The sequence below is a fragment of the Lactuca virosa genome, chromosome 2 (genome assembly GCF_052849685.1).
Source record: "Lactuca virosa cultivar CGN04683 chromosome 2, Lactuca_virosa_CGN04683_v6, whole genome shotgun sequence".
Taxonomy (NCBI): Eukaryota; Viridiplantae; Streptophyta; class Magnoliopsida; order Asterales; family Asteraceae; genus Lactuca; species Lactuca virosa.
The window spans coordinates 235,947,488-236,016,217 of NC_136427.1; the positions used below are offsets into that span (position 1 = coordinate 235,947,488).

General features: G+C 35.5%; 6 non-coding genes and 1 pseudogene across 6 annotated transcripts; all 7 read right to left on the reverse strand.

Annotated features, from left to right (window-relative positions):
* Positions 1–37,941: 37,941 nt before the first annotated feature.
* Positions 37,942–38,059, reverse strand: LOC145161852 (5S ribosomal RNA). Its single transcript, XR_013738721.1, has one exon. It is a non-coding gene; the product is annotated as a 5S ribosomal RNA (ribosomal RNA).
* Positions 38,060–38,280: 221 nt separating this feature from the next.
* LOC145161797 (5S ribosomal RNA) lies at positions 38,281–38,400 on the reverse strand. Its single transcript, XR_013738671.1, has one exon. It is a non-coding gene; the product is annotated as a 5S ribosomal RNA (ribosomal RNA).
* Positions 38,401–38,621: 221 nt separating this feature from the next.
* On the reverse strand, positions 38,622–38,740 carry LOC145161850 (5S ribosomal RNA). The gene has a single exon (XR_013738719.1). It is a non-coding gene; the product is annotated as a 5S ribosomal RNA (ribosomal RNA).
* A 220-nt stretch (positions 38,741–38,960) lies between these two features.
* LOC145161858 (5S ribosomal RNA) lies at positions 38,961–39,079 on the reverse strand. Its single transcript, XR_013738722.1, has one exon. It is a non-coding gene; the product is annotated as a 5S ribosomal RNA (ribosomal RNA).
* A 219-nt stretch (positions 39,080–39,298) lies between these two features.
* LOC145161853 (5S ribosomal RNA) lies at positions 39,299–39,418 on the reverse strand (annotated as a pseudogene).
* A 222-nt stretch (positions 39,419–39,640) lies between these two features.
* LOC145161921 (5S ribosomal RNA) lies at positions 39,641–39,759 on the reverse strand. Its single transcript, XR_013738778.1, has one exon. It is a non-coding gene; the product is annotated as a 5S ribosomal RNA (ribosomal RNA).
* Positions 39,760–39,984: 225 nt separating this feature from the next.
* On the reverse strand, positions 39,985–40,104 carry LOC145161849 (5S ribosomal RNA). The gene has a single exon (XR_013738718.1). It is a non-coding gene; the product is annotated as a 5S ribosomal RNA (ribosomal RNA).
* Between the last annotated feature and the right edge of the window lie 28,626 nt (positions 40,105–68,730).

A 68,730-nucleotide genomic window follows, 5' to 3' on the forward strand; every position in this document is an offset into this window, starting at 1 on the left:
TGGAGTGGACGAAATCTATGGGGAAACCTATTAGAATTCGTCCAAGGCCTCTAAAGGAGGAGTCCATGGGCTGCTTAGGGCCTAAGCAGTCAGATTAGGGTTTCCTAGTTCAAAACCCTAATAGCCTCACATATTTAAGGACCTTTATGGCACAAAAAACATGGCTAACTGATTCCTTAGGGTTTCTAGACGTTTTTGGTGTCCTCTCTCTCCTCCTTCTTCATCCTTATTGCTTATGGTGTTTGTGACTCCATTAGAGGTGTGACACTTGTGACACTAAGCTTTCAGAATCCAATTACAAGAAGGAATTGAGATTGTTATTGCTACATAACAATCAAGGTAAGATCTAAATCCGAATTCATATGTTATTCGATTATTGTATGCTAGATCTAGGGTTTATAGCTTTGGATGATTATTGCATGTTCATTAGAAAAACTAGATCCAAAGCTTTAGGGTTTGCATGTACACCATAGGAATGTTGTAGTGCTCATAACCCATCAGTGGTATCAGAGCCTAGGCTGTTTGTATGATGATTTGATGCTTAATTGTTCATTGCTTGCTTGAAAATCGAATTTTTTGGGTTCTGACTGGCAGACTCGCCGAGTCCATGAATGAACTCGATGAGTAGGTCCTACTCGACGAGTTCCATTGTGGACTCGACGAGTCCAGAGCTCTGGTGCCGGGATTTTCGTTTTTTCTGCCAGATTTTGTTGAGGATAATTGCCAAAACTCGTTTTTCTTGCCAAAATCTGAATTTTTAAGTTTGGAATGATTATTCTCATCAAAATTGATGGATTTGGTTAAATATGGATAATATAGGATTATTATTAGTCAAATATTTGACCTAGTAAGTTTGAAAAGTTTCAATTTACACCCCTTAGGTTTTATAGTTTAAATTTGAACCTTAAAAGTTTTAGTTTTGAAATTTAAATAGTTAAACCCTAACATTTTGAAAGGTTTCAAAATTTGTCCTCAAGTTTTGGAATTAAAATTTTTTGATTAAAAGGTTAATTTGGAAATATTTAAATTCCAAACCCTAATGTTTTTGAAATGTTTCAAAACTTGCCCTCAAGTTTTGGAATTTAAATTTTTGATTAAAAGTTTAATTTTTTGAAATTTTAAATTCTAAAACCCTAGTTTTGAAAAGTTCGAATTATACCCTTATGGTTTTATTAATTTAATTAAAAGTATAATTAAAAGAGAGTTAATATATCCATAATGACATGGTTTATGTTTAATTAAATTAAAATGTATAATTTATTAAATTAACCCACATAGTATTTTAGAAGTATAAAATACACCCTTATACTATATATAACATTAAAAGTCTAATATTATATATATGTATAACTTAAACTGCTAGTCTTACCGTTAGTAGGCCTCATTCACGAAGCTGATCTATAAGGGGGGTATAAGGTTATGGCCTATAAAATGGTCGTTTAGTGGGTGTCCACTCTCACCCACCGCTTCCTTGATTGGTGGAGGGTCGTTAGCCGAACGGGTAGGATAGGGCAAACCCTCTCCTCATTAAAAGTATAATGAATAAAGTAACTAAATGTTTTTACAAAATTCCCAATCTTAGTTACTTTAGGAAAAAGTGAAATCGATGCAATTCCATGGAATTACACTTTGTACCCTTGTCGAGACATTTAGTGGAGCGTGTGTGGTTAACCGGCACACTAAGTTGGGTTTGGCATTGGTAGCGAAGGGTGACTCGATGTTTGTCATAGATCGATGGAGCGTGTGTGGTTAACCGACACATCGATTAGGTGATTGTAACATTGAGGGCACCACGTACATTCGCATGGTTATTCACACCTTATTTGTGATCCTCAGCATCCCAGTCACAAATGAAGAGCATAATCGAGATTAAACATGACATTGAAAGGTTCAATGAATCTCAAAAGATCTAGGAGTTTCAATTCATTTAAAACATAACGATCTTTTCGTTTTTCATGGTGGAAATTGGTAAATCGTCATTTACTTACCTTCAAATGTTCTGCGAGTTGGATTATGACATCCCTCTTCCAATTTGTAGGATATTATGTTGGGTCCTAGCCTTAATATCTCATTTGGGTGTTTTATTAAGGACTCAATCAACTAAACTTGAATTTTCTCCCGTTTCATAGATGTCAAAGTCTGACAACTATGGTCTTCCTAAATCCGTTGGAAAAAGTTTTCCACGTGAAGATGATGTTCCACGATTGTATTGTGGAAATGGAAATCATGCTTCATTTCCTCCACCTCCTCCAATAATTCTCCCTGACCCACGTGTTCGAAGACTTGAAAAGTTCAAGGTTACTCAAGCCCTATTGGCAAAAGACACGAAAATGGAAAGTCTATATGTGCTCAGGTCTTGGATAAAAGGTTACATATTTGATAGATTGGGATTGTTGGGTGTCGATGTTTAAAAGGAAGTTGGATGTTGACTTGGTTCTTCAGTCACTTCCCGAATCATATGGTAAGTTCGTTAGAGAGTACTATATGATGGACCACGACATGACCCTTATTGATTTGACTGATTTGCTTATTGCTTCTGAATCAGAAATGATTTGGCGCACTGGTCAGCAAATTTGTCTGGTAAATCAATATCCCAACCCTCTATGGGAAATGGTAACATTGGAAGTCCAGAAAAGTTTTCTCTACGCAAGAGAAAGGCTGAGTCTGAGATAGTCCTGTGTGCCATTCCAGAGAGTCCATATGTTTCTACTGCCAAAAGAAGGGGAATTGGTTACGAAGCTGCCCTAACTACCTGAGAGATCTAAGAGATGGGAGAGTCAAGATGTATGACTCTGCTTCAGTTAAAATCCATTATCTAACTCCATTAAGTTCCTATTTGGAGATTCTTAATACATGATGTGATAAGATTACATTTCGATGTTTTGAAGGATCGAAGAAAGGAAAGGAAGCTTAGAGGAAGGAGCGAGTTGAGTCTGATCACGAAGAAATGGATTACGATCGCATGGATTCGATGATCGGATTTTTGAGCTGCTACTTAGAGTTATGATAGATTGCTTAGGAATACGTAATAGCATAGTTTTCGTTTGCATTATAAGGATATATTTTTTCCGCATTAAAATAAAATTTGATTTTATCTTATTTATATTTCCTTGCAATGGCAATTGTGAAAATTGATATCTGTGTGTTTCTATTATAAGCAATATTAAGTGGATGTGATTCTTAGTTATGTTATTTATGGTAGTGTCGTAATTTTCTAAGTAAGGAAAGATTCCCATCACCCAAGTTTCAATTGGACAAAAGCTTGGAATCATATGATTTGAATCGTGTGATGTATGGAAGTCTTGGTACTTAGAAATTTTAAAGGCTAATTCCTTGACAAAGAGTCAAGTGAAGGACTAGGAGATTGAGTTCACAATGTTGTGCACTGGTTAAGTCCACCATAAATAACAAATAAGATTATTCCTCATGATTTACTAAAAGTCTAGTAAATATGATTATGCTTACAAGATTAAGTGTAATTCTGAATCATTGAAAAGTTTCAATGAATGGCAGAACGAATAAGAAGAATCAAAGATAAAAGTTTCTCCAATCTAAGAAGAAGGGAGAGTACTTTTGTATCATGTTTTATGATCGTCTTAAGAACCATATTACAATTAATCCTCTAAGGACATCTTAGTGCACTAGTATGGCTAAGAAGAGGATTCGGGAATTGTCAAAATGGGTTAAGTAAATAAGATGAATCGTACTTCGTTCCAAAATCAATTCTTTGAGTCATACTCCAAGATTGTGAATTGAGTGACATAATCTTAAGTAGGAATGTTCTTACACAAGCATATTTTGGTAAGTTGTGATGTCTTGGATAAGACAAAGACCAACTAGTACCAAATTGTGTGTAGGTTTGTCTTGATAAAGACACACACTGATTCTTGAATATTTGTTTTGTCAAGAAATGTTTCTTGATAAGAGAATCTTATATGTCAAGAGGTTAGTGGGAGTCTAAAGATCTTGAAAAAGTCTCAAGAACAAATCAAGAAGTAAACCTATTAAACACTAGCACACGACATGAGGATTGTAACCTATCGTGTTGACAAAATTTTATTTCTGTGCCAATCCAGTTGAGTGATTATGCATATGAGTTCTACGAGTTCTCAATTGAATGCATAAGGGCAAACACCTTGATCAGTGAAAGTACATTGACTGGCATAGGTGAGCTGCTAAATAACTTGGAAGCAATGGTGGGACCCTTGATGGCAAGAAATTAAGAATGAACAAGTTCTGTCCATAAGAGTTTGAATTTGTCACAAACATTATCTTACGATTATGCTTATGAAAAATTTGCATGGATAGGAACACATGCACCATTAAATCTAAGTGTCATAAGGTTTCTCTCCTTCATGAAAATGATTGTGAGGAAACGCTTTCACTAAGAGAGATTTTAAGGAGATAGCGATTATGAAAATTGCATTCTCAAATTCGATTATGATTACGACATCCCTATTCATAGTTCGAATTGTGAGATTTGGCAGTTAGTCTGAACATTTAGGACTTAGTAATATAAGTTATGAATTAGTTTAGACACACATGTGAGCTATCTAAGGAAAGGTGTGTGAATTTGAGAAGCTTAGATCAAGGCTTATCGAAGCACATCGTATTGGAAATATGAACTTTGGAAAGTCAATAAGTATTGTGTTTTAGAAGCCCAACTGTTTTCTGAATATGTGTCAAAGCTAGTGGGAGCATGAATGTTATGCTGGTATGGATATAATCATCATGTTAGTGGGAGCATGATTATTATTGCAAGTTAGCAATATTAATTATAGAAAACAAAAGTTTCACTTTGCAAATTTGCATAGATTGAAAAGTTGTTTTGCTATAATTAAGGGAGAGAATATTATACTTCGTTTCAAATCTAAAGGTTTAGATCGATAAATTTTGATCAAATTTAGTCAAAAAAGATATATGAATGTTATGTTGAAAGGATTCAACGTAAGAGAATTTTATATATGGAAATAATTGTTGCGTTCTCACACTCGATTATGATTATGGCATCCCTCTTCATAGTTCGAATCGTGAGAACATGGCAAATAGAAATAGAAATATTATAGCAAAAGACTGGTAAAGTATCATGTCGTTGTAATATTCGACCGTTCTAAAATTTTCCAAATGCCTAGGGCATTAAGAGGGAAAGAGGACTAGAATCGGATTTGACTGAATTAGTTAAACAACTGTCAAGGATAATCTAAGGTTCGCCAAGGATTAGTCACTTGTGGACAGTTAGAAGTATAGTCATGGATGGACCATATTGACATTATTATGAATAAATAAGATTCTATTTAAAATGAGTTGTCATATGGAAAATATGGAAATGTTTCCATATTGGGAGTTGGACGTTAAGAGTTTATGTCTAGATTAGAAACTTTTATGCAAGAAGGATGTTCAAAGGAATGTACTTTGAATGTGAGACTTCACATCTATGGAATTGTCTTGTAACAATCTCCAATAGAGCATTTTGTAATTTCGTTGGCCGAGTCTTGGTGACTTTGTGCCGTGATATTACAAAAGGACCATTGTATAAAATGTTAGAATCTAACATATTCTATAAGTGGCAAGAATTTGGTATTCTCACACTTGTGGTAAGGATTGGGAATTATGAAATGAGTGTGATTGAAGATGTTATTCAACTATACTATTTCACAAAGTAAGGACCATAAGTAAACATAGTGTGCATGCTAAGAACATGGGACAATTGTCGTTATAATTCAAGTAAGAAGTTGATTACGCGAAACAACAAATAATGAGTAATCAATATGGTGATTAAATAAAAGTGTTTTATTTATACTCAAAAGTTTGGGGCCATATAAGATTAGTATTATTCTTGTGTTTCAATTTTCATGTTTTGACTTCCTGAATAATAAGATTATTCGAACATTCCATAGTCGCTCATACTTTGGGAGTAGGTATGAAAGAAGATTGTCATGAATTGGTTGTAGATTGTCTAAAGTGTATTAGACATAGCAAAGGTTTGCTGCAATGTTCATGAGTGCTTACGAATATGATTTGAGCATTGGATTAAACCCACGCTCACTTGGATCGCTTCATGGATTTTATCACGAGTGATTGGTGAGACGATCATATCTTATATTCTTGAAACCAAGATGTGTGAGTTGTATCTTGCAAGTCGGTTGCACATTGATAATATGTAAACGCACCAGTAACTTGGTGTTATAAAACATATTGTTGTGTGTGATTCGGTGAGTAAGTACAAGCGAGCATTGAGTCGAAGTTTATCCGTTCCTTTTACCCAATGTAGGATAAAAGCGATATATGTGGGCCCCTCGATGATTTAGTGATGACAAACATAAAGTGATCGGCCGGGCCAGGACTGATTTGATTTGTTCAATTAGTCAGTCGTCATAAATCAGAAATCAGGAAACAACACATAGACTGAGAGAATGATTTCAATCCATGTCTCACGTCTATACGATATCGAGAATGGAGGAATATATGATCCCTTATCTAAAGGACGTGTATCTGATAAGATCAAAGTTGACAGCGGCTTTTGAAATCTATGATTGCTGATTAGGATCTGAAGTCATACGCATAATAGTTATTAGACTTATCCGAGTGGGAGACTGTTGGATTAGTGTCTAAGCCCATAACTATTTTGGTATGTACTTGACCCGATTGCGAGCATGGTCCTTTTGGGTTGCCTTCACCAAAGCAACTTGATAGGATGATTTATGGAGAAAGAGACTAATTATGATTTATTAATATATTATGTGAATAATATATTAAGAGAGAAATCATATGATTTAATTAATAATAGTCAAGAATTAATCAGAATTAATTTTGTGGCTAACAGACATTAATTAAATAAAGGGGACTAGAACTGTCAATTGTGTGATAGTTGGATATTGGGCTAATGGACTCCATAGAGGATGGAGTGGACGAAATCTATGGGGAAACCCATAAGAATTCGTCCAAGGCCTCTAAAGGAGGAGTACATGGGCTGCTTAGGGCCTAAGCAGTCAAATTAGGGTTTCCTAGTTCAAAACCCTAATAGCCTTACATATTTAAGGACCCCTAGGGCACCAAAAACGTGGCTAACTGATTCCTTAGGGTTTCTAGATGTTTTTGGTGTCCTCTCTCTCCTCCTTCTTCATCCTTATTGCTTATGGTGTTTGTGACTCCATTAGAGGTGTGACACTTGTGACACTAAGCTTTCAGAATCCAATTACAAGAAGGAATTGAGATTGTTATTGCTACATAACAATCAAGGTAAGATCTAAATCCTAATTCATATGTTATTCGATTATTGTATGCTAGATCTAGGGTTTATAGCTTTGGATGATTATTGCATGTTCATTAGACAAACTAGATCCAAAGCTTTAGGGTTTGCATGTACACCATAGGAATGTTGTAGTGCTCATAACCCATCACAAGTTAGGCGAGGCCTTAGGACAGGAATACAGTAGGGTATGTTTGCTTATGTGTTAACATGTTTATATGATTGTATGTGTATGGCGGGCGAGGCCCAGAGACAGGCGGGGCCTAAGAGAAACAGATTTGTATACCGAGCGGGGCTCGATGCGAGGCTGGGCCTGATGCTGGAGCTAGTCCGATGTCGGGCAACTCCCGATGCAGCGGGAGGGGGCCCAGTATGTAGTTATGTATGTGGTAGGTTGGAGAAACTCATTAAGCTTCGTGCTTACGGTTTTCAGTTTTTGGTTTTAGGTACTTCCGGTAGCGGAGGGAAGAGCTCGGGATGATCACATGGCACACACCAAGAAGTTTTTAGCCTGGGATGTTTACTCTGATAAAATAAATATGTTTAAAATGATACTTGATTTCATATAAGGATTTATATATGACTTGGTTATGGTTGATTAATGATTTTAAAACAAAAATTTTGGTCATGATTTTTGGGATGTTACAAAATTTGTATAAAAAAAGAGAATATATTTCAATAATATTTTCAATTAAACTTGATTTCACTATATGTTCAACTTTCTTACAGTCTTTAGCAGGTGAGCGACTCACTATATCATAGTTTGAATAAATTTGGATATGTAATTTTTCATTCTTGGGCAAACTTGAAATTTTTTAAATTTCCAATAATCCCCTTCATCCGCGTGAATAAACTTTGTTTCCTGTTCTCTTTCTTCTTTCTTCAATTATTTCATCATGAATAGAAGAATGTTATGCAACATTTTCAACACCCCTTTCTATCTCTCTCAATTATATTTTCTATTTTTTGGGTCTCGACCTGTAGGTAATTTTTTTTAATTAAATTATAATCAATGCACTTGAATCTTTGTATATTATGAAAAATTATATACCTTTTGACCATTCGTGGAATTTTAATTGTAGTGACCGTTTATGTAATAAACTTTAATCTTGTAGGGGTGGAATGTTGATTCATGTAATTACATTTATGAAGAGACGATCCCTTGGGGACCATTGCTACAATTTTAATGGTAAGTACCATGATTGATTATTATTTCAAAAGAAGAAAATCCAAGTCTGATTCAAATCTCAAGTTCCAAAACCCAAAGAATCTGTCCATCATGAATCATCTTCGGTTTTACCTTCCAGAGATATTTTCAAAGCTTAGTAAAGTCGTGTTCTTGGATGATGATATTGTGGTCCAAAAGGATTTGAGTGGTCTTTGGAGTTTTGTCTATTGATTTGAAGGGGAAGGTGATTGGTGATGTTGAGACGTGTATATGTGCATGCCAAGTGTTTGAGTAAATGCTTATGTTGTGTATATGTGCATGCCAAGTGTTTGAGTAAATACTTAGGTGAAACTTTTGTATCATATTTTGATTGTACAACACATCAAGTGGGTCTATCATTCTGATTGAATCTTGCTCGTCTCTCAAATCTATCCAAGTTGGGAAGCAAATCCAGTGTGCTGCTCTTAAGGTTGGGTTTTGTTATGAGCTTTTTGTGGGTAGTAATTCGGCAAACATGTACCCAAAATATGGGTCTATCATTGAGGCTTGAATGGTTTTTGAGGATATGCATTCTTTGCCGTACACTTTGTGATTGTGGACCTTTAAAAACATTTAACATTACGGAAACAAAAAGATATATGTTGGCAGTTTACCTTCCACCTGATGGGTTTGAGCCATAAGAACTATCTTATGTGCACATGCAAACCCTAATTCTTGGATCTAGGTTTCTCTAATTGAACATGCAATGTTTCCAAGGCTTATGATGCTAGATCTGGTGAGTGCAATTGAATCATAACATATGAAATCAGATCTAGAAGAATACCTTAAGTTGCTTGCTTGAATCTTCTTGTTCTTGGAGCTTAGAGACACAATTGTCACTCCTCTAATGGCTTACAAACACCAACTAGCAAGAGGTTGATTTTGAGAGAGAGGAGAGGTATAGAAATCGGCTCTAGGGTTCCTAATGCAACAAGGTGGCCGATTTCCCTCACCTATGGGGTCTATTTATACTATGAGCTACTAGGGTTACATCCTTAACCCTAATTGAATAACTTAGGCCCTAAGCAATCCAAGGATCCTTCTAGAGTAAGGCTTGGACGAATTTAAGGAGCCCATACTCCTTAATTTCGGCCACCCAATATACCATAAGGATTCATAGCCCAAAAAGTCAACTATCACATATTTGACAGTTTAAGCCCCTTTATTCAATTAACCTCTCTTAGTCACCAAATTAATTCCTAATTAATTTATGACTAATATTAATCAAATAATATTATTATTCCTTTAATATATTATTCTCCTAATATATTAATATAATAATATCTCTTCTCTCTTCACAAATCACCCTGTCAAGTTGCTATGGTGAAGGCAACTCAAAATGACCATGCACCATCGGGTCAAGTACATACTAAAATAGTTATGGACTTAGACACTAATCCAACAGTCTCCCACTTGGATAAGTCTAATAACTATTCTGCGTATGACTTCAGATCCTGATCTGCAATCGTAGCTTTCAAAAACCGCTGTCAAACTCTGATCTTATCAGTAACGCGTCCTTTAGATAAGGGATCATATATTCCTCCATTCTAGATATCGTATGAACTGAGACTTGGATTTTAATCATACTCTCTGTTCATGTATTGTTTCCCGACTTCCGATTTATGACAGCTGACAATAGACTACAATTGAACACATCAACTTAGTCCTGGCTTGGCCAAGCGCTTAGGGTGTCATCACTAAATCATCGAGGGGCCCACAAATATCACTTTTATCCCACTTTGGGTAAAAGGAACGGATAATCTTTGACTCAATGCTCGCTTGCACTCACTCACCGAATCACACACAACAATACGTTTTATAACACCAAGTTACTGGTGCGTTTACGTATTATCAATGTGCAACCGACTCGCAAGATACAACTTACACATCTCGGTTTCAAGAATACAAGATATTATCGTCTCACCAATCACTCGTGATAAAATCCATGAAGCGATCCAAGTGAGCGTGGGTTTATTCCAATACTCTAATCTTATAGCAGCACTCATGAACCCTGCAGCAAACTTTTGCTTATGTCTAAAACACTTTAGACAATCTACAGTCAGATTCATGACAGTCTTCTTTCATTCCTACTTCCAAAGAATGAGCGACTGTGGAGGGTTTAAATAATCTCATTATTCGGGAAGTCAAAACATGCAAAGTAAAACACAATAATAATACTAATCCTATATGGCCTCAAACCTTTGAATATAAATAAAAAAACATTTTACTTAATCACCATATTGATTACTCATTATTTGTTGTTTCGGGTAATCAACTTCTTACTTGAATTATAACTACAATTGTCCCATGTTCTTAGCATGCACACTATGTTTACCTATGCTCCTTACTTTGTGAAATAGTATAATTAAACAACATTTTCAATCACACTCATTTCACAATTCCTAATCCATTAGTGTAAGAATACAAAATTCTCACCACTACTAGAATATGTTAGATTCTAACATTTTATGCAACAGTCCTTTCGTAATGTCACGACACAAAAGTCACCAAGACTCGGTCAATGAAATTACAAAATCACAAAATAATCTATTGGAGATTGTTACAAGACAATTCCATAGTCATGAAGTCTCATATTCAAAGTACATTCCTTTGAACATCCTTCTTGCATAAAAGCTTCTAATCTAGACATAGATTCTCGATATCCAACTCCCAATATGGAAACATTTCCATATCTTCCATATGAGAACTCATTATAAATAGAATCTTATCTATTCATAATAATGTCAATATAGTCCATCCATGACTATACTTTCAACTATCCACAAGTGACCAATCCTTGGCGAACCTTAGATTGTCCTTGGCAGTTGTTTAATTATTTTAGTCAAATCCGGTTCTATTCCCTTTTTCCCTCTAAATGTCATAGGCATCTTAGGAAATATTTTAGAACGGTCGAATATTACAACATGTGCAATCGATCCTATACCCGAAGCGTATGGGATACAATCTGCAGCGAAAACGTGATACTTTACCAGTTTCTTGCTATAATATTGTCATAATATTTCTATTTGCCGTGTTCTCAAAATTCGAACTATGAAGAGGGATGCCGTAATCATAATCGAACTTTGAGAATGCAAATAATAAATATACCCTTGACTAAATTCAATTAAAATTTCTCGATCTAAGCTTTTAGATTGGAAACAAAGTATAACATTCTCTCCCTTAATTATAGCAAAAACAACTTTTCAACCCCTGCAACTTTGCAAAATGAAACTTTTGTTTTTCTATAATTAATATTTCCAACTTGCAATACTTAAATAATAACCATGCTCCCACTAACATGATGATTATATCCATTCCAACATAACATTTATGCTCCCACTCGCTTTGACACGTATTCAGAAACCAGCTAAACTTCTAGAAGTTCATTGTGTCTAATACGATATGCTTCGATAAGCCTTTATCTAAGCTTCTCAAAATCACACACCTTTCCTAAGACAGCTCACATGTGTGTCTAAACTAATTTAGAACTTATTTTACTAAGTCCCAAATGTTCAGACTAACTACCAAATCTCTCAATTCGAACTATGAAGAGGGATGTCGTAATCATAATCGAATTTGAGAATGCAATTTACATAATCGCTATCTCCTAAAATCTCTCTTAGTGAAAGCGCTTCCTCACAATCATTTTCATGAAGGAGAGAAACCTTATGACACTTAGATTTTATGGTGTATGTGTTCCTATCCATGTGAATTTGCCATAAGCATAATCGAACGATAATGTTTGTGACAAATTCAAACTCTTATGGACAGAACTTGTTCATTCTTAATTTCTTGCCACCAAGGGTCCCACCATTGCTTCCAAGTTGTCTAGCAGCTCACCTATGCCAGTCAATGTACTTTCATCGAACAAGGTGCTTGCTTTATGCGGTCTATTGAGGACTCGTAGAACTCATATGCATAATTACTCAACGGGATCGGCACAGAAAAGAATTTTGTCAACACGATAGGTTACAAACCTCAAGTCGTGTGCTAGTGATCATTGATTAGGTTTATTCTTGATTTATTCTTGAAGCTATTCAAGATCATTTATGCTCCCACTGACCTCTTGACATATATGATTCTCTTGTCAAGAAACATTTCTTGACAAAACAAATATTCAAGAGTTAGTGCGAAATTCTATCAAGACTAACACTTAATTTAATTTGTTCTAGTTGGTCTTTGTCTTTTTCAAGACATCACAACTTACAAATTCCAAATATGTATGAATAAGAAAACTTTCTCTATTCCACAATTGATAAGTGTTACAAACCTACTTAAGATGTGTCACTTAATGTCACAATCTTAATTTTAGTATTCGATATTGGAACGAAGTATGATTTATCTTAACAACTTAACCACTATAGCAATTCCTGATTCCTTTTCTTAGACAAACTAGTGCACTAAGGTATCCTTAGAGGATGGATTGTAATATGGTTCTTTACAATTAAGATGATCATAAAACCTGATACAGAAGTACTCTCCCTTCTTCTTAGATTGGAGAAACTTCTTATCTTTCTGCCTAATTGATTCTTCTCATTCGTTCTGTCATTCATTGAAACTTTTCAATGGTTCAGAATCATGCTTAATCCTATAAGCATAACCACATTCACTAATCCTTTAGTAAATATGACGAATAATCTAATTGTTATTTATGACGAACTTAACTGGTGCACAACATCGTGAACCCGTTCTCCTAATCCTTCACTTGACTCTTTGTCAAGGATTTAGTCTTAAAATTTCTAAGTATCAAGATTTCCATACATCACATGATTCAAATCATATGATTCCAAGATTCTGTCCAATTGAAACTTGGGCGATGAGAATCTTTCCTTACTAAGAAAATTTCCATCAATAATATAACTAAGAATCACATCCATTTATTATAGAAACACGCAAACATCAATTTTCCACAACGATTTCATTGCAAGGATATAAATAAATAAGTCAAACCAAAAATTTATTTTATTCATAAAGCAGCGGAAAAACACGTCCTTACAATGCAAAATCAACTGAAAAACTATGTAATCAAATGTTCCTAACAAATCTATCATAACTTTCTAAGCTCAAAATCTGATCTTCGAATCCATGCGATCGTAATCCATTTCTTCGTGATCAGACTCATCTTGCTCTTCCATCAAGCTTCTTCTCTTTTCTCTGATCCTGCAAAACATTCAAATGTAATCTTATCACATTATGTATTAAGAATCAATGAATAGGAACTTAATGGAGTTAGATAGTGGATATTACCTGAGGTAGAGCCATACTTCTTGACTCTCCCATCTCTTAGATTCTTCAGGTTCTCTGGGCAGCTTCGTATCCAACGCCCCTTTTCTTGGCAGCAGAAACAGGTGGCTTCTCCTCGAGCGACCACGAAAGCATGGTTGGTTGAGTTACCAGACAAATATGCTCCATTACTTTGCCAAATCATTTCTGATTCAGCGGCAATTAGCATGTAAGTTAGGTCATTGAGGGTCGCGTCAATATCCATCATATAATACTCTCTTATGAACTTATCATATGATTTAGGGAGTGACTTAAGGACCCAGTCTACAGCCAACTCCTTTGGGAAAGCCGCACCCAATATTATCAATCTATCGATGTGTGATTTCATCCCTAGGACGTGAGCACACACGGATTTTCCATCTTCATGTTTCATTGCCAACAGGGCTTGAGTGATCATGAACCTTTCAACTCTTCGGTCTTGTGGGTGTGAATAACCATGCAAACTTACATGGTGCCCCCAATGTTACAGTCACCTATTCGATGTGCCGGTTAACCACACACGCTCCACCGAACTATAACAAACATTGAGTCACCCTTTGCCACCTTTGCTTAGAACCAATTTGTATGCCGGTTAACCACACACGCTCCACTAATGTCTTCGCAAGGGTACAAAGTGTAATTTCATGGAATTGCATCAAATTCACTTTTTCCTAAAGTAATTAAGATTGGGAATTTTGTAAAAGCATTTAGTTACTTTATATAGATTCATTATACTTTTAATGAGGAAAGGTTTGCCCTATCCTACCCGTTCGGCTAACGACCCTCCACCAATCAAGGAAGCGGTGAGTGAGAATGGACACCCATTAAACGGCCATTTTATAGGCCATAACCTTATACCCCCTTATAGATCGGCTTCGTGAATGAGGCCTACTAACGGTAAGACTAGCATATAAGTTATACATATATATTTATTAATCTTATAATATTATAAGTATAAGGGTGAATTTTAAAACTTGTAAAATTCTAAGGTTTGAAATTTAAATATATCAAATTAAACTTTTAATCACAAAACTTAAATTTCAAAACTTGAGGACAAGTTTTGAACCTTTTCAAAACATAAATGATCAAATAGCAAATAATATAAATCAACTAATTAATTTAATAATTATCTAAATTTGACCTAGTCAATATTACTTGCAAGACAATTTACCAATTAATTCAAATAATCAATTATTATCAAATAAGGAAATTATTATTTAATCAAATGGTAATTATCTTTTGTTTTGTCAAAGATATACTCAAATATATGATAAAATTCGGATTTTAATGACCCAAAAACAATTAAGGCAAGTATCCTCAAGCAAAACAGAAAGAAATCCCGAAATCAACTCAGACTGATGCTCGGACTCGCCGAGTCCCATTATAGACTCGCCGAGTTCATGCTACTCGCCGAGTCCACAATGGGACTCGCTGAGTCTGTCAGTCAGGGGCACCAAAAAAATGATTTTTCATGTAAAAAGCAATCAATCAAAGCATCAATTCAATAGAAATCAATCTAAGCTCTGATACCACTGATGGGTTTGAGCCATAAGAACTATCCTATGTGCACATGCAAACCCTAATGCTTGGATCTACGTTTCTCTAATTGAACATGCAATGTTTCCAAGGCTTATGATGCTAGATCTGGTGAGTACAAATGAATCATAACATATGAAATCAGATCTAGAAGAATACCTTAAGTTGCTTGCTTGAATCTTCTTGTTCTTTGAGCTTAGAGTCACAATTGTCACTCCTCTAATGGCTTACAAACACCAACTAGCAAGAGGTTGATTTGGAGAGAGAAGAGAGGTATAGAAATCGGCTCTAGGGTTCCTAATGCAACAAGGTGGCCAATTTCCCTCACCTATGGGGTCTATTTATACTATGAGCTACTAGGGTTACATCCTTAACCCTAATTGAATAACTTGGGCCCTAAGCAATCCAAGGATCCTTCTAGAGTAAGGATTGGACGAATTCAAGGAGCCCATACTCCTTAATTTCGGCCACCCTATATCCCATAAGGATTCATAGCCCAAAAAGTCAACTATCACACATTTGACAGTTTAAGCCCCTTTATTCAATTAACCTCTCTTAGTCACCAAATTAATTCCTAATTAATTTATGACTAATATTAATCAAATAATATTATTATTTCTTTAATATATTATTCTCATAATATATTAATATAATAATATCTCTTCTCTCTTCACAAATCACCCTGTCAAGTTGCTATGGTGAAGGCAACCCAAAAGGATCATGCACCATCGGGTCAAGTACATACTAAAATAGTTATGGACTTAGACACTAATCCAACACCACCTTGATCTTTTTTTATAGTTTCATTTGTTTTCATTTCTCAATTGCTTCGATCTTTTGTAAGGCTTAAATACAAGAATTAACAATGTGTTTTTATTAATTTGTTTTTTGTTTAATTTTGATATATGTTTAATTTGAATTTTCTATGGTGTTTATATAATTGTGTGATAATTTTTGTAATTCTTAGGATTAATGTTATATTTATTAACTTATTAATTTGTTTACTTATATTCTTAGGATTAATGTTATATTTATTAATTTTTTCATAATTGTTTTAATAATTAATGGTCCCCGATTAATCCCCCAATTAATCCCCGCCTAGCCGATTAATCCCTTGACCACATCCCACCGTCGAGCTACCGTCGAACGATTTCTACAACCTTGGAAAATACAGATCGATGCATACCTGAACGACAATATTATACATTCATGTCAATTTCATGACTATATGTTCACTTTTAAACACCATCAACGATACCAACAATTGTAGAAGAGTGCTTTTTGTTATCAATATAAGTATATAACAAATAACTACACTGTTATGAAGATGAAGTAATAGAAAGTGTAGACAATAAATATTGATATAAACAATACGATGTTGGTAAATTTTGAGAAGAAAAGACCATTCAGGATAACATATATGCATCTTTTCGTATTGTTCACAATATTTGTGATAAGTACTTGTTGCTTTCACCTTGATTCAAATGAAAATTTTTAAACATCAAGATCAATATTTATCCTGGTAATAATGCCAAAACAGTGAGTCTTATACAATTAAATAAGCATTAGAATACAAATGAACATGGTCAACTGACATGTAACTAAAGTAGGTAAAATGCATATCCAAATAGATAAATATTACCAACATTAGAACCAAGAAACTCCTCATGTGCATTGAGGATGTATAAAGGAAAATGTAACATCTCGATTTCCAGGAATTTTCATTTTCACCATTGGTATGGGAATTATTTGTAAATTGGTCCTAGCAGCATTTTCGTAATTTCAGACCGAAGGCTAGTACGTTGGGCGTACTTTGTGTACGTTGGGCATACATGCGCGGGTCTAGTACGTTGGCATAAATCCTTAAGCGTTTAGGTTGTCAACTATGGCATCTAGGTTCAGGTGTGTGTTGGTCGGACCATAAAAAAAACTTAGTTGCGCACTCTAGGTCTAGTTGTGGTATGACAGCATGAATGTACTAACCCTAGGATTCGTTTTTGACCTAAAATCTTAAGTTGCGATTTGAATGGATGATCTTTATGATAGGTAGGTATATTCATAAGAGTTTTTATAACTCTTTATCTTAGGGGTGAGCAAAACCGAACTCGAAAACCCAAAAATTGACAAAAATCGATGAAACCGAAACCGAAGCATAAACCGACGGGTTGGGTTGAGATTTTTCAAAAACCGAAAATTTCGGTTTGGGTCGGTCTCTTTATATTGTAAAACCGAAACAAACCGAACCCGAACCGATTATATAAAATGCTTATAAAAATATATATTTTATATACATAATATATATGTAATTTGCGAAATCCTAACACAATCAGCGCTTGGTTCATGTGGTTAACACGCTTCTCATTTGATCCTTAGCTCGCGTGTTTGAAACATGGTACATACACAACTGATTTATTTTTCCAAACACTTAATACCATCCCACATCGCTGGAGGATGCAAACACAACGCCTCATCAAGCCTTATAAACACTTTCTCTTTTCTCATAAGCTCAATTCATCCCACATTGCCAATGGCACTGGAAATTAGTACCTCTTGGTGCTTATAAAAACTTGTGTCATGCTTAAGTTGCCTTAAACGCACCCAAAATTCTTTAACCCGGAACCGAACCCGGGAAATCGGAAACCGAACCGGGAACCGAGAAACCGAACCTGTTGGTTTGGGTTCTGGTTTCGGTTTGGATCATTTAAAAACCGATTCCATCGGTTTTGGTTCGGTTATAGGTCAAAACCGACCCATGCTCAGACCCACTTTATCTGTTTAGTGTTTGATTAAGGGTATTTTATTAAGTCTATGTTTTATACTTCAAGACTATCAAGTAAGAATCAACCAGATGAGAAGTTCCGGAGGGCAAGACCATTTTAGCATATAGTCGTTCTGAAATCCAGCAACGCAAGTGATAGTTCAAAATAGTCACCTCTCCCGTAAGTAGTGTATCTGTATGGTAATTAATAATAATACTTTTATTATATTTAACTAATTTAGAGTATACGCCCTAATCTATTATAATGTTTAACTACTCGAAGACGTCCCTCTAGGTAGTTGACCACTTAAGGTTTTTGGTTTGTATTACCATGACTCCATGAGCCCCCATAATCGACGTTGTAGACTAATCATTTCTCCACACGACGGTTCATCGGACGTCGAATAACGCTTGCATATATAAAGAAAGTTATCATGTCGGGATTGTAGCTAGCAATCGTAGGTGGGGGTGTCAGCCCCGTATAGATCTATACATATCTTTTTGGCTCTCGCAAGATTAACGATTATAGGTTCGGGGTAGCCGAATTCAATCAAGTTGGATGAATAATAAAAGCTCACTAACACATTTAACCTTAGGTGTTTTATATTTTCTTTAATTCTTTTTAATAACTCTTATAATTATCATTATATAATTCTTTTACTTTATATATGATAGTTATAATCTATAGATCTCATAATTATCTTTGTGTGTGTGTGTGTGTATATATATATATATATATATATATATATATATATATATATATATATATATATCAATGTTGTAAAAAGACGCTCGACGTTAGCTATTCGGTGGACTGAGATTAAGGGATTAATCGGCTAGGCGGTGATTAATCAATGGACTAATTGGGGACCATTAATTGCTAATTTTTTGAATTTAAAAAAACTAAATATGACTAATATCATAACAAAGTTCATAAATACAACCAATATCATAACAAAATAACTTAATATAATTAATAAAACACTAATCAATCCTCAAATAGTTTCTGTTGAAATATAATTTATTCCAAGTGTTAAAGTTTTATTGTTTTCTACTGCTTCACTCATTGTGTATGCATGGATTAATCTCTAGGAGTCCGCTAGTCGGTCGAGTAGCGCCTAGGTATTATTCAGAGATTAATCGGGATCTAGTCGGGATTTTTACAACATTGATATATATATATATATATATATATATATATATATATATATATATATATATATATATATATATAGATCCGGTAAGAATTTTTTTTTGGTAGAAATGTAAGAAGATTTTTTTCTACATATTTTTTTGACGAACAAAATAAATGAATCACTAGATGATTCATTTGTAAGATGATTCACAAGAAAAAATTCCCAAAAAAACATCTTTATGATTCATTTTTAAGTAAATTAAGAAAAAATTCACTTTTATGACAATTTTAGTGAATAACAACAAAATCATTGTATAAATGAATCATCTAATGATTCATTTTGTTTGTTCGCGAAAAAAATATGTAGAAAAAAAACTTCTTACCTTCCTACAAAAAATTTCCTTCTTATTTGATCTTGACTCTATATATATATATATATATATATATATATATATATATATATATATATATATATATATATATATATATATATATATATATATATATATATATATATATAGAGTCAAGATCAAATAAGAAGGAAATTTTTTGTAGGAAGGTAAGAAGTTTTTTTTCTACATATTATATATATATATATATATATATATATATATATATATATATATATATATATATATATATACCCTAATTATGGTTGATTTGAAAACAGGATATTTGGGCAGAGTAATGACTAAGTACAATGCGTATCCCTATTATTGACCAACATTACTTCTAGGTGCTATGTTATCCTAGGAAATTGGCCAATATAACCTCTAGGTAAAATCATTTCCTATAAAATCGGGCTTCATACCTTTTAGGCATAATAGCATAGCTTACAAATAGGTAGAGTATCTATGGGTACATTATCCTAAAATTTTCATGCTTTGTATAACTACTGATATATATATATATATATATATATATATATATATATATATATATATATATATATATATATATATATATATAATATTTTGATAAAATTGTTTGATAAGCTTTTATCCCCCCCCCCCTAAAATCTTTAAAATAGTAAAATGGGGCCGTGAACTCACCCTTGACACGGGAGACCGCTGATGTAGTCTTGAATCGGGCTCGAGACTCCGGGGACCGCCTAGGGTAGCAACAACTTCTAGGATTGAAAGAGAGGAGAGGAGAGAGAGAGAGAGGGTTACAGAGTGGTGTGCAGAAGGGATCTGCATCGCCTTTTGTTTATAGGCATATATATGGGGTGCGTACGACGTAAGGTTATGTTCGTGTGTGACCATCATGGCTCCATCCAGAGGTTGCCACATGTCACTCCTCCACTTGGCCACGTCTCAATCTACTTGAATCTGGTGTCAAGTGTGCGACAGGCAGAGACGCGCACCTCGCGCACACGAAATCATTTTGTAAAAATCATAATTCTTTCGTGTGAGCTCTGATCTAAGCCCTCTTTATTATATCTATGTGATGATCTCAAAGAGTATTACAACTCTCCTTTAGGTTGTTTTAGCTAGTTTTGACTTTCATTTTTATGCCTAACAGGGGAAAAAATTAAAGATTTTACAAAAATCATATGTCTCTCATACGAATCTTGTTTTCGACATTATTTATCCTAAATTTTATATCTCAAGGAGTACCATGAATCTCCTTTTTGGACTTTTATTCAAAACTCAACCAATCTCTAAGTACCGTTTTGACGTAATTAACTTTTATTACGCAGTTGATTTTTACTTTTTACTAAATCCATAACTCCTCCATTTGGAGTCAGATTTTTATGAATTTTATATTCTTAGAATCACGTCAACGAGTACTTTCTAAATATATTAACCGTTTTAAAAGATGGTACAACTTTTTGGACGCTTATTTTTGAGCCTAACAGTTGATTTAATCATAAATGTAACGACATATTTGATTTTATCATCTCGTAAATCAAACATTACAATAATAAGCTATTACATTTATTTTTCTACTCTAGATCTCCTAACGGTGTTTGGTGACAGAACTCTCCTGGTTGTCATATTTTGGATTAAAGATTTCATGGATTAAGGGCTTAATGGTGTAGTCCTATGCATTAAGTTGCCTTTTTGGACTTTAGAATTTAGATCTAGACTTAAGGGGATGTCTTAAGGGATAAAGTTGGAAACTTTATCCATTAAGAACTTTGAAAGGATTAGATCTGAGCTTTGGAGCTCTTGAAATCGGAAGAAAATTAATTAAGCTTGTTTGAGCAGTTTGGACTAGTCCCCACGGCGTGGCCTTAGGCTGCCATGGCGTGGCGACTGGGAATCATCGACTGTCTTGACATTTTGTGCCCACGACGTGGGCAAGGAAGGCCATGACATGGAGGACTGTTATTGGCAATTTTGACCTTAGATTTGACCGTTGACTTTTAGTCAAATTTATAATTTTAGAAAGATGGCCTAAGTATTTATCTTGTGTAGCGATGTAGGTGGCATTTAGCACCTATCTCCTGTTTTGAAAGCTGTTGACTTTTGATTTCTTTAACGCAGTGAGTCTTACTATACTTGTGGGTCGAAGGCACCAATGTCGACCCACTAGATTGTGTTATGTAGGATGCTAGCTATCTTTGTGACACTTGTATGTATGTTTGGGTTGAAATACACCCCAGGATTGGGCCCACTATTATATGTTGGGTTGAAATATAGCCTAGGGTTGGGTCCATTATTGTATGTTGGGTTGAAATATACCCCAAGGTTGGGCCCACTTATGTGTATTGGGTTGAAATATACCCCAATGCTAGGCCTACTGATATGTATTGGGTTGAAATATACCCTAGGGCTGGGCCCATTGATGTGTATTGGGTTGAAACATACCCTAGGGTTGGGTCCACTGATTTGTATGTTGTATGTGGTATTTTGGAAAACTCATTAAGTTTTGTACTTATGGTTTTGTGATTTAACACTTTTAGATACTTCCAGTTCGAAAGGGAAGGGTCCAACGTGATCGCACAACATCCCCTTGATTTTATTCCGCAGTGACATTTGATTTTACTCTGATGATTGAGAATATTTTATACTATGGTTGATTTGAAACAATTGATTGTATTTTTGTATGTTGAAAAATGAAAAAAAATTACCAATGTTCTTGTGATGTTTCAAAAACCGTCAATTTAATAAACTTTAGTGGCTAAAGTCCTAACCACCATAAAGTAGGGGAGGGGCTAAAGTTGCCAACCCCTGAAACTGTTGTGACAAAAATCTAAAGTAACACAAAGTTACTATTATTATATTGTTAAGTCCATTGGAAATTAATATTATGTATAATATAATGGTTTGTTGCTTTTACTTTTAAATCTTGAAGCCATTAAAACATCTATCATATTATATTATTTGAAAATAATTTTCTCCCTAATAAATAAAGATCTTTTTGCCACATGTCACATTCTTATTTATTTTGTCATATGTAATTTTGTGGTTATTTTAAATTAATTTTTATTCCAGATGACATTTTATGGTTTTTTTATTTTATTAAATTCTTGATAGTATTTAAATGCAATAATAAATGTATATCAATTTCATTAATGAACTTTCCTTCTAATTTCAAAATTACTAAATTAATGATTTATTAATTTTCTTTATTTATTTATCTAAATTATTTGTTTAAATTTAAAATAGAAAAAAAAAACACTTTAATTTTTTATAATTCAATATTTTCTTATTTTTCTTATAAATTCAAACTTCTCAAAATTTTACAATTTTGTATTTAGTTTTTTTTTCTAAATAAACTCATATGATACATGGGTCTCACACCTAATTAAATCATTAAATCAAATCATTTAATAAGTTTTATAGTTCATTTGTGAAATTTAGGTCCGAAAACAATGATTAAATGTTTATATTTGTTATGAATGACAAATTATATATATATATATATATATATATATATATATATATATATATATATATATATATATATATATATATATATATATATATATATATATATATATATATATATATATATAGAGGTAAGTTCAATTGAGAAAATAAAAAAAGTTGAGAATGGGGGAATCATTCTTAGCCACTCATTTAATCTAAGCATAAAAGACACAGTGGAAAACTTGTAAATATGATAATAACCTTCAATCTCAAATACGTAACATTGATTTCTTTGTTGAATACTCCGAATTTGAATTTCCCAGATTCGCAAACGAACTCAGTTGGAATCGAAATTTCTTTGTTGTTCATGAAATTGGAATTGGAGTTCTGGACTCGCAGTCACAATCAACATTGAAGGACTCGGAATCGGTACTCACAGGTTCCTAATCGGATTTTCGGAAATCAAAATCAAAATGTGAAATCGATCAGACATAGGATGTCGCATCTGAAGTCAGAAGCTTTTGAAATTGGAACATATATTCTAATTGGAACAATTCGCGGCTTGATTATCAGTATTACAAAGAAATCTGGAATCGGGATTTCAAGGTTTCAAAATTGAAATCGGAATTTTTTTTGGAATGAAATGAAAATCGGAATTGCACGCTTCAAAGTCGAAATCGAAAGTATATGATGATTTGGAATTGATAACTTGAATTGGAAGTATCATGTTTTTAACATTTTTAAAAAAGTTAACTTGTATGCACTCCAACTGTTTGAGAAATGCATAAACTAAATTACCACGTTATATTCACATATGAATATGTTTTCTGACCTGAATCAGTATATAATTATTAAAACAAAAAACAAATATGCAAGTCTGTATGTTATTCATATGTGAATAACGTATAAAAATTATATATATTTGTGAAAACACCTTGTAATATTCATATGTGAATATACTGTGTAATATTCATAAGTGAATATATCATCTTATATTCACAAGTGAATATACTATGTAAAATTCACATGTGATATACCATGTAATACTATGTAATATTCACATATGAAAATATCATATAATATTCATAAGTGAATATATCATCTAATATTCACAAGTGAATATACTATGTAATATTTACAATTGAATGCATCGTCTAATATTTAAATATGAATATACTATGTTTATTATATGCTATATCCATATATGAATGATACTTAAATTATAAAAAAATTAATCATACTTTTTATTCATAAGTGATAATGTATTTTTTTCGGAAAAAAAAAACATTGTTTTGAGGTCCTAAGCAAGTTTGTAATTCATATGTGAATAACATATAAGAATTATATCCGCATGTGAACATATGTAATATTCACAAATGAATATATATGTAATAATCAAATGTGAATATATATGTATTATTCACAAATGAATAAAACTGTCAATAAAACCGAGGACTACAAAATATATAAAATTTAAGATAAAAAAAGTATTTGATAAGAATATATATTTATTCACATACAACTAATCTTTTTAGGTTAATAAAATAATTATATAAGCATATATATTTTTATTAATGTTATATTCATTTGTGAATAAATGATAACTTTTTTTCGGAAAATTATAAAAATAGAAAAACGTCATTTTGAGGCCCTAAACAGTCCCGAATGGCCGAAAAACACCGTACGTCACGGCGAAGCGGTGAGTTTTGTAAATCGCACCATTTTACATCAAATATGCGAATTTCGTCCAATTCCGAGACTAAACTTCATTGCGGCAAATTGTTTTGATGATGGCACTAAATTTTCATTCCTACTAGTGATGACATCATCATGACATGCTATTTATTCATATATGAATAAAATTTAGAAATCATTACGACATATTTACTGATGATGTTACTAACTTCAATCCCACTAGTAAAAACATCATTGTAATCTGTTATTTTTATTTATGTGAATAAACTATGCATGTTGATTTATTTATTTTGTGAATACAACCTTTATATATAAAAATAAATAATACACTATAAGAATTAGTTTGTGAATAGTTTTTTTTGTATATTGTAACAATATTATTTTACATGTAAAATCAACATTATACTAAGACAAACAACATTGTATTGGTTAATGAATATCATTTGCATTTGAATTTAACACGATCAAAATGAAGAATATATTAAATTGTATAACATTTACACGTGAATATAAAAACATATTGTCTTCGTCAATGATATCTTCTCAATTACGTCAACCAATCGTCAACCACCGGGATATGAACCAACCATTGATTGAAATGTTATTCTTTTATTGAGTTATAACGATACCTGAAAAACATGTGAATACACATAAAAAATGTTAAAAATATACTTTTAGTTCATAATAATAGCGATTTATCACATTCTAATTATCACATGGTATATTCACATATGAATGTATAATCATATGTGAATATTATATTATATATGTTGTTTATATTGTATATTTACATGTGATATTACAGGGTATATTCACAAATGAATATTACATAGTATATTCACATATGAATATTATATGGTAGATTCACATGTGAATAGTATATGGTATATTTACTTGTGAATATTACACATTCTAGTCACATCTAAATATTGCATGGTATATTCATTCATGAATATTACACAGTATATTCACATATGAATAATATATAGTATATACACTTGTGAATATGATATAATATATTCATATTTAAATATTAAACGATGCATTCACTTGTGAAGATTACATAATATTTTCACTTGTAAGTATTAGATGATATATTCACTTATGAATATTAGATGGTATATTCATATGTGAATATTACACAGTTTATTCACATATGAATATTACACAGGATATTAACATATGAATATTACAAGGTATATTCACAAATATATATAATTTTTATATGTTATTCACATATGAATAACATATAAAATTGTATATTTGTTTTGTGTTTTAATAATCATATACTGATTAAGGTGCAAAAACATATTCATATGTGAATATAACGTGGTAATTTAGTTTATGCATTTCATCAAACAGTTGGAGTGCATACAAGTAAGCTTTTTTTAAAATGGTAAAAACATGATACTTTGACTATTTAAAACTTACAAAATAGTAGATTGATAGAGAATTATATGAAATTTTTCAAAAAAAAAATGATTTGATGTTTTTCTAACCTTAATTTCGAAGTTTTGTTTGATGATCGATGTTGAATGAATGATATGAAGTGAAATTGTTGTTGGTTATCGATGATGTTGATCTAATAACACTGGGAGTATAATTAATCGTAGATGTTGAAGATATGCTCGAATTCAAGCATAATTGAAGGTTAGATTGAAAGAACCAAAAACAATTTTTTTTGTCTACTGTTGAATGATGTTAATGAACGTGTTTTTGACGAAGATGGATGATTGATTAACACTGGATGATGTTGATCGAGGATTTAATTGAAGAAATTTGGATGATCGTTGAAGGTTGGAGAATAAATTTGGATGATGAACGATCGAGTAGTAATGAATTTGAATTGTTATCAAATTATCCACAATTATGTATCTGTGATTGAAGGATATCATATCATATTTACAATTTTACCACCGTGTATTTTATGTTAAGATGCTAATTAAATGATTGGCTAAGAATGAATCCCCCACTCTCAACCTTTTTTTTCTCAATTATATATATATATATATATATATATATATATATATATATATATATATATATATATATATATTAAAAGTGGGAGACCTTATCTATAGTAACATTTTGTGCTTCGTTGAGACGTGGCAGACTATAATTCCTCCATCTCTTCATTAACATTACATATGCTAACTACAAGATCATATCACCCAAATTTGTGCTTCCTTCCACCACCTTGGAACCCAAATCCAAACTGTGGTTCATCGGCTTCATCTTCTCCACTACTTCCCACCGTCAATTCAAATGATGGAGGGTCAAATTTTGGTAGCCGATAGTCAAAACTGCCATTCATCGGCTTCTTCTCCACATCTACTTCCTACAGTAAATTCAAATGATGGAGGGTCAAAATTTGGTAGTCGATAGTCAAATTTCTAATAGGGTTCAACTGATTGGCGATGGTTCAATGGTGGTCGGTGGTATGGTGGATGTTATTGAGGGCGTCGCTGGTGGAGGGGTAAAGGTGGGGTTAGGTAACGGTGGAGGGGGAGGGGCAGATGTTTTATCTCTCTTTTATCTCTTTCAGTTAGGCTAATCGTCACCTTGCTCATTCGGTTCTGTTGGGATTTTTATTTGGGTTTGGTTTCTTGAAGGTGATCGTCGTGCTTCAGCCCAGTAGGTTTAGGGATTCCTTAAATTGGGTAAGTTACTTCCATTCATAGGTAACGATATATACTAATTGTACCTTGAAAGTGTTTATTGAAATGCCATTTTTTTAAAGAACATATTAAGAAACTTAATGGTGTTCTTGTTTCTTTTCTAGATAGACGATGGATGATAAAGGCTCACGTTGAAAATACGCAAAACTAATACACAATTAAACCACTTCAAAAGATGTCGATTGTTGGTAATTTATATTTGTATCCGTTTTCTTCTTCTTTCTCTTCTGATAGACCACTGATGATAAAGGATCATGTTGAAAATAGGAAGAACTGATACATAGAAATCTGTAAACTTGCCACTTCAAAACTAGAATAATTTGCCAAATTGTTAACAAAACTATTTCTTGTCATTATTGACTAGATTATATGGAAATTAATATGTATACTAATTTTAACCAAACTACCTTCATTATATATATATATATATATATATATATATATATATATATTGAAATAAATAATTACAAATTCAATCATTATATATATTGACAAAATTTTGTATAAGTTTGACTTCTTTCTGGTGCTTGGTGCTTTCAGTTGTGTTTTAATTTCATAATTTTTATCTATAGAGAAATGATGTTGATAATTAATATTCAACTATATTGACATTTATGCAAGGTTGAGGAGGGCATAGAGGTGTCCAAAAGTAGAAAGGGTGTTTGTGTATAGGCAATGAAGAATGAACATTTTTTAGCAAGGAAGCATACATAAGAGCTGAGATTATCACATGATGTGGAAGGAATGAAGTCAAAACTCAGAGAACTTGATTCATTGCTTTCACAGGTCAACATTGTTTCCTATTCTTCATGCTTCTATTTATTTGGATTCAATGGAATTAGACCATGTTTTGTTGGGCCTTTAAGAATGGAATGAGTTTTCATCATAACTTTTTTATATTTATGTAGATTTTTATGGTATTTTTTTGCAGAAAAAGCTTAGAAATAATCAAAACACAAGAACAAAAGGACAGATGGGATTCCAATTCCTAACATACTTTCATAGATAATAACACTAATCAACATGTCATTTTAAACACTTAATCAACATCATACTTTATAAAGAAATATCTTCCAACCCCCTGGGGGAATATTCCCTAGTATATATATATATATATATATATATATATATATATATATATATATATATATATATATATATATATATATATATATATATATACACAAAAGCTTAGCGGCTAAGTAAAAAGAATACAAAGAATAAAAACAACACACTGAAACAACCATCAAATGCAATAGTAAATTTATAATCTTTTCCAATTCATAAAGTCTTTTAAATATCTTTGTTTGCTAATTGCTTCGTCATTTTTACATCAAATTTTGCAAATTCTCCTCCGGTTACATTATAAATGTAGTTGGTTGCTTTATCTCTTGAGAATAATCATTAAATCATGAGGTGCTGATGCTCATCAATTTCTCATTTGATCTCGAAAAAAAAAAAAAAACTAGCTTGATCAGCTGGTGGCCTCGAGATAGTCATAACTCACAACTTGCGTTTCAACCTGTTTAGATCTATTAAGACCGTTAAGTAGTTGTTGCAAGTCTCAATACCAATTTTTACAATACAAGTTTAGAATTGAACCAAAACCAAACCAGATCTGAGATCGACCCAAGACGGTATTGATAGATGCTGAAAATGAAGACCTCGGACCGGCCCAAGACTGAATTTTAGATTAGACCTAGACCATTCGGTCTTAAAACTGGGTCAGTGTCTCGGTCTAAATTTCAGATTTGTTCATGTGTTCAACTTTAATGAACTATGCTACAAGAAGTACTAATAATAAATTAAAGAGATGAAAATCAAGCGCACCATGTGCGGTTTTCTTGATAATACTCTACAACTTTTCTTTTCCCCTTTTCTATATAATTGATTCAGGGTGGAATAAATCGAGTCGAATTTATAGTTATATATAATTTGAGCAAAGTTTTTTTTTTATATAAAAAACTAACACGATTAATGATAATGATTAACTTATAGCATATTTCGTGACTAACAAACATACTGGTGGACTTTTTTTAGAACAACCACAGAGGTGGAATATTAGGAGATCTTCAATGCGTTCAACAAATTCTTATACTAAGTTTTGAGAAAAAAAATTAACATTTCAAGAATATTTGACACCAAACCTTTTTTTATACCCCGACATACTTTATTTCGATTTCGATCATAAAGTGTTTAAAGAATATTTCAAAATAACTATTATAGTGCATATTTAATTTATATCGGTTAGTGTTTAACTTTGTCTGTAGAATTAAAACTAAAACCTTTATTCTCAATTAGTTCATATCAGGGGCGGGACACGAACATCTAAACTAGGGGGCCCGAGATGACAAAGCTTTTATCGCCGCCCAATATCATTTCCTTTTCCAAATATTTTTACGATACTCTTTTTTGAGCCCAATTAATAAAAGAACTTCATTGTTGAGATATCTTAATGAAATACACTACTAGTTTGGTTTTATTTCAAATCTAGTTTGAATATTAATTTTTTCGGGTTTTGCATTGGGAAAATAATTTAAGTAGTTTCGCAAACTATAGAATTAACAGGTCAAATCTTATCCAAAATAAGGAAAAATACTATATTATATATTTATTCAATACTAGTTTTTATGTTTTTCAAAACAAATTTGTACATCTTCATTCGTTGTATTTGAAGCACATAAAAAAAACAATTCTAAAGCAAGAAACCTCGTAAACTATTATGAACATATTAACGAAGATGGCCAGGGGAGGCCATGGCCATCTATTAATTTACTGATCATCTATAACCAATGTTATTAACTTTAAAAAAATTTAGAAAATCCTTGCCAATGTGGATTGGTTATAATTTACTGATCACCTAATTAGAAAATCCACTTGATAGAGACAGACTCTTAGATTAGAGATCATGAGTATTCGGATCTGTGATACTAATTTTTAAACACTAAACGTTTCGTTAAAAACTAATGACAAAATTGCAAAAATGGTCCCTGTGATATGTATTTTTTTTGGGGTTTTAGTCCAAACCACGACTTTTTTGGATTGGTGGTCCTTTTGAGCTAGTTTCGTTGCGTTTTTGGTCCCTCGGTAAACTGAAATGAATGTAATGCCCTTCTGATATATTTTTTTTTAATTTAAAGAAAAAAGAAAATAATTGATTAATTTGGCCCACATCTCTCTCTCTCTCTCTCTCCATCTTCTATTTCTTTCTCATTCATACTCCACCGACGTAGACAATGACACCGACGAGTTGTCGGCTGTAACAACCCACCACCGTTTGGGACCTCCGTTGTCGTTCACTACCCTCTACAGCCTCCTTCTCGTCACCTGCAACTCGCCGCTACCCTCTTGTCGATGACACTACAACAACAAATGTATACGGAAGAAGAAAACCAGGCAGCGTAGCTGCCACCCATCGTCAACGTAAGCCACCACCACCCATCTTTGTTGCTGCTTTCAGAACTACTCCTCTCCGACCATCTGTTGCTCTCCACCGCCTCTCTCCCCCTCTCATTCATTGCCGGAAAACGAAGAGAACGAAGGCAACAAGCTATCGTCACCACTGTTGTTGAAGATAGCCACCACCGATGTGCTGCAACCACTTGCCACCCCATCGCTGCTGTTGAGGAGTCGACCACCACCGTCGTTCTACGTTGCTGCTGCCGCCGACCATCTCCGTCGAACCACCACCTTACTCTATTGATCCATCATATACCACCAAGAAACACCGCCACTCCACCCATTTCCTCCCTATCTTGCACCACCACAGCCCCTCCATCACCAGTGTCACCCTGCACTCTCTTCGCTCGTAGTTCACAGCCGGAGGAGAGGAAGGAAGCGGCGGAGCTGCCGCTAATCGTTGTTGTCGCCGTGAGTGCAATCACCACCGGCTGCCACCGCTATATCACCACCTCCCACTGCTGCTGTGGAAGTTCCGACTACCGCCGCCCTCCTGATGCAGTAAGAACAACCATCTCCACCTTCGTTTCAATTTTGGTCTCCTCCGTTTGTACCATTCGAGATCGATGAAGACCAACGAAGTGGGTCTCATATTTCCCTTTTATATTTAATAATAATAATAATAATTTTATATTTAATAATAATAATAATTTAAAAAAGTGAAAGAAGAATGAAAACTAAATTCATTAAGGGTATAATAGTCATTTTAGTTTGGACAGGGACCAAAATTGCATGTAAACTACCTCAAAAGAACCATCAATCCAAAAAAGTCGTGGTTTGGACTAAAACCCCCAAAAAATGCATATCACAAGGACCATTTTTGCAATTTTATCAAAACTAATTAGAAAGCCTTTATTTTTTATAATAAAAATCATCTCCTGTTTCTTATGTATTTCATTTATTATATTTTTTAATAATTAAAATCTACTGCATATACAAACAACTAATTATTTAATTATTATAACTTATATTAATGGAAATGTATTTAGTTATAAAAAGTATGTTTTTTTTTCTCATTATAATAATAAGAATCAATATTCAAAAAATATATATGGTTCAAACCAATAAAAAAATCCGAATAACCTAATTTTGACAATTTGGTTTATTATCATAAAGCAGCGAGCACCTTTATTTTTAAGCTCTCTGAATTAAAATAAAACCATCCGGCTCTGCCATTACAAATAACTAAGACTTCTTTATGTGAAATATAGAAATCATTACTTTAAATTGTATCCTTGAAATGACTTGCCAGAGAATTTCAAATTTCTTGTATTTTATATTGGGATCTCTAAGTAAGTTATTCGAGATTTGTGGGATGAGTTTAGAAAATAAAAAAAACAAAACATATAACTGTGAAGAAATATCTTGGATTCAAACGAAGCGTATTACAAAAGATATATTGTAGTGGACTTCCTAGTATGAAGGCAAGAAGTAATGTGATAATTCACATCAAGTAAAGCCTTAAAAGGAACATTTTTATGTGAGTTTTTCTTGTATTGTTTTATAACATGTATGTAGAACTATAGTTACAAAATTAATTAAATTTTAATAATAAAAAATTAAAATTATTAATCAATTATTTTAAATGAATTATTAATTAAGAAATATTTTTTTAGTTATATAAAACTATAATCGTTGATTTAAATAAATAAGAAAAATTATATCACTTATAATCTGTATTAATTTTATTTTAACTTTTATTCTAATGTTATTAATTTAATGTAATTAGAGTGAAAATTAAAATTTTGAAATTTGAAATGAAGAATTAATAGGTTGACAAATGACATGACATTAATTAGGAGACTTAATAAGATGACACATGACAAAAAAAGAATAATCTTATTCTTTTATTATAATAGGAAGATAAGATGATGAAAAGTTTGACTAAAGAAGGTTTCATCTCAAAATCTTCCTATAACCCAGTTTCAAACTCAACCATTGGCTTATAAGTGGCTGTATAGCATTTAGATATCTTGGAGTCCTCAAGCATATCACCTTTTGTGTAGAAAGGTTTATTTCCTTATTCGAATATAAGTTGGTCCATGTGGTCACACAAATATTGTTCTTTTTATATATTCATGTTAGAAAGAGCAACAAGATAATTAGGGGTCTTCGTTTGGATGGATCGGTTTGATCCGATCCACTCAAGTGAATCCAAATTGATTTCGGTTTTCAAAACATAGATCCGAATGGTTTAAACTAAATTCAAGTCTGATCTGATCCAATTCAATTACAATTCGGTTGGATCGGTTTTTATAATTCGGTTTTCAAAAACCGAAACATTTTAAAACGACATATAATTATAATATTACACAACTTTACACAAGAAGCGAAAACAAATTATTTAGTTGTGATTTGAAATTTATAAACAATTACTTAGAAGATATATTATAGTTAAATATTTTATAGATGGAAAACTTTTGAGAGAAAATGCATATTAATGTTTTTTTATGAGGTGAAACATTTTGAACCTATTTGAAAAAATAAATTACAAAATTAATAAATAACAATAGATATATATTATAAATAAATAAATAATAAATGTTTATTCGGTTTTTTTGGACTATTCGGTTCTTATTTTATAAACCAAAACCAATCCGAAATCTAAAATAATAATTCGGTTTTGTTGAAAACCAATCCAAAAATCCGAATATCCGAACCAAATAGTCCAATCCAAATTGTCCAATTGGACAATTCGGTTTTTATCCAAATAGTGAACAACCCTAGATCGAAAAATAGGAAACCCTACAACCATGAACCGGAGACCACGCAAGCATAGAAATAACGACAAAACTCGTACGTACATGCTAAAAGTAGGACATCGGGTAGTAAAAAAGTGTAACGCCCGCAGATTCGGGCTAGTCAATTTAGAGACAAAGAACATCAAAAATGAGTTTTTGATGGAAGATTATTTAGAAGGAGTAATCTTAAACTAGTTGTAGATATGTCACAAGGGTTCCGTACATATAAAGAACGCCGAAATCCGAGTTATAACGAAGCAGTTATGGCTCGTCGAAGTTTCGCGATGAAACCGACACGACACTACGCGACGTAAATAGTAAATTTACGATAAAGTGTTTTTTAGCCTTAGTAATCTAAACGAAAGTTGTAGTATACGTTAAACCGAGAGCGTGCATAAAAAGAACGCCCAAATCTGACTTCGTATGAGGAAGTTATGATTTTTCTAAGATTTGGTCTAGCAGTGCACGACCCGAAACTCGAATTTTAGATCGAGCGGTTTTTGGCCAACACGACCTAAATTATAAATAAAGATCTCATTAATAGGAGCTCAACGATAAAAAGAAACACGAAAACAGAGTCCGTATGTAGAAGTTACGAATTTTTCGCAGTCGTTTAACAGTATAATCTCCTCATACTGTTAAATTTAAAATCGGTCGAGGGTTAGCCAATGGAGTCTAAATGAAAGTTATTGATCTTATTTTTACCTACGCTTGGATATAAAGAACGTCGAAAACGAAGCTCGTATGCAAAAGTTATGAAATTTTGAAAATCGGCTGTTTTACCCCCTGTGTTCGGCGCCACGTGTCAGCACCAGGCGAAGCCTTGGAGCCTACGCAACACCACGACGTGGAGAGAGGCACCACGGCATGGTGACGCTCCAGGAAGCCTATAAATATAGGTGACGGGGCTGCCTCATTCCTCACACCTTCAATCCCTTCTTTCTCTCTCTAGAAACTCTCTCTAAGCCTCCCTAACCCCCCAAAGCCTAGGGTAACTCCCTAGCACAAGGCGGAAGCCCCGGAGCGCCTGATGGCTCCGAAAAGAAGAGCCTTCGGCTCAGAAACTCTGCTTCGGTGGAGCCCGGTTTTGAGAAAAACTCGCTGTAAGTGAGCTACGCCTATCCTATCTTTAGTATAACTTATGTTTAAGTTCATTATCGTTATTATGAACCTATAAACAAGATTTATTCGTGATTCCAAGTCGTTATACTGATTGATCTACTTACGGGGATGATGTCTAGGCTGTGATTTAGTGAGGTGTTTAAAGTGAGATTTCCAAACAGTATACTTCGTATACCAAACGGATCCTACCTCCGATATGATCCTACCTGGTTGTTCCTTACTTGATAGATCATGAAGTAGACTCTGAGTTAATGATGAATCTAGACTAATAATTAGTCGCAATGAAGAATAGACTAAAACTTAGCGATAATAATGTTAGGTTTCGTCGAAGGAAAATAGAATTGTTAGAAGCGAAGCGCTGCTCGAATTTGGAATCATCACTTTGACAAGTGAGTGCATAGTTACTTTCATCTTACACATAGATATGAAGTATTTTATATAAATTACGTGCTATGTGTGCATATTATTTGAATACTTGCTTTCTATGCTGGATGAACGATTTTATACATGTTTTAAATGATTTAAACTGTATATGTATTTTATATCTACGAATATGTTGGGTAAAACATGGGTAGATGAACGATGAGAGATGAAAGATGGTATGAGTAAACATTGGCAGCTATAGACTTAGTGCCTAATAAATAACATCGGCAACTATGGACTTAGTACCGATTAGATAAACACTGGTGGCTATGGACTTAGTACCTGTTAGAGAAACGATGGTAGCTATGGACTTGGTACCTGTTAGATAAACGCTGGTAGCTATGGACTTAGTGCCCGTTAAATGAAGATTAGCAGTTATGGATTTAGTGCTTTATGAACGAGCATTGACAGCTATGGACTTAGTGCCTGTCATATGAACCCTGGAAGCGATGGACTTCGGAATGAATGAATGCAGGATAGATGATTCTTAGGGTAGACCCTTAAGAATAACGAAGATAATGGGGATGAGTAATTGAGTTAATTGTTTGATGATTAAACATAATAATTATATTATTATGGGTTGAAAACCCTATGTACTCACCAGGTTTCCCAACCTGACCCACTCAGTTTATTTGTATCACATGTGTCGATATGAAGTTACATTACACTGAGAGATTAAGGAGACATAAATCACTAGTGATAATGAATGTAAGTTCTGTTTATGCTTATGTTTCTGTATTAACGATGACATGCCAATATTTTAAAATGAATAAAATACATTTCTTCGGAGATGCTTTGATAACGTATTTATCATGTTTTTCTGGGAACAAATTCCGCAAATCCTTTCTTTAAAGGTTACTCTGATTTTCAAAATAAAGCATAAACAAATCGGTCTTTTCTGGCCATGAAAATGGGGATGTCACAGTTGGTATCAGAGCATTAGTTTAAGCGAACTAGGAATAAGGATTTATTTCTAGACTTAAACTTAGAATGCTAAGCGATGATCGTGGGGAGTGTGTCTAATATATTTTAGGTAGCACACCTGAATAGACACGAGCACTAGCTCATTTAGGGAAGATGCCTAAATTGCTTTATGTGCTAGATGATGTGTGATGCTTTATGATGCCATTATTTGATCGGATCTACGGTCTGTTGCCTACCGGATCTGGAAATTTTATGTGTTTAGATTTCTAAACGTTTAATTACGATATTAGAACTGGCATGTAACTTTTCGGAGTAATAAGGAGGAATACGCGTCTAAATCTTCTCCATCTATATTCTCGTCTCGATAAACTGGATGCATGCTTCCGTGAACATAACGTCATGGTGAAGACTCGTAGAGAATTGAGTAAATGGAGGAAATGAAAAGGCTTGTGATAGTGAATGACACCTATCGGAAGATATCGTAAGAGAGGTATCTTGCATTTAGAATACATCTAATAAATAATATGTTTAGTACGGGAGAAGTACACTTTTAATTGGTAGAAAGAAACATTTTTTTTGGTATAATCCATGAAGTTATCCCATCGTCTGACATTTCCATCACCAACCGAGTTGAAGCAGAATTGATGATCGAAGATACGCATGGAATAAGTCCTAGTAGAGTCTAGGGAAAATTATATGATTGTTTGGACATATTTATATGTGTTAAAATTGTTTTTGTGATAATAACTTGGAGAACTACGAGACAATACTTGGGACGAGTATGAGTAGGTGTGAATGGTAGTGGAGGCCTATACTACCGGAAGCACATGACTCACACTTGGATCAAGGAAAGTCACAAGGTTACCAAGGCTCTAGTAATTGATTCTGTTTTGTTCATGTTTGTCGTTACCATTGTTTCGGTAATGACTAAGAAGATGATTGTTAATCCGACCCTAGTGGTCATATCAAATCGAGTCTGACTAAGATGAGTATGTTACAAGGTTCAGAGAACCAAGATCGATGTAGCATTTGATTTAAGCCAGAAGATTGGAATGAAAAATAATTGAAGCGATCAGTAGAAGTATCGCGATCGCTGTTAAAGTAAGAAACTTGTAGCTAGAAGTGCTACATACTAAAAGGTGATTATATCACATTACGACATGAAGGAAGTTATCTTCAAGACTGGAATTTGACTCTAAAAGACATGAGTCTAAGCGTCGCATCATACGATGAGTGGTCATTAGAATATGACTCATCGGTCTATTATGATAATCGAAGGAAGAAACTTATCTTAAGTTGTTAAGAAGAAGAAGGAGTCTCCAATAAGGGTCGAGATTGTGACAGGAAGGTCATGATTGAAAGCCTAATGCGAGACAGAGTGCGAGTGCAAGATCGAGCACCACCTGCAATCGAGAAGTCCAAGAATTAAATACTCGTTCGAAGGAACATAGAAGTTACGATTAATACCTACAATGAAGAGATAACGTATGGAGTCATTATACAAGCCCTGTTTTGTTGATGATTCCGGGACGTAATCTTCCTAAGGGGGAGATAATTGTAACGCCCGCAGATTCGGGCTAGTCAATTTAGAGACAATGAACATCAAAAATGAGTTTTGATGGAAGATTATTTAGAAGGAGTAATCTTAACCTAGTTGTAGAATATGTCACAAGGGTTCCGTACATATAAAGAACGCCGAAATCCGAGTTATAACGAAGAAGTTATGGCCCGTCGAAGTTTCGCGACGAAACCGACACGACACTACGCGACGTAAATAGTGAATTTACGATAGAGTGCTTTTTAGCCTTAGTAATCTAAACGAAAGTTGTAGTATACGTTAAACCGAGAGTGTGCATAAAAAGAACGCCCAAATCTGACTTCGTATGAGGAAGTTATGATTTTTCTATGATTTTTAGCCTTAGTAATCTAAGGGGGTGGAACACGAGGAATTCCCAATGGGTCACCCATCCCAGTACTACTCTCACCCAAGCACGCTTAACTGCGGAGTTCTGATGGATCCGGTGCATTATTGCTGGTATGATCGCACCCGAAATAATTCCCATGCTTATTGTTTTAATGTCTTACAAGACGCAGATCGTGATTACCCTCCTTTCTTTGCGGTGCGCGAGGTGTGGGACCCACGTGACCGACCAACTCCGATCGAAAAATAGGAAACCCTACAACCATGAACCGGAGACCACACAAGCATAGAAATAACGACAAAACTCGTACGTACATGTTAAAAGTAGGACATCGGGCAATAAAAAAAGGGGGTGCAACACGAGGACTTCCCAGGGGGGTCACCCATCCTAGTATTACTCTCGCCAAAGCACGCTTAACTTCGAAGTTCTGATGGGATCCGGTGCATTGGTGCTAGTATGATCGCACCCGAAATACTTCCCATGCTTATTGTTTTTATGTCTTACAAGACACAGATCGTGATTACCCTCCGTTATTTGCGGTGCGTGAGGTGTGGCCCCCACGTGATCGACCGACTACGATCGAAAAATAGGAAACCCTACAACCATGAACCGGAGACCACACAAGCATAGAAATAACGACAAAAATTGTACGTACATGCTAAAAGTAGGACATCGGGCAGTAAAAACGGGGGGTGCCACACGAGGACTTTCCACTGGGTCACCCATCGTAGTACTACTCTCGCCCAAGCACGCTTAACTGCGGAGTTCTGATGGGATCTGGTGCATTAGTGCTGGTAAGATCACACCCGAAATACTTCCCATGCTTATTGTTTTTATGTCTTACAAGACGCAGATCATGATTACCCTCCGTTCTTTGCGGTGCGTGAGGCGTGGGACCCACGTGACCGACCGACTCTGATCAAAAAATAGGAAACCCTACAACCATGAACCGGAAACCACGCAAGCATAGAAATAAAGACAAAACTCGTACGTACATGCTAAAAGTAGGACATCGGGCAATAAAAAAGGGGGTGCAACACGAGGACTTCCTAATGGGTCACCCATCCCAGTACTACTCTCGCCCAAGCACGCTTAACTGCGGAGTTCTGATGGGATCCGGTGCATTAGTGCTGGTATGATCGCACCCGAAATAATTCCCATGCTTATTGTTTTAATGTCTTACAAGACGCACATCGTGATTACCATCCGTTCTTTGCGGTGCGCGAGGCGTGGGACCCACGTCACCGACCGGCTCCGATCGAAAAATAGGAAACCCTACAACCATGAACCGGAGACCACGCAAGCATAGAAATAACAACAAAACTCGTACGTACATGCTAAAATTAGGACATCGGGCAATAAAAAAGGGGTGCAACATGAGGACTTCCCAGGGGGGTCACCCATCTTAGTATTACTCTCGCCAAAGCACTCTTAACTGCGGCGTTCTGATGGGATCAGGTGCACTGGTGCTAGTATGATCGCACCTGAAATACTTCCCATGCTTATTGTTTTTATGTCTTACAAGACGCAGATCGTGATTACCCTCCGTTCTTTGCGGTGCGCGAGGCGTGGCACCCATGTGATCGACCGGCTACGATCGAAAAATAGGAAACCCTACAAACATGAACCGGAGACCACGCAAGCATAGAAATAACGACAAAACTCGTACGTACATGCTAAAAGTAGGATATCGGGCAGTAAAAAAGGGAGGGTGCAACACGAGGACTTCCCAATGGGTCACCCATCCCAGTACTACTCTCGCCTAAGCACGCTTAACTGCGGAGTTCTGATGGGATCCGGTGCATTAGTGCTGGTATGATCGCACCTGAAATAATTCCCATGCTTATTGTTTTTATGTCTTACAAGACGCAGATCATGATTACCCTCCGTTCTTTGCGGTGCGCGAGGCTTGGGACCCACGTGACCGACCGTCTCCGATCAAAAAATATGAAACCCTACAACCATGAATCGGAGACCACGTAAGCATAGAAATAACGACAAAACTCGTACGTACATGCTAAAAGTAGGACATCGGGCAGGAAAAAGGGGGGGGGGGTGCAACACAAGGACTTCCTAGGGGGTCACCCATCCTAGTACTACTCTCGCCCAAGCACGCTTAACTGCGGAGTTCTGATGGGATCCGGTGCATTAGTGCTGGTATGATCGGCAAATGATATCTTATCTGATAAATGATTCTTAAAATAAATTTCTATTGATCGAATGGACTGAATGTTCATCTAGTTTGTATTTTTTGGCACTATTTTTTGGAAGGGCATAATTATCTTAAAAAGATCTAGCAAGGTACTCGACAAAGAGCATTATATATAAGTTTATCACATTAATAGGGTCATGAAACTATCAAATCACCCCAAAATTTATGTGACAATGTAATAAATATTCATAACATTTTATGGTTTAACCGTTAAAGAGTGTCTTATTAGGCATGTCAATCTGCCACCAACGTTCCAATTGAGACCAAATACCAATCGTAAGAGGACACAAGAAAAAAGTGTGATCCGAAGATTCAACATCAGAATCACAAGAACTACATATCATAGTATCAATGTTAATGCCTCGCCTATCAAGATTCACTTTGACTGTTCAACTTCAACCTCTAAGCTAAGACGATAACCTTGATCAAAACAAGGTTATCCAATTTATTAGGTGTATCATTAGACGGATATCAATGTTAATGCATTATCTATCAATATTCACTTTTGACTGAACTGAATGTCAACATAATCCGGTTTAGCAAACATATTGAATGTCTCATTGCAATCGATATCGGGTTGTTGACTTTTTACATTTACTACAGTCTAGCTTTGTACCTACTAAGAATGTCATATGCATTAAATTTATGTTTAAACAACCACATTGGATTGAACAAGATTGACCCCTTCTAGTTGGGGGCACTAGTAACAACGTACTATTTTTAATAAACGTCTTAAACTCATCAGGCATAGCATTTTTCCAGTTTGGGTCATTAAGGGCCTGAATGTGAGATTATTGGAATTAGAGATAGAGTGGAATTGTGAAGGTTTAGGCATTGAGTTGGATTTACAAACTCAATACACAAATAAGTGGTCATCAGGTGTTAATTTGTAATGGTAACCATGGGAAGAAAGGGATGTGGATGTTGGTCGGTGGCTATCGAGAGGGGTGTGTAGGCGTTATTTGGGTCGTGAGTGGTTGCTGTAGGGATGGATGTAGCGACTTAGGATACTCTTGTGGTTTTAGGACCGTCGCTGGCAGACGAATGAATGTGATGGAGGGTGGTGTTGGTTATAGGAGATGAAGAGAAGTCGGTGGTGGTGGATGGGGTGTTGTCGACATGTGTAGTCGGAGAAAGAAGTAGCCAGGTGGCTAATTGATTTGGTTTTAGATTGTTTTCGAGGAATATGTAAGATGGTGGGTCATTTGGAGTCAAACTAGGGTTTACAGCCGTAAACCCATGTTGGCCGTGAACCCCTCTTCATATGTATGAAGATCCTTCATTATTCTTCATTTCTTACATCTTCAAGTCAAGAACTCTCATTTCTCTCTCAAGTATCATCAAGGATATCCTCCTTGATCTTCAAAAGTGTAAGTGATTCTTCCATTCTTACTTGATATCATTCTTATTCAAGTGAAACCCTTTGATTTCATCCATGAATTCAACTCCTTTGGGTTTAGATCTTCAAATCACCATCTTTTCACCAAGAACACACACTTGTTCTTAGGGCCGTAAACACCTTCAAGACTTCCATTAAGTAAGTATCCTTTCCATACACTTGTTTATCCATTAGAAGCTCTTTATTTCCAACCATGAAACAACCACTTTGTGCAAGATCTTCAAGAGTTCATGGCCGTGAACCCTTCATGTGGTCGTGAACCCTTCGTAAGATCTTAATATGGCCGTGAACCCTCCTTCCTTGGCCGTAAACCTTTCATAGGATCAAGCCTTGGGTCATAAACACTTCATGTGTGGCCGTAAACTCTCCTATGGCCATAAACACTTATAATGTGGCCGTGAACACCCTTTCATGCAATCATATGTGATTGTAACAATTCATTCCAAGTGTTTCCTAGCACCTAAGGTTGTTCCCTTGCATGATTAGTTGTTATATACACTAATTATATACATATATGTGTCATTATATGCTTAATAGGATCCGTTTGTGCTCGAGACTTCACTTGGCATACTTAGCATCCTAATCGATCTTTCATTCGAATCACTCACTGCATGTGAGTTCATACCCCTAAACTTATCTTTTAATGATTTTAAATGCTTTTATGAGGGGAATACAAGTGGAAAACAATATAGTTATAGCATCAATCACATGTGATTTATAACTATCAAACAAAAGGATTTCTTAGACTTCAAAACCGTGTTATCAAACAAACTATTTCAAATCATTTTATAAACTTCTTTTATACCAAATCATATCCGTCTATCTATTTATGTATAAGTATGCTTTAACAAACTTAGGACTATTGCTAGATACCTTGAATCCTGTTCCTTGTTCGGTTGTGGGCTCGGGGTAGGATCATTACTCCGAATGTCGGTTAAATCATAGTTATACTTATTAAATACATATGTGGATATTAAACTCATTTTTAAGGATTATACTTAACTTAGTTGCTTGGTAAGTAATTGAGTCTTTTCTATACATCAGTAACAGTCAAACAATCATACTAGTAAACTATAATAGGTATAGTTTAGGAGAATACTACTTACTATTTGTAGAACAATGAAACTTACAAGAGTCAGTTCAAACATACTAATACTAGAACAGGAAGGAACATACTATAACTAGAACAGAAGGAACATACTATAACTATAACAGAAGGAACATACTACAACTAGAACAAAAGGAACATACTATAACTAGAACAGGAAGGAACATACTAATACAATAACAAAGATAACATTAATGTGAGCCACTACTTCATGGCATGGCAAAATACTGTTGTGTCACGTTTTGTAACCAGAGTCTCTTGGAGGGAGAGCGTGAGTTTCTGTATAGATCTATACGGGATTGACCATCCTACACCTTGCTGCTAGCTACAGTGGGACCTGCAGGTCTACGGGTGACGAATGTCATACCATTTCGACGTCTTTGATCGTCGTGTTTTACTAGTCAATCAAGTATGGTTATAATGTCATCACATTTTACCTTAATTAAACAATTGGTTTAAGGTAGTTAGTACATCAGTAGTTACTTTATACATTACTACTGTACATCTTCATTTTCCCATTACATTGATATAATGATCTTCTCACATAAGCGGTAATGTAAACTATTTTCTGGTAATGATAGTCATACTTGGGAAAACACTCACTTTTACAAAAGAATAAACATACAGAACAGTCGATTCTTGGAAGAAGACTACTTTCCAATTTAGTAGAAAATATAGGATTTTCTAGGAAGTATACAAACATTTACATCAAACACTTACAAACTTTTCATCAAACTTATACAAATATTTGACATTAAAATACTTATGAACTCACCAGCTTAAATGCTGATCTACTCTTTCAAAATAACTTGTATTCTCAGGTCACCAGTAGACAGGTACCGATGACCAGGTTTTGAGAAGACAGAGCATGTTCAAGACTCGTCTTTTATTTTGATTCATATTTTGGTGTCTTTCAAACTTTACACAGAACACACTTGTATTAAATTATATTATTAATGCAATGAATGATGTTGTTGCTTGTTTTACTATTGTGCATTGTTATGATACTGTACATGACGTCCTCCGCCCCCGAATGTTTCTGCCATTCTGGTTTGGGGGTGTGACAGTACCCACCATGGTTGTAGGTATACCCAAGAAAAATGCACGTGGTGTAGCGTGTGGCTATTTTGTGAGGTAGATGGCGGCCCGAGTAGCATAATTTGAATATACGAAGATTATCATATTATTGGATTAGGTGTCTAAGCTAATAACTGAATTGGTATATACTTAAATTATTAACAAAGTCCTTTTGGGTTGTCCTCAAACCTGGTAATTGAATAAGATGACTTTTAGAGAGAGAGGGAGAGAGACTGATTTATTGATTTATTATATGATTGATAAATAACAATAAATGTTTTGTTAATATATTATGAGAATAATATATTAATTAGAAATTGTAACACCGTAAATTTTCAAACAAAATTTTCATTTTTAAAATCACATAATTCTCATAATAAATTTCACAAAAATCCCATATATTTAATTTACAAACGCAACTCCATAATTGTTTGATTAATAATCTAGGATCCTCAAAACATAACTCTTCTCCGGTGTGTACAATCAAGCCAGCGCCTTCCCGTGATCTTGAGAAGAACCTGAAACACATATCACATAACACGGTAAGCACGAAGCTTAGTGAGTTCCCCAAAATATCACACACATCACATTAGCCACTCGAGGCTAACACAGTACGACCCTCCGGTCAATGTGTCTCAGTGGAGACCATCCGATCCCACAACTCGAGTGGACCTTCCGGTCCTAACTCAATAAGCTCATAATAATAATACTCAACATAAATCACAAAGACATAATGCAGAATATCACAAATGTACAGGTAAGCACATAAGACACCTCGGTCACATAAAGATACCACTCATGGTAAGTATAATGAGAAGACTCACCTCGGATGATGAACAACTCCTATAGATGCTGCTGCTGCACCGGCCTCTAACACTGGACCAAATCCACAATTACCCAATTAAGATTTAAGTCCAAATCCTCACTCCTTAGGTCTAAAGGTAGTCCACTAACTAGCCCATCAATAATGAATGGGCCCACCAAGGTCCAATAATGAATGGACTCCCCCGAGGCCCAACTCTCAAGTCCAAGTGACAAGCCCAACACAAGGGCCCAAGGCATATATATAATATTTCTCTGCTCAAAATGTCTAGCACACAAGCCCAAAGATCCAGGCCTAACCCATAAGGCCCATATAAGATTTAGCCCAAAAAACCCACAGAGAGGTTTCGCGGGGCGTACCTCCCTTGGTACACTCAACGTACACAAGCATGCACGAAAATCTGATCAGGGACAACAACCCAGTACGCGGGGCGTACTAGGATTACGCTCAGCGTACGTCCAATATGGCTTTTCTCACTTTCTTGGTCTTAACCTGTTAAGACCTTATCTCATATCACAGATCTGGACTCCCTAAAGGCTCTTACTCCATAAAGTCTGTGACTTTAAGCCTTTGCATGGCTGGTAAAGTCACAAACACCCAAAACTCTCATTTTCTCATCTCAAATGCACATCAACTCATGCATGGGTTGATTCAAACTTCCAAGTCTTGATTTTTATGACACTACACCACCAAATACACTCAAAGGGGTTGATCATAGTCTCTGGAGCTCAAATATCACATAAAGTCTCCAACTTTTGGGACAAAACTCTAAAATACTCTACTATGATGCACAAATCAAAAGAGTGAGAAAGCTTGGAGCTTTATACCTCTAGATGAAGCTCCCAAATCAGATATGCTCAGATCCAAGGCTTGGACTCTCACTCCTTCTTCTCCAAAGCTCCTTCTTCACTCCAAGAACACACAAAAATACTTAAAGGCTCTCAAATGGACACACACAAGCTCAAGAACGAGGATTAGGGTTTGAGAGGGTTTATTGTCCGTGGATGGTGGCCAGGAATGAGGCCATATTATTCTTTATATAGGGACACCCCCTCATTTAGGGTTTTCAGTATGTGCCTAGTACGCCCAACGTACTTGGTGACTCCGCTTCAAATTCACGCACATGAGTACGCTAAGCCTACACACACGTACGCCCAGCGTACTCAGTTGCCACCTTTCTTAAATAAGGGAATTTTCTTGCCAAAACTTCAAACTTCCATAGTTTCCTCGATATAACTCCGTTTCCAATGAACCTCATATCTACGGAAAGGTGACGAGAAGACCTACACTTCTAGCAACTCGTCGCAACCCCGAGGCTTCTTCATGCCCGGGTTGCAGCCCACGAACCCTAATCACGGACAATCCGAAACAGGATGTTACAGAAATAGTATTATTAAATTAATAATTAATAAGAAATTAATTAGAACTAATTTTGGGATTAATTGAATTAATTAATAGTGCAAGGACCTAATCTGTAATTATTCAATAGTTGAACAAAAGGGTTTCAGAACCTTCCCCATAGAGGTGGATGGTTTGGAGGGTGGTTCTAGGGCTTTTATAATATCCTTTGGTGGTTTTCGAGACCAATAAAATTAATAACCCTATGTATTTTACACTAAAATAGTGTATAGTGGTTAAGGGGTCGAATCCGCGGGGATTGGTTCAATTTTATAACTCTATGAAAAATCTCTTTGTAAAAGTACTTATATAATAACAATAAACGTAAAAATGGGGGTTTTGATATTTTAAAATACTTGAAATGAAACTAGGATTAAACTAAGATTTAAATGGGCAATTCAACAAAAATATGAGTTTGATGTAAAATCGATAAGAGAAAGATGGTTGACTTAAGGTTTCCTCACTTTGACTTTTGATGAACATATCATTAGAATCCAATGGTACAATACTTGTTTTAAATCCTTGATTTGGCTATAGTAATCCAAGAAGTTTGAGATTACCTAGACTTTTCTTAGTTGTTAAAATGGTTAGAGAAGCTCATAACAATTTCCTTAGTCAAAGTCACAATTTCCATTAAGAATGTAATTAGTGAAAGTCAACTAGCATTAAGAACCAAAAAGTCACCAAATCCAAGAAGAGTCAAATGCTTTCACTACCATTTGGAGAAAATGTTTTTATGATTGTGTGAAGCAAAACTAACACAAAAATCACTTTTTGCTTGCTAATTTGAAGATCCTTTACTTAATCAAGAAATTAGCCAACTAATCACCACAAGCACACTTAAACTCATGAATAAAAACATACAAGTAGTGATAAGATGTTAAAACACAAATCATTCCCATAAAGATTCAAGAAAAATTTCATGGAGTCTTCAACATTCACCAAACATTCAAAGGATTTCACCAAAGTCAACCAAGTTTTGTTTAGTCAAGCATGGCTAAACTCAAGAAAACAAAGTTAATGTAAACTGTACGAAACATGAAGCAAGATTTAGAGATGAAAAGATGATGTTCTTCAAGGTTCTTGGCCTTCAAAATCCTCAAAAACTCCAGAGAAAATGCTCCAAAATCGGATGTGCAAGTGTTCAGAAAAGTGGCACACCAACCTTCCCCATATAGACTTCCAACAAAAGTTCTGAAATTGCCCTTGCAGGAATCCACGCGGGCCGCGTGAACTTGACAGAGTGTGGGACTTCTTTGAGTATTGGGCCTCCACAACTTAGTCCATTGACCTAGTTTGAGCCCGATTTGCTTCTAGGCCTATTTTCTTCAAGTTTTCTTCATTGTTATCCCAATTTGGCTTTTTCCAAATCACCCATAACTCTCATAATCTCTCGATCATTAATTCACGCACGCTTGAAAATTTCTTCCATCTTCATTTAATTGAGAGTCCATCTTCTTCCATGCTCCATCCATCTAAAGCCCATTTTATGCATCACCTCCACTAGATATTAAGCCCAAAAATCTTTATTGTCCTCTATGTCCAATCTCTTTCCATACGTCCCGAACATTCCCGCTCCGTTAGTTTCCAAAAACCTTCAATTATGCTCACAAAACTAGAGAGTACCCAAAGTAGTCATAAAATAACAAAAAGGAAAATATGCATGGAAATTAACTAAAATGTGAATGAAATAAACTAAAATAAACTATAAAAAAGAAGTAAATAAAATGAAACTATCAAATCACCCCAAGCTTAATCCTTACTTGTCCTCAAGTAAGACAAGACTAAAATGAACTTGGGATGAACTATCATAAGAAAAATAAAAGGAATGGATAGATTCGTGGAACCTGATGATAGTTAGTCAACATGGTCAGAATTGATCTTGCAATTATCTCATGAATTTTTCATCCGATGACAATGGAACCATAAACCACATCCAGAACAACTCCTCTAGGTGAGTAAGGAGGGATGGTCAGTCGCAGCCCAATGTAACATGCATACAATAAAGAACATCTGTAGTAGGGAGAAAGCAGATGGACGGGCTTGCGTGGAGCTCTTCTTTAAGTGTACACTCTTATCATGAAAGTTGCGTGATCTCACGTTTGTCGGCCACTCTCAAGTGTGATTGGGTTTCATCGTTGGGCACCGTTGTAGGAATCAATTTACTTAGTGTTGGCCCAAACCTCCCGTAGTATCTGAATCGACAGTCTCCCTAACATCACCAATTTGCAAAAAAAAACAACTCGATCTATATACAATAAAACAAACCTATATAAATGAATATCAAACGTCGGGTGACCAAAATGTAGGAAGATTTGTTCAATAATTGAACCGGTCACCCATCTAAGATTATCGCCGCTTGGATTTTTTTTAGTACATTAACTTGAAGGTAATGCACTAACATATTGAATTTTTTTGCTTTTTATCAAGAAAACTTTTTGACTCAAAATTTGGTTCCCAAAAGTATGTAAGTGGAACCGAAAGGGTAATAATATAATCTGAATGCTCTAAGTGTGAAAATGGCCACGTGTGGAGCATAAAGATGTAAGCTCCTTTTCAAACTTGTGATTTTCCAAAAATAATGAAAATGTCCAAATGTGGACTAATCGACTCTCTAGAATCCTAAGAAAATCGCAAAAAAACATGGTGATGTAAAGAGACCAGATACAGATTCTACTCGGGGACAAGCACCAGTGCTTCATCCTAACGGTTCAAACATGATCAAGTGTGATCCTCTCAGCGGTATGGACCACAGGGCTAAGAACATCCATTGCTATAGTATATCCTACGGTTGTTAGTATTGCATGCATAATTATTCATAAAACTACCTGGCCATGATCACTTACCACTTTAAGCTCCAATAGTTGATCCCAAGTATGAAGTCCCAAACTACAGCTAATGGTCCCAGTTCGATGTGTGAGATAGCAAAAAGATCCTGGACCAATAATGATACAATAACTATGAACCTGCTCCATGACATCTAAAGGGGTGAGAATAAACAGATAACAAAAATGCATGGATGCTAATGCCCTAAGCTAAATGTTATGCAAAAATAAAAAGTAAAAAAGAAGAAAATAAAATCTTTTTGGAATTTTAAAAAATAAAAGAAAAAAATGAATGTAAATTAGCCTAAAACTAAAATGATATGCAACCTAACTAAAAATGCATGAAAAAAAATAAAAGGAAAAGGGAAATGCCCCATCCCAAGCTTAAGAACACGCATTGTCCTCAATGCTTAAGGAAAGGGTGGAAATGACCTAAATCGGAGGGTCGGGCGGCGGAAAGTGTCTGTGGCGGTGGTATCGCGGGATTCCGACCGGTAGATCTTCGGGAAATCGAGTTTTTGTGTGGGGCTTCAATGGAGGTTGGTGTTCTTGAGAGGGAAAAGAAGATGTAGGAAAGAATAAGAAGAAGTCGATGGGGGTAGGGAAGAAGAAGGACTGCCATTTAATTCATCTGTTCAAGATACTCAACCTCAGTCAACGTTGATCAACAAATGTCAACCCACTTAAATTCCGGTCAACACAGCTTACACAGGAGGGCCGCGGGCCGCGTAGAGGTTGCGTGTAACATTATTTCTTTTCTTTCGAGTCCACAGAAAGTCCAGAAGAAATTTGGGTCGAACCACGCGGGCCGCACAATGGCCGCGTGAACTGAAGCTCAAAAAAATACTAAGTGTTGAAACCAGCCATGCGGGCCGCATGGAACCCACACGCTGGCCGCATGTGCTGAACAGGGTTGGAGGTAATTCTTCTACGCGGGCAAGGAATGGGCCTCACATAAGCCGCCTGCACAGGACTATATGCCGCCCGCGTGGGGTCGTCATGCAGGCCGCGTGACTTCCTGCACTTCAGAATTTGAATTTTTTTCTAAAAACTTGATTTTTGGCCAAAATGATTCCCGCAAAGTCCCGGTTTCAAAAACACAACAAAAGTTTGGACCAAATGTGAAAATAAAGCTTGAAAATTTTCAAAAATGAACACGTTGAAAACAAAAAAAAGTTTTCAAAATCATTTTACCAACTATTTCTCAATATTTTGGGGTGTCCAAATGGACGATGAATTGGATATTTGCATCAAAACCTCCATAGAAAGGCTTCAACCGATGTCCATTAACCTTGAAAACTTGCCCCGTGTCAACATTTTTTAATTTCCACACCTCCATTGTGGCTCTTTACTTGTATTTGACTTTCTTTTTACGGGAGAACCATACCGGACTTAGAACTTTGATAATAGCAATCATCCAACCATATTCTTTCTTGTACTTGTTTAGTAAGGTGACCAACTCTTCCATCTTTGACATGGTGGTCGAGTTGGTGACCGGTTGGGCATCTTCCTTCTTGGGATTTGTATGCTTTGAAGGGTTCGACAAATTTATCGTTTCCGGCTCTTGTGGTTCGTCTACCACTGGAGTTAGTTTCTCAATGGTAGTGGGTGGATCAAACTCTCTTTTGTTAACCCCCAACACTTCCTTTATAGTTTCATTCATATCTTTCTCAATTTCTTCTTCCTTTTTATAGCCTCTTCTACTTCTACTTCTTCTTCCTCTTCTCCATATAACACTCTTGGGCCATCAAAACTTTTCTCATCTTTCAAAGGAATGGAACATGTGCTATGTCATAGGCTCTCTTTAGATGATAGTTTGTCTTGAGCTTCCATTATACTTATTGTTTGAGCAATTTGTGTTATTTGTTGCTCTAAGCTTTTGAGGCTAGCTTGGGTTGTTTCCTGGAAATTTTGGGTAGAAGAGTCAATGCTATTCACGATTTCCTTTAAGGACATGCTTTGCATTTCAGGTTGTTGAGGAGGCGGAGGATATAGATGTTGGAATTGTGTAGTTGGTTGGTATGGGTCACTTCTCTAAGCTTGGTTGTTGTCCCACCATTGATCATGTTGAGGTTGATCATAACTCCATTGATTTGATCAGTAGTAGCTTCCCCTTTCTTGCACTTCTTCCCATTCTCCTTGGAAATATGGACACATATCGGAATGATGTCCAATTTGGGTGCAATTATCGCAAGGAAGAGTTGTGGGTTGCACACTTTGGTCACTTCCAATCATCATAACTAACTGAGTTAGCTCAGAAAGTTGGGTTTCAACGCAAGGAGTGTTCATTTATGAACCATACTTTTTTATTTTTTTTTATTTTGGGGTTTTAAATTAGAGTACCTGCACAATGAGATATAGGAATAGATAGACAAATTGATTAAATCAAAACCATTCCCCGGCAACGGCGCCAAAATTTGGTGGTTGTTGAGGCCAACAAAATTAATAACCTTATATCTTTTACACTAAAATAGTGTATAGTGGTAAAGGGGTCGAATCCGCGGGGATTGATTCGATTTTATAACTCTATGAAAAATCTCTATGTAAAAGTACTTGTAAAATAACAATAAAAGTAAAAATGGGGGTTTTGATCTTTTAAAATACTTGAAATGAAACTAGGATTAAACTAAGATTTAAATGGACAATTCAACAAAAATATGAGTTTGATGTAAAATCAATAAGAGAAAGATGGTTGACTTAAGGTGTAACATACACGTTCAGTTATCGTGTTTTGTTTAAAAATGAATATTAATAAATATTATATGGTTTTGAGCATTGAGTTCTAACAAGATGGTTTTATGAGATTTGAAGTAAAACTATGTTTAGAATCATTCGGAAAGTATTGGAAGTCTTATGAGATTCCAATCAAAAGTCAATTATCAAAATAAACGAAAATATAAAGTTGGAAATAAGTAAAAATAATGTTATTGAAAGTTGTATATTATCTCGTTAGAAACATTTAGGCGAAAACCTCACTGAAATCCGAGTTATATCGAAGAAGTTATGACTTCTTGAAGTTTCGCGACAGAACCGGCACGACGCCATATGACGTAAAAAGTGAGTTTATGATAAACTACTTTTTAGCCTTTGTGATCTAAATGAAAGTCGTAATATTCGTTAAACCAATAATTTTCATAAAAAGAACGTCCAAATCTGACTTCGTATGAGCAAGTTATGATTTTTCTAAAATTCGGCATAGTAGTACACAGCCCGAAACTCGAAACAAAGATCGAGTGATTTTTAGCCGACACAACCTAAACGAGAAGCGAAGATCTCGTCAATAGTAGTACAACGGTAAAAAGACAGACGAAAACGAACGTCGGATGAAGAAGTTATGAATTTTTAACGGACTTTTCCTGTCCCGGCCTGTTAAAAATATAACTTTAAAAATGAAGTCAAAATTAGCCGACGGAGTCTAAAGGAAAGTTGTAGATCATAATTTCACCTACGCGTGGATATAAAGAACGTCAAAAACGGAGTTCGTATGCAAAACTTACGAATTTTTGAAGTTTTGGGCACAAACTTCGAGGCTGGTCCGAAGGAGTACGCCCAGCGTACTCGTGTAAGTGCTCCGGAGTCCGCCACCCTCCCTACTCCTTCACATGAGTGCCAAGTATCGTATCCTTGACGCGTTCGAGCTGATCCACTTCGTACGCCCAGCGTACGAACTTACGCCCAGCGAAGAGGTCTGCGAGGCAGTACGCCCCTCGTACCGGAGAATTATGCCCAACATAATGCGAGCCCTCGGGTACTATAAATAGAAAGCGAGGTTATCCGAATTTTGGTTACAACTTTCACTCTCTTTTACCTTCTACTTCCTTTGAAGTTACCCTAACACCCCCGAAGCCTAGGAAACATCCCTAACACCCGAAGCAAGTCCATCGCACCGAAGACCCGAGAAAATAATCTTTTCAAGTTGAAACTCTGCCTGCACAAGGCCCGGTTTTCAACTAAAATCCCCGGTTTCATCAAAGAAAGTCCTTTTTAGAGGCGAAGTGCTGCCCAAATTATCATTTTATCATTCGGTTATTTCACGGTGAGTTCAATATAGGGACAATTGTATGTTATGTGTTATATGTTCAATGTGATTTCCTGAGTTATTCTGGTTTTATACTGTTGATCATGTAGAGCATGACTCGTATCACTTCTGGTATTGGCTTTGAGCCTTTGGCCATGTAGAGCATGTCTCATATTATTCTGGTATCGGATTTATGACTTTGGCCATGTAGAGCATGACTCATATAACTTCTGGTACTGGCTTTGTGTCTTTAGCCATGTAGAGCATGACTCATATAACTTCTGGTATTGGCATGGGGCTATGTAGGGTTGAAAGCCTGTATATTCTAGCAAAATGATAATCCAAAATTGTATTTTCTGTGCCATTTGGGCTGAAGCGTTATTGATGTATATCAAGTTGAAATTGTTATGTCTCATTGATTGAAAATCCTTGAATCATATTATTGGTTGATATGGAAAGCATGTCACATGATACACATATGCCTTTGTTGTTCTCTTTCCCTTTTTGCTTCTGTCATATTGATATGTATATGACATAACATTATATTGTAACTGTTATTGAACTCACTAAGCGTCACCCGCTTATCCCTCTCAAATATTAAACTATTGCAGGTGATAAGCATCCAGTATAGTCATGTACTGGTAGAAGATGTAGAATAGATAATATTATAGCTTTTGTATGTAGTGTATAAATTCCTGGGAAGTTATGTAATATATAAAACTTTGTAAAAATCTTAATAGTCGGTTTGTATCCAGCCTTTTGTAATAGGACCATATATGTAAAATATGTTAAAGAATATGCATGTAGCATGTTTGGAGTAATAATAATGTTAAGTATGAAAGGGGTCTTTCAATCATCGTATCAGAGCAGTAGTTTAAGTGAATACCACAGATTGGTATTTAGACTTAAACTGTCAGAAGTTCAATATATGAACGGATTCATTGTAAGTATATGGATACACACCATAGGAAAGACTTAAGTAAAGTATTAGGTAATGATAAATCCTAATATTCTAAAATACTATATTACTCTAAATTTTCAGAACAATGGCTGAACAGGTGAGTAGCCATACACCAGATGTGGGTGGAGATCCTCAACCTGATGAAGTAAATATTCCAGTATCCCCTCGTGAGGAGCGACTTGTGGATAAACTTACTGGTGTTATTCGGCAGACTCTCGAAGAACATAAAAAGAATAGTGATAAAGGTAAAGAGAAAGCCACCGAAGAACCTTCAAAAGGGGGAGGCGAAACGTCCCTCATTCAAAACTTTCAAGAGTAATGGTGCTACCGAGTTTTCAGGTGTTCTTAATCCCATTGTTGTTCTTACCTGGATCCAGAACACAGAAAAAGTATTCCGTATTTCTCATGTGGTTAATGAAGACAAGGCTAATTATGCTTCTGCAATGCTCATCGGAGAAGCCTTGGTCTGGTGGGAAGCAACATTTAAAGCTCTCAACGAGTATGACCAGGATAATTTATCTTGGGAAATGTTCAAAACTCGTTTGATAGGAAAGTATTGTCCTCTAGACATGAGGAGAATATTGGAGAAAGAATTCCTCGAGCTTAAACAGGGAGGAATGACTGTGAATGATTATGAAACTCAATTCAATCAAAAAGCACAGTTTGCTGCAAAGTATATTCTAACTGAAGACAATCAAATTCAGTTATTCATGGATGGACTACGGTATGAAATCCGTGATTTCGTGGCTAATCAGGATGTTCTGTCATTTGATAAAGTTGCTGAGTATGCTCGAAAGCGCGAGCATGACTTAGAAATACGTGGTGCCACTGTTTCTGTTCTGAAGTATCCACGTGTTGATCGAACTGTTCCTGTTTCGTCTATTCCACCAGCTCAATCCATTCGATCTGATACTGGCAAACAAGTGCAATCTCATAATACGTCTCGTGGCCGCGGTAGGTCACAATCTTTTTCTCTTCAGTCCCCATCGTGTCGAAATTATGGAAATAATCATCCGGGTGAATGCAAATTAGAAAAAGGATCAATGATCTGTCATGGATGTGGAGAAATAGGCCACATGAAGCCCGTTTGCCCAATGAAGAATGTTACTTGCTTTGCTTGTGGTGTTACTGGCCACAGGAAGCGTTTCTGCCCTACTCTTACTAGTCAAATGGCGAGGAGTCAAGCTTTCGTCCAACAACCAAAGAGTACTCCAACTAAAAAGGAGGAGGTGCCAAAAGCTAAAGGTCGTGCATTCCAAATTACCACAGAGGAGGCACGTGAAGACCTGAATGTTGTGACTGGTACATTTCTAGTTAACTCTAGACCTGCTCATATCTTATTTGATTCTGGTGCCTCAGATTCTTTTGTGTCTCATGAATTCGCGCATTCCTTTCAAAATGTTTGCTATGCACTCGCGCAACCATTTCATGTAAATACTGCAGGAAGTATATCATTACTTTCTGATAAAGTCTATAGGATTGTGTCATAGAAATTTAAGGTTATAATTTTCTTGCTAACCTGATTCCTATCTCCTTGGCCAACTTTGATATTATTCTCGGCATGGATTGGTTGTCAAAGAACCGTGCAGATTTCTTGTGCTATGAAAAGATAGTACGCATTCCTATTGAAGGGGAGAATTGTTGGGTTATGAGCATTCTAACACTCCTAAGTGTACATGCAACCCTAAATACCTTGGATCTATGTTTTCTCTATTATACATACAATTATGAACATCCAAGGTATTATCCTAATCTAGCATACAAAATAATAAATATAACAAGATAGAATACATACCTCTTTGATGTAGAATGTCTTCATGGCCTAGTGCCCCAAGTGTGACACCTCAAATGGTTCACACAACACCAAATACACTTGGAATAACTTGAGAGAAACTTGAACACTCCTTGAAATCGTCTAGCCCTCACACTCACACATTAGTGCTTGATTTCTTGAGCCATGGGATTCTTTTATATGGTGGCTATTAGGGTTACACCATGTAACTCATAACTTTACCCATTCCTTATGCTCCATGGATTTTAACCTCCATGGAGTATCCATGGGTCACCCCATGGACTTAGTCCAACATAAGGAATCTTGGATCACAAGCCCACATATATAAGAATGAATGATTTACACAATCAACCCATATATTTAATTAGTCTCCTTTTGATCACTTAATTAATTCCAAATTAATTCTTGATCAATACTAATTAAATAACCTTATTAATATATTAGAACTTATAATATATTAACCAACCTTAAGTGTTATTTCTCTCATTATAGTCTATCCAAATGCATGATGCCATGCAACCCAAATGAACCATGCCGGGTCGGGTCAAGTCTTACCAATTATAGTTATGGACTTAGACATTAATCCAACAATGTCCCACTTGGATAAGTCTAAAACTATTATTGCGTATGACTTCAAGAACCGATCAGCAATCGTAGCTCTCAAAAGCTTCTGTCGAACTCTGACCTTGTCGATGAACTCTGACCTTTGTCAATGACTTGCCCATTAGATAAGGGATCATATATTCCTCCATTCTAGATATCATATGGACTGAGACATGGATTATCAATCATTCTCTCTGTCCATTTGTTGTTTCCCGATTTCCGATTCATGACGACTGACTGATTGAACAAATCAAATCAGTCCTGGCTTGGCCAAGCACTCACATGTATCATCTTTAAATCATCGAGGGGCCCACAGATATCGCTTTTATCCCGAAGGTAAAAGGAATGGATAAACTTCGACTCGTATGGCTTGTTCTACTACTTGTTGAATCATACACAAAGGCACGTTTTATAACATCGAGTTACCAATGCGTTTTCGTGCAATCAATGTATAACCAACTCATAGTAACAACTCATATCTCTAGGTTTGAAGAATATAAGATATTATCGTCTCATGATCACTCGTGATAAAATCCATGAAGTGATTCAAATGAGCGAGGGTTGAATCCAATACTCAGAACTTATGAGCACTCATGAGTGTTGTAGCACCATTTTGTCCACCAACTTGGACCTCTACAAACCAACCCATGACAGTCTTGATTCATATCTACTTCCAACATATGACCGACAGTGGATGGTTTGAATAACTTAATCATTCTGGAAGAGCGACTTAGTTATTCTGGAAGTCAAAACATGCAAAGTGAAACACAAGAATAAATGAATCAAATATGGTATCAAACCCTATCAATATAAATAAACACTTTTATTTCTCACCATACTGATTACTCTTTATTCATTGTTTCGGTTTTATCAACTTTATACTTGAATTTAAAACAATAGTTGTCCCATGCTCCAAGCATGTACACTATGTTTTCTAAACACTAGTCATGCCATACACCAAGTATGCATACTATGTTTGTCTATGATCTTTACTTTGTAAAATAGATCAATTGAACATCACTCCAATGATCCTCTTTTCACAGTCCCAAATCCTTACTGCAAATGCAAGAATTCCAAATTCATGCCATTTACTGAAATCTGTTAGATTCTAAACTTATATGCATTGATCCTCTTAATGATTATGCACGAAGTCAGAAAGACTTGACAACAATCATTACAGAGCATTCCAAAGGAGATCAGCTCCTTGGAAACATCCTTCTTTCATTAAGTTTTCTAATCTTACACAAATTGAATAATTTCTAACTTTGAAACATTTCCATATTCCATTTTGACTATCACTTCTGAACAAGAGTTGCCTCCTTACAGATTATGTCAATATGGTCCTTCCAGAATTAACATTATACTTCCAACTGTCCTTGAGCAACCAATCTTTGGTAAACCTTAGATTGTCCTCGACAATTGCTTAATCATTTTAGTCATATCCAATTCTAGACCTTTTCCCTTCATAATGCCCCAGACATTTGGAAAATTTTAGAAAGGATGAATATAGCACATGTAATCGATCCTATATCCGAAGCATATGGGACACGATTCATGATGTCTCACATAAAGACTAAACCAGTCTTTTGCTATAATATTTCCATTTCAATTTGCCAAGTTCTCAAAATTCAGATTATGAAAAGGGATGCCGTAATCATAATCGAATTTTAGAACGCAAATAATGGACCCATATATAGAATTTCCTTATGTTGAGCCATTCCAACATGAAATTCAAATATATATCCTTGATTAAATACGATTAAAATCTCAATCTAAGCTTTTAGAATTGAAATGAAGTATAATTTCCTCTCCCTTAATTATAGCAAAACAACTTTTTCAACCCCTGCAACCTCACGAATTGAAACTTTTGTTTTCTATAATTAACATTGCTAACTTGCAACCTTTGTCATAATTATCATGCTCCCACTAACATGATGATTATTAGCATAACACTTATGCTCCCACTAGCTTTGACATGTACTCAGAAATCAGCTGACTTTCTTACCAAAGTTCAGATTTCTGATACTAGATTGTTTTAATAAAACTTTATCAAAATCATACACCTCTCTTAGATAGCTCACATGTGTGTCTAAACAATTTTAGAACTATGAAAAGGGATGTCGTAATCATAGTCTCAATTTTTTAGACCTTTGCCACTTCTCACAAGTCCATGTTAGTGTGCCGGTAAACCACACACGCTCCACTAACGACTTTGAGAATGCAAATATCACAATTGCTATCTAGCTAAAATCTACTTAGTGAAAGTGTTTCCTCACCATCATTTTCATGAATCGGAGAGAAACCTTATGACACTTAGATTTAATAGTGTATGTGTTCTTATCCATGTGAATTTGTCAAAACCATCATCACAAGACAAGGTTAGTGACAAATCCAAACTCATATTGATTAAACTTGTGCAATCTTAAATTCTTGCCATTTGGCAGCTCAGGTGCCTGCCATTGCTTCCAAGTAGTTGTGCAACCAATTGAGATCTCTCAGAACTCCTATGCAAAGCCAACTTGAATAGGCACAAAAATTTCAACACGGTAGGTTATAAACCTCAAGTCGTGTGCTAGTGAAGGACTTTAGGTTTTATTCTTGATTAAGTCTTGAAACTTTCAAGAGCTTTAAGACTCCCACTGTCCTCTTGACATATAAGACTCCCTTGTCAAATATTCAAGAGATAGTGCAGATTCTTTATCAAGACTAACACTTTACACAATTGGCCTAAGTTGGTCTCTGTTTTATCCAAAACATCACAACTTACCAATTTCAAATGTATAAGAGTAGATAACCTTTTACTCTTACATTTGACTAGTGTTAACAAACCCTCTTTAAGATATGTCACTCAAGTTACAATCTTGGAGTATGACTCTAAGAATTGTTTTGGAACGAAGTATGACTCATCTTTTTGATTTAACCATTTCAACAATTCATGACTCCTCTTCTTAGTCATAAGAATGCACTAAGATGACTTTAGAGGACCAATTGTGATATAGTAGCTTAATCATTAAGATGATCATAAACATGATACTAAAGTACTCTCCCATCTTTTCAGATTTGAGAAACTTTTATCTTTCTGCCATACTTTGATTCTTCTTATTCGTTCTGTCTCACATTGAAACTTCTCCAATGCTACAGACTTCTACTTAAACTTATAAGTATAACCATATTTACTGAACTTAAGTAAATCATGACGAATAGTCTTCTTGATCTTTTGTGGTGGACTTGACCAGTGCACAAGAATGTGTACTCTATCCCTTAGTCCTTTCCTTATTCACATAAGGAATTAGTCTTAATTTTCCAAGCTGAAAGTTCTCATTCATCATACTATACAACTTGCATGATTCCAAGTTTCGGTCCAATTGAACCTTGAGTGATGAGAATCTTTCCTTATTTGGTAATATTAGACACTACCACAACCGAAAGAATCAAATCCATTTTTCCAATGTTGCTATCAATGGAATCTTATAAGCAACAACTTTTCACAAATTCCATTGTAAGGATACTTAAAATAAATAAAATCAAAACCTTTTTCTTTTATTTTAAAACTTTGCGGAAAAACTTATCCTTACAATCCATATGAAAACCTTGTTGTTATCTATTCCTAAGCAATATAAATATCATAACTCTTAAGTAATAGCCCAAAATTCTGATCACCGAACCATGCGATTGAAATCCATCTTCGCGATCAGAATCAGCATGTACTTAATAGAGTTAGACAATGGACTTTACCTGAAGTAGAGCCAAACTTATTGACTTTAACATCCTTAGGTAAATTTGGCAGCTTCGTAACCAATGCCCCTTCCTTTGGCAATAGTTACCTATGGACCCTTGATAATGGGACTATCTCAGACTTCGCCTCTCTCTTTACCATTGGGTCAACCGAGTTGACTATGGCCGATCCCTTTCCATTGGGAAGAGAGAGCTTTACTGGATATCCAATGTCATCATTGTCAATGTCCATAGCGTTTTAGGAAGTTGATCTTAGCAAATAGATAAGATCATTAGGGGTCTTGTCTTAGTCTGTTTCATAGGATTCCCAAAAGAACTCACTATGTGACTTAGAAAGTAGTTGAGCCACCAACTTTCTCAAGACTTTGACACCCAACTCTCCCGGCTTGTCAATATGTGACTACATCTCCAAGATGTGATCACACCTAGACCTTGCCTTGCCAATAGGGCTTGAGTGACCTTAAACTTTTAGGAACTTGTGGGTTAGGGAGAATAATTGGAGGAGGTGAAAGAAGTATGATATCCATGGGACATCATCTTCATTTAGGAAAGCTTGTTTCAAGAGATTTGGGAAGATCATAAATGTCTTGACCAGACATCTTTTTGGGAGATATTCAAGATAGTTGATTTAAAGTCCTTAATATGACACCCAATATGAAATATTAAGGCTAGGACCCAACAAACTATTTTATAACTTAGAAGAGGGATGCCGTAATCCAAGCTATAAAATATTTGAAGGTAGGTGAATGACGATTCACCAATTTCCACCATGAAAAACGAAATAATTTATTAGGTTTTAATTGGATTTGAAAGTCCTAGATCTTTGAGATTCATTGAACTGTTCAAAGGCATGTTTCAATCTCGAGTGTGCCCTTCAGGTTTTGTGACTGGGATGCCGAGGATCACAAAACAAGGTGTGAATAACCATGCAAATATACTTGGTACCCTTAATATTTACCCCTTAATCAGTGTGCCGGTTAACCACACACGCTCCATCGATACTATGATAAATATTAAGTTACCCTTTGCCTACCTTGTTAAGTCCAGGTTAGTGTGCCGGTTAACCACACACGCTCGACTAACGACTTAAGCAAAGTGCAAAGTGTAATTTCATGGGTTAGCACCAAATTCACATTTTCCTAAGTAACTAAGATTGGGTATTAATAAGAGTTTAGTTACTTAGTATTTATCATTAATACTTTTAATGAAAGGAGAATTATAGTCCTTGTCCTACCCGTTCGGCTAACGACCCTCCACCAGTCAAGGAAGCGGTGGGTGAGAGTAGACACCCATTAAACTGCCATTTTATAGGCAGTAACCTTATACCCCCTTATAGACCGGCTTCGTGAATGAGGCCTACTAACGGTAAGACTGACTTTACTCTTATACATATATATAAATATTATTAACTTATAATATTATAAAGTATAAGGGTTGAATTTTAACTTTTAAAATTCTAAGGGCTAACTTGGAATTAAAGTATTCATAAGTGAAAACTTTTCAAATTCCAAAACTTGAGGACAAGTTTTGAAACTATTCAAAACTAATTAATTCCATAACTTATGAGTTTAAAGTAGTTTTAATTAAAAAAAAAACTCTTCAAGTTCCATAACTTGAGGACAAGTTATGGAAGACTTTAAACTAATTAATAAAAAAAATAACATTTTTTTTATTGTAACTTATGGAACTAATTAAGGTTACACTTTTTTTTAATTTAATGAAGAGACTCTTGAACCTCCATAACTTGAGGACAAGTTATGGAGTCATAAAAACCATTTAATTAGAACTAGACTCTTCATTTTGTAACCTTTGCCAACTTTTATGAGTTTTATGATTCTTAAATGTGACTTTTCATATAACTTGAGGACAAGTTACAAAAACACACTTTGGAATCAACTCTTAGATTAAAATGGACTTAAAACAACTATTTCACATAACTTTTCTATTAATCTAAGAACCTCATAAGAACAAGATAATTCAAATCATCAATCTTCAAGAAATTAGCATGAACATACAAACTAATACAAATCTTGAAATTATGACAATTATCTTAGAAATTGGATTAGCATGAACATTACCACATCAAAAACAAGTTTATAAGTCCAAAAAAATCTTAGGGTAATGTTCCTAGTCCAATTCTAGCCAAAACAATCGAATATATGCATTCAACTCGATTTTTCAGCTACTTTTGCAAGTATAACAAGAAAACAAGCCTAGGCTCTGATACCACTGTTGGGTTATGAGCATTCTAACACTCCTAAGTGTACATGCAACCCTAAATACCTTGGATCTATGTTTTCTCTATTATACATACAATTATGAACATCCAAGGAATTATCCTAATCTAGCATACAAAATAATAAATATAACAAGATAGAATACATACCTCTTTGATGTAGAATGTCTTCATGAAGCTTGAGTGCCTAGTGCCCCAAGTGTGACACCTCAAATGGTTCACACAACACCAAATACACTTGGAATAACTTGAGAGAAACTTGAACACTCCTTGAAATCGTCTAGCCCTCACACTCACACATTAGTGCTCGATTTCTTGAGCCATGGGATTCTTTTATATGGTGGCTATTAGGGTTACACCATGTAACTCATAACTTTACCCATTCCTTATGCTCCATGGATTTTAACCTCCATGGAGTATCCATGGGTCACCCCATGGACTTAGTCCAACATAAGGAATCTTGGATCACAAGCCCACATATATAAGAATGAATGATTTACACAATCAACCCATATATTTAATTAGTCTCCTTTTGATCACTTAATTAATTCCAAATTAATTCTTGATCAATACTAATTAAATAACCTTATTAATATATTAGAACTTATAATATATTAACCAACCTTAAGTGTTAATTCTCTCATTATAGTCTATCCAAATGCTATTTCTCGAAGATTGATTTGAGATCTGGCTATCATCAGTTAAAAGTACACGAGCAGGATGTACCGAAGACTGCTCTTGTACTCGATATGGGCATTATGAATTCCTTGTCATGTCATTCGGGTTGACAAATGCTCCTGCTGTATTCATGGATATGATTAATCGGGTGTGTCGTCCAATGCTCGATAAATCTGTCATCGTATTCATTGATGATATTCTAATATATTCCAAGTCTGAAGCTGATCATGCCATTCATATTCGTGAAGTATTAGAACTTCTTCGAAGGGAGAAATTATATGCTAAATTCTCAAAATGTGAATTTTGGCTTCGCCAAATTCAATTTCTCGGCCATGTGATTTCTGGTGACGGTATATCAGTAGATCCTATCAAAATTGAAACCATTCAGAATTAGGAAGCGCCCCGTAATGCTTTTGAAATTCATAGTTTCTTGGGTCTCGCGGGGTATTACCGGAGATTCATTAAAGATTTTTCACGTATAGTTGTACCTCTCACAAGTCTTACACGAAAGGAAGTAAAGTTCGAATGGGGTGAAGCCCAAGAAAAAGCTTTCTCAACTCTAAAAGATCTTTTGACTCATGCTCCGATCTTATCACTCCCAGAAGGTAATAATGATTTTTCCGTGTATAGCGATGCTTCAAGGTTGGGACTCGGTTGTGTGTTGATGCATCGTAGTAGAGTAATAGCCTATGCCTCAAGACAACTGAAAGAGTATGAACAGAATTACCCCACCCATGACCTTGAACTCGTTGCAGTAGTATTTTCCCTAAAACTTTGGAGGCATTATCTTTTTGGTACAAAATGTCAATTGTTTACTGATCACAGAAGTCTTAAGTATATATCTAGTCAGCAAACTTTGAATATGAGACAACAACGAGCCATGGAGCTGATCAAAGACTATGACTGTGAAAATCTTGTATCATCCTGGAAAGGCCAATGTAGTTGCCGATGCACTTAGCAGAAAGGTTTATCATAATAGTGTGTGTTATGTTATTACCCACACTACCGTAAAGTTCACTATTTTTGATGAACTAGAAAAATGGCAAGTAGAGGTCTTAAAGCCAGAAAATGTGAAGAATGAAGGGATGGTACATTATGCTGATATTTTAGTTGATGATCCACGAGGACTGAAAGTATTTAAGAATCGGCTATGGATTCCAAAGATTGGTGGATTAAGACAGAAGATTTTAGATGAAACCCATAAGTCTAAACTGTCAATACATCCTGGTACAAGTAAAATGTACTATGATGTACGAGATGATTATTGGTGGCCTGGATTAAAGAGAGACATTGGAAGATACGTGCATGAATGTTTAGTATGCTTACAAGTCAAAGCGGAACACCAAAAGCCATACGGGAGTCCAGAAAGTATTAACGTTCTCATGTGGAAATGGGAGGAGCTGTCCATGGATTTTATTACCAAATTACCGAAGACTGCGAGACAGAATGATAGCATTTGGGTAATTGTCGACCGACTGACTAAGAGTGCATATTTTCTTGCCATGCGTGAAACAGCTCCAATGGAGAAATATGCAGAAGTATACTTGGATGAAATTATTGTAAGATATGGTGTGCCACTAAAGATTATTTACGATCGTGATACTCGCTTCACTTCTCATTTTTTGGGCAAGTATGCAACGTGATTTGGGATCTCGGATTGCTCTCACCACAACTTATAATCCCCAGATAGATGGTCAGACAGAGAGAACAATCCAAACAGTAGAAGATATGCTTCGTGCATGCGTCTTGGAGTTCGGTGGTAACTGGGATAAGTACTTACCTCTTGTCGAATTTTCATATAATAACAGTTACCACACTTCAATCAAAATGCCACCATATGAAGCACTATGTGGACGTAAATGCCGTACTCCATTATGTTGGCGTGATGTAGGACAGAAAATCCTTGGTGGCCCTGAAATGATTCAAGACACCACTGACAAGATTCAAATTGTACGAGAAAGAATGAAAGCGGCCCAGGATCGACAGAAGTCCTATGCAGAAAAGAGAAGAGGACGCATAGAATTCCAGGTGAGTGATTTCGTAATGCTGAAGGTGTCCCCATGGAAAGGCATTATGCGATTTGGGAAGAAAGGAAATTGAGTCATAGATTTGTTGGTTATTTCAAAATCATCCAGAGAATTGGTAAACAAGCATACCGCTTGGAATTGCCTGAAGATTTGGCAGGTATTCATGATGTGTTTCATGTGAGTTATCTGCGTAAATGTTTAAGCATATATGATGAAACGGTCCCGTTATCCGAGGTGAAACTGGATAATAAATTAAGATATGTAGAAGAACCAGAAGAGATCGTAAACGAAAGAACGACTGAATTGCGTAATAAATAAGTGGAGTTGGTGCTTGTCAAATGGAAACACCATCGAGGCCCAAACTATACTTGGGAAAATAAAAATGAGATAAGAGAGAAATATCCTAATTTGATTAAATCATTGTAATTTCGGGGACGTCAAAAGGAGGAGGTATTTGTAACATGCACGTTCAGTTATCGTGTTTTGTTTAAAAATGAATATTAATAAATATTATATGGTTATGATCATTGAGTTCTAACAAGATAGTTTTATGAGATTTGAAGTAAAACTACGTTTAGAATCATTCGGAAAGTATTGGAAGTCTTATGAGATTCCAATCAAAAGTGAATTATCAAAATTAACGAAAATATAAAGTTGGAAATAAGTAAAAATAATGTTATTGAAAGTTGTATATTATCTCGTTAGAAACATTTAGGCGAAAACTTCACTGAAATCCGAGTTATAACGAAAAAGTTATGACTTATTGAAGTTTCGAGACAGAACCGGCACGACGCCATATGACGTAAAAAGTGAGTTTACGATAAACTACTTTTTAGCCATTGTGATCTAAATGAAAGTCGTAATATTCGTTAAACCGAGAATTTTAATAAAAAGAACGTCCAAATCTGACTTCGTATGAGCAAGTTATGATTTTTCTAAAATTCGGCATAGTAGTACACAGCCCGAAACTCGAAACAAAGATCGAGTGATTTTTAGCCGACACAACCTAAACGAGAATCGAAGATTTCATCAATAGTAGTACAACGGTAAAAATACAGACAAAAATGGACGTCGGATGAAGAAGTTATGAATTTTTAACGGACTTTTCTGTCCCGGCCGGTAAAAAATATAACTTTAAAAATGAAGTCAAAAGTAGCCGACGGAGTGTAACGAAAGTTGTAGAGCATAATTTCACCTACGCGTGGATATAAAGAACGTCAAAACAGAGTTCGTATGTGAAAATTACGAATTTTTTGAAGTTTTGGGCACAAACTCTGAGGCTGGTCCGAAGGAGTACGCCCAGCGTACTCGTGTAAGTGCTCCGGAGTCCGTCACGCTCCCTACTCCTTCGCATGAGTGCCACGTATCGTAGCCTTGACGCGTCCGAGCTGATCCATTTCGTACGCCCAACGAAGAGGTCTGCGAGGTAGTATGCCCCGCGTACCGGAGAATTACGCCCAACGTAATGCGAGCCCTCGGGTACTAAAAATAGAAAGCGAGGTTCTCCGAATTTTGGTTACAACTTTCACTCTCTTTTACCTTCTACTTCCTTTCAAGTTACCCTAACACCCCCAAATCCTAGGAAACATCCCTAACACCCGAATCAAGTCCCGACGCACCGATGACCCGATAAAATAATCTTTTCGAGTTGAAACTCTGCCCGCGTAAGGCTCGGTTTTCAACTAAAATATCCGGTTTCGTCAAAGAAAGTCATTTTTAGAGGCGAAGTGCTGCCCAAATTATCATTTTATAATTCGGTTATTTCACGGTGAGTTCAATATAGGGACAATTGTATGTTATGTGTTATATGTTCAATGTGATTTCCTGAGTTATTCTGGTTTTATATTGTTGTTCATGTAGAGCATGACTCGTATCACTTCTGGTATTGGCTTTCAGCCTTTGGCCATGTAGAGCATGTCTCGTATTATTCTGGTATCGGATTTATGCCTTTGGCCATGTAGAGCATGACTCGTATAACTTCTGATATTGGCTTTGTGCCTTTGGCCATGTAGAGAATGACTCGTATAACTTCTGGTATTAGCATAGGGCTATGTAGGGCTGAAAGCCTGTATATTCTAGCAAAATGATAATCCGAAATTGTATTTTTTGTGCCATTCGGGAACCTGTCAACCAGCAGCTAGAGTTTTATCCGTGGGACTTCAGCAGTGCCAGGTGAGTCTCCTCACCATACCAATGGGTCTAAGGCACCAAGGTCAGCCCATTCAGTTAGTTGTAGTGTTTATTTAGATTCACTACTCATATGACTGGTATGCATGTATATGCGGTATGCTAGTGATTATGTGATATGTTATGTCCCTATATGGTATGTGGTATGCTAGTTGTCTTAGGATACTTGCATGGAAGACCATGGGGGGAGCCTATGGCGCTTGGATGTAAGACCATGTGCGGGAGCCCATGGCTTTTCACGTAAAGTCCATGGGGGAGCCTATGGCGCTTGGATGTAAGACCATGTGGGGGAGCCCATGGCTTTTCAGGTAAAGACCATGGGGGAGCCCATGGCACCTGGATGTCAGACCATGTGGGGGAGCCCATGGCTTTCCAGCTAAAGACCATGGGGGAGCCCATGGCACTTAGGTGTAAGACCATGTGGGGGAGCCCATGGCATCTTGGAGTAAGACCCTGGGAGGAGCCCACGACATCCTTATATGTTTATTTGATATGGCTTAAGTGATTGATATGGTTTATGTAGATGTTATAGCTAGTATGGATTATGTGGTTATGTGGATTGTGTGGGGTATGCTCTGGGGAATTCACTAAGCTTTGTGCTTATAGTTTTGTTTATTGTTTCCAGTATCATCGGTTTTGAAAGGAAGGACCTGCCTTGATCCCAGTGCACACACCCGTATTCCACAATGAATGATTTTGGGACAAACTCTAATAAATGTTTTATTTAACCTTGTTTTTGGAATGTTGGATTTAGATGATATTTTTGTGTTGACTATAATAAAAAAAACTAAATTTTTTTACCCTTGATTTTTGGGTCGTTACAACCATGGTTGACCAAGTTTGACTTTGAGAGTACTATTGGTATTTCGGGATTTTGACAAAGTTAATCACATGATGGTTGTAGACATTTGAGTTGGAGCTGTAAGTTGGGACTTATCTTAGCAGTTCAACATTTCTTGAGAGGTGAGTCTTCTCACCATACCAATGGGTCTAAGGCACCAAGGCCGGCCCATTATATGAGATATGGATTGGTAGTTGATTATGTGATATGTCGGTATGACATTCGTATGGAAGTCCCCGGGGGGTTCCCGTGGCAGTAGATTAAGTCCATGAGGAGGTTCCTATGGCATTTGGTATAAGTCCTTGGAGGGTTTCCACGGCTTCCTAGTATGCTTACATGTTTAGCTCGTATGTTATTTCTATGGTTAGTGAAGACCGTGCGGAGGTTCCCACGGCAGGTAGCGAAGACCACGTGGGGGTTACAGTGGCAACTAGCAAAGACCATGTGGGGGATTCCCATGGCAGATAGTTAAGACCACGCGGAGTTTCCAGTGGCACTTGGTATAAGACCTTGGGAGGTTTCCATGGGATCCTTATATGTTTGTATGCATGGCTTATGTATTGTGTGTAGCTTATAGAGCTATTATGGATTATGTGATTATGTGGATTGTGTGGGGTATGCTCTGGGGAACTCACTAAACATTAGCTTACAGTTTGTTTTTTGTTTCAGGTACTTCAGAGCCTAAGGGCAAGGGCCCGACTTGATGGCGCAGCGGGCACTCTCTTCGGCGATTTTATTTTGGGACACTCTGGTATACTTAATAAAATATTTGATGTGTGAATTTTAAAAACAATTGTTATTGAGATTTCATATTTATGGAAATGTTTTGGTTATCTAAAAATGAAAAATTTATTTGGAAAAATTGGCATGTTACAAGT